This window comes from Blennius ocellaris (genome assembly GCF_963422515.1).
Source record: "Blennius ocellaris genome assembly, chromosome: 2".
NCBI lineage: Eukaryota > Metazoa > Chordata > Actinopteri > Blenniiformes > Blenniidae > Blennius > Blennius ocellaris.
The window spans coordinates 26,737,987-26,807,429 of NC_137651.1; the positions used below are offsets into that span (position 1 = coordinate 26,737,987).

At 44.5% G+C, this 69,443-nt stretch overlaps 1 protein-coding gene across 1 annotated transcript; it reads right to left on the reverse strand.

Annotated features, from left to right (window-relative positions):
• Positions 1-11,827: 11,827 nt before the first annotated feature.
• On the reverse strand, positions 11,828-50,310 carry cdon (cell adhesion associated, oncogene regulated). Its single transcript, XM_080512998.1, has 19 exons — positions 49,854-50,310; positions 36,962-37,095; positions 35,470-35,748; positions 34,828-34,974; positions 33,642-33,785; positions 33,255-33,545; positions 32,888-33,157; positions 27,555-27,829; positions 26,874-27,048; positions 25,499-25,615; positions 23,445-23,648; positions 21,121-21,302; positions 20,335-20,440; positions 18,492-18,614; positions 18,029-18,220; positions 16,066-16,355; positions 15,886-15,965; positions 14,019-14,254; positions 11,828-12,417 (listed from the first exon to the last, which is right to left on the reverse strand). Exons 2-19 carry the CDS (start codon positions 37,032-37,034, stop codon positions 12,263-12,265), a joined length of 3,339 nt encoding a protein of 1,112 aa, XP_080369124.1. The 5' UTR covers positions 37,035-37,095; positions 49,854-50,310; the 3' UTR covers positions 11,828-12,262.
• Positions 50,311-69,443: the final 19,133 nt, after the last annotated feature.

The following is a 69,443-nucleotide window of genomic DNA, read 5'->3' on the forward strand; positions in this document are numbered from 1 at the left end:
TTTTCAAGCGGCGTGGATATGAAGAATTAAAACAGAAAAAGGGATACAGTGTGGGAGAACGACGTCATCTGGCTCAGATATGAAGGAATTAATCCTTTGTTCAAAGAACTAATGATGAAGCTCGGTTAAAAACGCAGGGCTCCGGGCTTCAGCATTTTGGATACATGGTACAGTGTAAATGTGTAACTCTTCTCAAACGAACATGCAAGAAAAGATGCGTTTTCACTTGAAATGTCTTAATGTAAACAAGGCCTGAAACATCAGTTTCATGCATCACTGCTGTTTGTTTTCTACTGTTCTTCGCTGCATTTCCACACGTTTGTTGTTTGGTGCGTCGACGTGGTCAGCATGTCAGGATCCTAAAAGGAATTATCTCAGGCGCACCGAGAAATGTCCAGAAAAATAAAGCATGAATAAATACATTCTACTTTTCCTGTAATATTAAGCAATCAGACTCAACGTGGCGAAGCTCTAAGATGAATATCTGTGCTGATCTGCTGAGGGTGAGGTGCAGGGATGTATTTCCTTCTGCTCAAATGTTTTCACCACAGGGAGTGAGAAGATTTATCTCACTCTCGCATTGATTAAAGCAATTTTGCCGGCAGACCAAACGAAACACATCAGCTCAACGCTTGCATTTAGAGGGGTAAGTTGCAGCCCCAGCAGATCGATACGAGCGTGAAGGTAAACACGGACTCAGTTTTAAGCAGCTAAGAAGCTCCCTGCCGAGGCGTGTAAAGATGATCCACATCATCAGGTTCTCCTCTCAGGGAGCAGTAGTACATTAATAGTGGGGCTGGATTGTTTCTTTAATTCCCCTGCTGAGAAAAAAAAAAAAAAAAAAAAGATTCTGGCTCATAACACACAGAACCACATGTTTTTTTTCCCCACACTGTTGTTTTAAGCGGAGATGAAATGTATTAAGTGTGTTTATGAATGAATTGTGTGCTGTTATCCATGTTTTTCCTGAGACAATTGGCAGATAGATGTTTTCACTGATTGTTTAAGTGGTATCGGTCACTATATTGGCAACTGATAAAACATCATTGAATGTGTGATTTTCAAGTTCGTAATAACATTAAATCTTGAGTTAATGCAAGAAATGTTCCTGAAACAGTGATATATAGGTTGAGAAAACGTTATTGTCATCAGTCGCTTCATTTAAAATGATTTAAACCAGAGAAAGTCAAACAAAAGTCAAACAAACCTTTAAGTGGTGGATCACTGCATGTTTCCGGTCTTCTCCGGCATCAGCTGCCATGGGAGACTGGAAAACAACCTATGACAGACCACCTGCTCAGAGAGGATTGTGGGTATGAGCTACTGTACACTAAACAGCAGAACACGGAGCAGTACGAGCGTCCCGGAATAGGGAAAAAGGCGACGGATCAGGAAAGGGTAGCCTTGTGGAAACGATCATGGAGGTCACGGCTGAAGGTGGCGTATCCACTTCTTGAATCCTGACGGACAGTGGTCAAAGTCTCCCGGACAGTGGTCAAAGTCTCCCGCTCAGTACATAAATACTCCACGCCACATTAGCCACCAAAGCCGTTCCACATGGTGTTTGCAGAAGGTCTCTACGCTGCTTAAGCCCCAATCCCCATCGGGCTCTTTCACAAATTCAGTATGTCAGTTTTCATACAAGAATGTCGCAAACCCCACTCAGGCCAGGTTCACACTATGTTCCTGGCAGCACCGTTTGCCCAAATCGTAGTGCGCAGTGGGATTTTAGGGAATTTCGAGGAAGGTCCGGCACGTTTTTCACGTTCTGTCAAGGCTTTCTATGGATGAAATGTTGACATTTGAAGTATGTTTATGCCCGAAAAGGCCACCAAAAGTGAAGGTAAGCATTGTATCCTGAGACTTTTGCTGGGCACGTACATACCTCTGGATTTCTTCTTCGGTGGTATAGCTTGTAGAAGGTGTTCTGTCGTTGATTGCCCAGATCCTCCCAGACCGTGCACGCTGTGGCAGATCGGAGTAGAACGCACCGCGTCGGGTCCACAAACCGTGACATGCTGGGACAACCGCGATTGAACGTGATGAAACAGCTACCATACACTGTAGCTTTGCCGTCAAAACCGTGACGAAGTGCAGCGTGATAAAACGCAAAGCAACCGTGAAACAACCGTGATAGAATGCACACTAAACGTCACTTCCTGTTTACCTTCCCGTCCCGCTACAGACCATCTCCAAGTTCTATTATGGCCAATTACGTGCTTCTCCGTGTTGACGTTCATTGTGTTGTGCTACGGCCTACTAAGTTTCTTATCCACACCGTGACCACCGTGGCAACGTTTAAAAATCTGGCACGGCAATCGCGGCCTCTTACGTTTGCCCATCCCTGCTTTGTCTGACGTCCATCCCATTTTGTCCATGGCGGCCTGAAACGGGGTTGCCATGGCTGCCTTGAACATAGTGTAAATCTAGCTTTACACTCTTCTTCTCTGAGTGGGTTTAAAGTGCTGCTGTTCCGTCCGGAGCGACTTCTCCTGTTACACGACTCTGTGCCTGTAAACATCTTGGAACGATGCACAATACGCAGATATTTCCACTTGGTTCGAGTAAATTGTTTACACAAGTTGATTTTTAATTGTTACCATGTCATCACTGGATTAAAAGCTACAGGGCATGCTATGATGTACTGTGCTGCACAATTAGGTGAATTAGAGCAGATATGTCAACGCGAGCACCAGTCAGAGACAGGACTGAAGTCTTGTTTTAAAACATAAAAGGTTGTTCAATTGTTTGTGGCAGCCAAAACATGGAGGGTTGAATCGATCTGAAAGTTTCTGTCTGAACAGACTCATTTTGAGGAAAGCATGTAACCCTTCCCAGGTTTGGTGTAATTAAAAAAAAAAGAAAAGAAAATCTCTGTGTGATTGCTGCCATCTGAGTCCTGGTGCACTTTAACAAGTGTACTGGGACCTTTTGAAAAGCAGGCCTCAATCTGCTATTAAACAATGGTGCGTTTTAATTAAAAGTTAAGATTAAGCCAACCTCATACAAACACATCTCCAAACAGACCAGACACTCGATGTGACAGGCTTTAGAACCTTTGCTTTGGAGCAGATGTGCGCAAGAGAGAAATTTACGATTCAGTTTTGAATCCTGCAGATTTTCAACAAGTAGAATTGAGAAATAAAAATGATCCCAAAATATCCAGGAAGAGAAAAAATGGATGCAGATGAAAGGCTTTTTCATGAACGAGAAGGGAAGGAGAATATATGTTTGTGCTTCAAGGAGAAAAAAAACGGTTTGTCTTTAGTGTTATGAGGCGTGTCGGTCGTCAAAGAGAACGATATAAGTCCACATTTTGACACCAAGCAGAGCTAACTATGCCAAAGTTAGACTGAACAGAGCAACTAGCAAATGTTTTTTTTTTTTTTTTATATCTATGCAAATGCATAGCAATCACCAGGTAAAGGTCACATATAACCTGAAGAGGATTGGAGGAGGAAGTGAAATGAAAAGCCGGATCACATTGCTGTGAGGTATCGCTGAGGGGGCTGCCGCTCTCCGACCTAAAGCCTGGTATCTGTGGAGGAAACAAACATGCCACGGTGTGGTATGTAGTGTGTGTGGACTCCTGGGGCTCTGCTGAGGAGACAGGCTCCTTCCTGCTGCCCTCGCTCCAAGGCCACTCAGCTGTGGCTGAGCTCTGCGACTCAGCAGAGGCCCAACAGGGAGATCTCTGCAAAGCAGGCTTGCACGCCGAGGTCTGAAGGCCATGAGATGAGAAGGTTTTTTTTTTTTTACGAGCACCAGCCTGCTGCAGCCTTGCTCTCCCCCCCCCACGCCTGCCTGGCAGATAAATGATGATAGAGGCAGGAATATACGGCGGGCTGGGTAATATATGTTGGCCCGTCTCGCGGAGTAGTACAACAGTCTGGCTCCACCTCCTCGATGTGTGGTCCGTGACACAACTGTCAACCGAAGAAAAGGCAGGGTTGAAAAGCGCTGCAGCTGCAGCCTGGGCGAGACGCACGGCAGTCCGATCCGAAAACGGTGGGCAACGAGAACAGTTTCACTCCCAGATGAGAGAAAGTCAACAACCCAGACAGATCTAACAAGGTAAATTAAATGCTGTGGTTGTACAACACTGTCAAACAAAGACCAAAAAAAAAAAAAAGAAATCCCAATCTCATTAGTTGCTAAGTGGAAACATACATCCTCACTGTAAGCCGGCGCGGACTATTTGTCTTATCCACCGTTTGATTCATCTTCTGTTAAACTTTTGCAACGCATTCCAATACAGGTGGTCCTCTAAAATTAGAGGTTAGCTTTGCCTTCAACAATGCCCGTGGTAATGACTGATCTAATCACAGGGCACGCTCAAGGAACCCACCTGTTTTGCCAGCGTTGCTCTCATATAAAGTGCAGCCTTGCCAAGAGCTCACAGTCGGGGCGGGTGGCACATGTTGGGGTGGCAGTAATGTGTTACGCAGATCCCTCTATAGTCTCAGCTATCTGGGTCTCATTCCGTCCTCTCATCTGCTGCCAAATGTTGAGCAGGGGGAAAAAAAAATAGTGTCTTGCTTGACCAGGCAGATCTGAACAATAGAAGATTACACCTGAAAGCGTTTACTGGGAGGGGGGGGGGGGGGGTTAAGAGGGTCCAGATAAGACGTTCCGTCCCAATCTCTCCCCACACCGACCACCATCCAAAAACATTTTGTTTTTCAAACAACTCACATTTTCCAGTCGTCTGGTCTTCTTCCTTCCCCTGATTATTTCTTTCCTTCTTTCTTTTGGGGTCGTGAGCAGCCAGCAGATGTGGCAGGGCCTCGTATGCAACGCAAGGCAGCAGCGCTCAGAAAGGATGTACTTCACCAGCAAGGAGTTTGGTCACCTCTTACTGCGGCAGAACGAGTCACTGCTCACATTAGAGGTGAAACACAATTTTTCCAATAGAAAGTTGTAAATCTTCATCCCAATTGTCTATTTCTCATCTGTTTGCTGGTCTGGTGAGAGCCATTCACTCCCTCCCTTACCTGTGCCTTCCTCTTCCTTTGTGACCTTTGCCCTCCAACATATACAACCTGTGCCCAGTTACTGCCACCAAGGGTTTGCTTTAGTACGTGACGTTTGACTTTGTCAGTTTACTTGATGACTTTGCATATGCATGTGTTGTTATGTGCTGTCTGATGATAGAAAATGGTATAATTCAGGTCCCTTTTACAATTCAGTTCTCCTACAGTCTTCTTGATTAACAGAACTCACTTCTTGGTACATTCCGTGGATATAATATAAAAAGTGGTAACACTGAGTTAAAACTGTTTTGGTTTTGCACTGTATGTGATGTTTGTACGCCCAAAATCACAATGAGCCAAGCAAATTCTCTGATACCACATGTTAATACATGCTGCGATCATACAGTGTGTGGTCTCTTGCATCTCAACTATCCCTCGTAAAGAGCTTCAAATCTTAAAACAGCATAGTTATGCATTTGGAAAGTCCGGTTTCTCCCACATAATCTTCACGTCGGCGACTTCTTCATTACCATATCAGCAACATCATTGTGCAATGTGTTTACATCTTGTAACTTCATCTGCCCGCCGACTCTGCCCTCGGAAACCACGTTGTTTTAATGCCGCAATTCCATTACATCTGTTTGTCTTCCAGCAGCTTTCTAAATATAGCCCTCCTTCTCATTCCCTGCTCCAAAGAGGGGTTAAAGACTAATTAGAGCCTTCTCCGCAGTCTGGAGCTGCAGCCTCCAGTCAGAGCACGTTTATGGACTGCTTGCAGAGCTTCAACCTCTTCTGATGCGAGCCCACAAAACATCAGTGGAAGCTCACATTTTACTGAAGGCTGCTGCGTGGCTCTGCCACTAATGATGCTTACTGTCTGTCTCCTCTTTAATGGAATCCAAACAGACCCCCCCCCCCCCCGCCAATTGCTTTTTATTGCACTGGAGATATTTGCATGCAAGTCCCACTTAAACAAACATTGAAGGACTTGGTGTAAGCGAATATCCATACATGAATTATGTAAAAAAATAGATAAATAAATAAATAAATCATGCATTTTTTGAACTGCTTCCGTGAGAGGACACAACACTGCTCACAGTCATGAGAAAGCTAGTTGTGAGTCGAGGGCTTGAACCGGTGGGGGTTTTTCCTTCTGGCTGCATGCCTCTCGTGGGGTAAATAATAACTTGCATGTGTTTGTGCAGGAGCCTCTGCATCGGCTTCCCCTGACCTTGCCGGGGCCCCCCCCATTTTCATTTCGCGCTGCAAGTGATGGAATTTCTAAAAAGGCTATCTGCGCCAGTCCATTCAATAATATATGAGGCGATGGCATCATCCTGACACCGTACACCTCTCGCTCTCCGGTCTGGCCATTAGGCCAGCCGTGAGCGAGGAGCCGGAGAGAGGCAGGTGGAATGGAGCGACACACGGGGAGGTGGAAGAAGCACTGATGAATAATTTAAGGTGAATCCGGTGTATATTTGAAAGAATCCGCCCCCGTCGGTCCACCGTGCTCACTCATTCCCAGCGTGGACCGGGGGCGAGGAGAGACGCCGGCACTCCAGTGGTGGGCTTCATAACAGAGTGGAGATCTTCGGCTGAAGCTCCGAGGCACCGCCAGGGGCTAGAGGATGACTCCCTATCTCTGCCTGCTCCTCTGCTGGTCGGCTCTTCCTCTGCAAGGTAAAAAAAATTAAAAGAAAAAGGCTCATTGTGCTTGAACAAAGAGACAAGTTGAGGCGAGCAGACTTTCTCTTTTCTCACAAGCCAGTGCCATCATTTTGTCAAACTGCTAAACCGCAGCCAGAGGGAGACTCATAAAATGTGATCCATAAAAGAGGCCAGAGGCAAATAAACTACGAGTATTTAATCATGTGTTGCTCGTCCTCCAGAGATGAGTCAGTTGGTTTCAAACAGATAGTGAGGTCTTAAAAAAGTTTTCGGGAGACAGTTCCTAATAAATATATCTGTCAATATTGTAATAGTTTTTTTTGTGGGGGGGGGGGGGCGACACATACTTTTTCTCTCCTCAGGTCTGGAGATTCTTGACCCCGAGGAGGTGGAGTACATTTGTTCCCAAGCTTCAGCGTCCGTGGGAGGCTCCGTCACTTTGGACTGTGGCTCCTCTGTGCCGACCATCTTCATCTGGGGGTTCACCAGAGCAGGATCCGATAACGTTGCGCTGGCGTACAACTACGGACAGGGCCCGAAGCTCCAGGGCACATCTGGCAACCTGGGCCACATGCAGGTGCCCGTCAACACCTCGGCTTTGGTCATTGAGGAGCTGCAGAGGGAAGCGGCCGGGATGTACACCTGCCAGGCTTTGTACGATACCGACGAAGGAGCCAGGATAACGTTTTACTCCACCCGTCTGGATGTGGAGGACGACTGACGGCTTTTCTTTCAATTAAAACCGAGTGCGTCGTCTGATCAGCGGACTCTATTGCTGTGTGTTTATACACTTTTATCATATATTCATCTCACATTGTTCCACTGAATCCCCCCCCCCCCCCCCCCCCCCGCCCCCCGGAATAATCCTGTGGTCTTTAACAACACAAAGATCTGAGCTTTGTTTCCACAGCAATACAATGGAGATGGAGAAACTGCATTAAAAGAAACAGTGCACCAGTTTTTAAATTTGCTTTGATTTTGGACGATCCACACTGGTTGTACTCAGCTGGACTTTGATTCTGCTGTAAATTGACCACAATCTAGGGGAGGAAACACGCTAGGTTTAATCACATACAAAGACATAATATTTGGATGATTTCTGGTTCTATATTGCTTCTCTGTGATCGGTACACCCAGCTGGAATAAACTCCAGCCCTTGAAAAAGCTTTAGCTGGATGAAGAGGATGTTAAGTGTCAGAAAATCTGGGCTCAATCCAAAGAAGGAACTTCGAATTATAATGAAACTAATCTATGGAACTATGAGCGATGGCGTATGAGAGGCGACCTTATCCCAGAATCACAAAACATAAAACCTTTTTTTTTTTCCCACTTTAAACCAACTGCTGTGAATCAGCTGGACAAACCTGCACGTTATTTGAGTTTCCCAACACAGTGGGAACAGCAGGCCGGACTGTATCACATACTGAAACACTTTGATCAGTGGAAGACTGCACCATTGTCTCCTGCCATCTTTTGTAGCCATATAAACTTACGACGCGTGACACCATGTAGACCTGAGGTTGTGGTTTCCATTTCAAATGCCTGAACCCCCCCCCGCCTCCGAAACACTCTTGTGCTTTGGTGATTATTAAAGCCATCTGGATCATACCCTCATTAGACAAGACTAATCTTTGAGATTGTTCTCCACTGAAATCCATCCTCCATTCCTCCTGAAACAGCCGCCCTCCCATGTTGTCTTTGTTTCTCTAATTGCATTATGCTGTTTATTTAACTACTGTGTGTTGTTGCGTGTCCGGAGTGGACGGACACACGTCAGCATTTTAATCCCTCGAGGCTGTAAACAGTCTGCACTGAATAATTCATAGGGAACATTAAACTTCTTGTTTTGTTTTTTTAAAAATCTTGAGTAAAATCCTCGCACGTAGAGCAAACATCCTTTCAAAAATTGTTGAATCTGAGCAGCTTAAATCTATCATCATTCATGTTTGTGTACAGATACCCGAGGCAGTGGTGAGGGGACAAACACGGCCACTTTACATGTTCACGTTTCATTCTACTGGCACCGCTAACCACACGACTTGGAACTGAGGGAAAAAATAAAATAAAAATGTTTCCACTATTATCATTCTGTGTGCCTGCCTCTTTAAGAGGCTCAGCGCAAACATTTTCGACGGATTTTCAGTGCATAACTAGTCTAATGCCGTTCGGAGCGCAAACCCATAAAGAACATCAAAACGTGCAGAACATTCGGTAACAATGTGCCATGGCTTTTATCCATTCGGCGAAAATCGCAAAAAACTTGCCAGTCAAAGAGGATGGGAGTTTAGTTTAAAAAAAAAAAAAAAATAGAAAAGATACAAATCGGCACAAAGTTTAATCTGAAATTCTGTAGTTCTATGAAATATTAAAGGATTTCCAAACGGCGGACGCCAATTGTGCTCTCTTGTGTACGACTTTGCTGACGCACAACGCCACATCATACTCACCCAGTTGTATCGGGGCGCTTCAACTAGAACGAGTACCACGTGCAGTATTGGACCAAATACCTCATATCTGTATCCTGGTATCGATATCTGTGCATCCCTATTTTTCATAGGTTAACTAAGTTTGGCTGTTTCCACTTTGACTGATTTGATATTTTCAGAAACGCTATGGTTCATGTAAATGTACAAGTACGGAAATGTTCAATGAAATCACGCTTGATTCTTGAACTTTTCTCTTAGTTAAATGTGGCAAGTTCCCAGTTTGAAAGCAAGGTCGATAAATAATGAGGGTAATCAACAGCCTGCTACCCAATAATGATCATGAGAGTAAACCGGGGCAGTTAAGTGGATGCCGCCTGGACAGCAATGAAATGTTTTTCCTGGGTTTATATTCAACAGGTGCAGTCAAGAAAAGGTAGCCATAAAAGAAACCCCCAAAAATACCAACTTTGCGGGCATCCTCATGCTCCGAGTCCTCGCCGTGGTTACAATAAACAGCAGATATCCCCTGGGGAAAACGAGGGTATTAAGTCTTGAGCTCATCATTTGCAGGAATGCAGTTGGACTTCATCCAACCACAACATGCTTCGCTTGTGGTTTGTGACATCTCGGGGGGGGGGGGGGGGTAAGACCGCCTGTGGCTGAATCAGGCCAGTTAACAACACACTGCCCAATTCACAACAATTGCGTTCATTCAGGGTGTGCTGGAGAGGAGAGCCAGGGGAAGAATGGTGGGCGGAGAGAAGAGGGACCGGCGTTAACAGGTCGGCTCTGCAGCAGGGGGCAAGAAATTCCAAGGCGGACAATAAGCTTTCTTGTTCCCATGGGCTCCTTAATGAAGGGGTGTAGCTGCGTGGGTGGAGGGTGCAGGGCCGGGCGGAGGGAGGGTGCCGACTGACAGACGTGGGAGATGGAGAAGCAGCTCATTCGGAGACAACCCTGCCCCTTATCTACTCCTCCTCAGCACAGTCCACATCTGTCAGCATCCCCTCTCCCTTCCTGGACCATTTCTTTCATTTCCAGCTTCATTTCCTTCCCATTGTTTCCTTCCCTTTTCTACCAAACAGCCTGGTAATGGACTCCTGAATGAAGTGTGTCCTAGGAGGCGAGCCACTTGAGGGGGAATTTTACACTTTAGACGCATCGAGAGGCTATTCCTGGAAAACCGAGGGGATGGGTTAGAAAAAAACAACACAACCCCCCAAAAAAAACCAGCACAACAACTTCGACGGCGACTAAAAATAACATGGGAAGGAGCCGTGCCACACCTCTGCGGCAGCAGGCGGATAAAAAGCGAGTGCCAGGAATATATCCCGTACGAGAGGAGGAAAGAGATGCCAGGCGAGCCGGGGCCGGCGCTGGCAGGAAGCAGCAGGCAGACAGGCACCAGGCATGGGAAGCCTTCACCGCAGTCGTCCTCAGTGAAGCACAGCCAGGCCTGTCATCTGCCCGCTGCAATCCCATCAAGTCTGATCAGCCGACACACCACCGACATTACTACAAACCCCAGACACAGACTGAAACCAGAGAAGAGTAAAACACAATTTTTTTTTTTTCCTCTATGAATGAGTTATCTCACATCTTCCTATTGCTAATACATCACTGCCTCGTTTGTGGTTTGTTGGACCGAACCCCCAATGTTGGAGCAAATAAAGGGTCATTTCACTCAAATCAATAAATAAGAACTCTGTTAATAAGTTCTGCTTGGTGGAGTCTTCTCATTTTGGTTTCTTTCTTTAGTAAAAGTGTGAAGATTTCTGCAAACACAGTGGAAAGAAATCAATTTTTTTTTTACATCAATGTGACTGTTGATCTTCAACCACGTCGGTGTCGGATTTCAATGTGGATTCGACACAAACAGAAGTTTTGGACATTGCTTTGTGCATCAAAGTAAAAGAAAAAGAACAAAAGATGCATCCCGGTTCTCACGTAAAAGTAAAACTGGATGCTTTTTCTGACTCGTGTCAGGAAACGGGAGTTTTAGTGTTTCTCGTGATTGGGCTGGCCGCATCTCGAAACGGTTGGTCAGTTATTTAGACTCGCGTCATCAATCCTTTTATCCTTTGTAGCATTTCATCCAACTTGCTGACCAATCTAGAATCACCAATCCACATCCGATGCACGTTCTGACTGTAGGAGGAAACCAGGAGAAAAGAAAGCTTCCTGGGCTTTTCCCGATTAAGGATATTTGTATATATTAGGATCGTTGTTTTTTAGCTAAACGCTTTACTTTTGTGATCTGAGTGTGTGTAAACTGGCTCAGAGTTTGTAAGTGCTCAGAAAAACAGAACGTAGTGTCATGAGCCAACCGAATACCTTTTAAAAGTAAAGTTTTTTTTCTTCTCTGCTGCGGTTTGGATCTTACATGATCCTGAGAAACTGCAACACGGTCAAGAGTTCTCTGGGAGGCTCCGCTCGCCGTCTTAGTGGAAGTGCAGCGCTTCTCCAACAGATCGGGGCCAGTAGGTCAGCGGCGCTCTCAGAGCAACAGTGCATCTTGTGTAAAGTGATGAGCTATCAAGTATTCAGTGAAGCAAAGCGCGGCGGCGCTAATGTGAACAGTGAAGGGAGTGTTCACCCCGTTCAGGGGTCAGCGCAGTGGAACGGCCCGTCACTGGGCGGGACGCATCAAAGCCCCACCGCGGATATCCACCGCTCTGCTGGGAATCCCACCGCGCCAATAATTCATCCAGCGCACGAGGGAACGGAGGAAAAGACCAAGAAAAGTCGTTTTTTTTTTGTCGACTCTCCCATAGCTTCTCTTTATATTATTACAAAACTTTACACGGACAATTGCTAATCTCCACACTGGAGTGGAACACGGAGGGACAAAACAACAAAAAATAAAAATGTATTTCTCATCCAAAAGGCATAAATAATATAAAAGACAAACTTTTTTTCTTTAAAACAGATACATTCATATGAAATAATATTTTACTACTACAAAAAAATAAATAAGCCATCTAAAGAGTTTGTGAGCTTGGATAAGAGTCCTCCCTCCAATCGGGATATAGTTTCTGTCTCTTTAATTCTCTCCATCAGGCTTCGCTCTCAGTCTTTCTTCCGCCTCCTCGCTGCTCTCGTCTCAGTCCGTCGACAGTCGAGTGTCCTTTTCACCGTGACGTGCAGTGTCTCTGACTAGATCCCCTGGAGGCTCGTCCCCCTGGACGGCGTTCAGGCCTCCTGCGGCCCCGGCTGGATCAGCTCTCCCGCCAGGCTGCTGCTGGAGATCCACCCGGGCTTCTCGTCACAGTCCAAGTCCGGCAGGTCGAGACTCTCCCAGCACACCACCGGCCCCTCCGTGTCCGTAAACTCCGGTTCCTCGTCGGCTGACGGCAGAGAACAGAGACTCTGGATGAGACGGCGTGTTAACAAAAGAACATTGTAGAGAAGCTCACTGCACGTTGTGGTGATGCTGCAGTTTGTAAACATACAGCGTATGCAAGAGAGGTAAAATAGTACCATAATAACCTGAATATTTAAAATTTTAAGTTTTTCTTGATTGTAGCGCAGAGTTTACGTGATAAAAATGTTGACATTTTCAACATAAAGCCAGTTTTGATGACGTACTCAGGTGAAAAATGCAGTGAAATGGAAAAAAAAACCCCGAAACCCTCATATAGCTGCTTTTATAAACTCAACCTGACAACGTGGCTTTGGTGGCTTGCAATGAGCTCAGGGACGGTTTAGGCCCACAGGTCTTACGTTCCACAACCTGAACATTGGCAATGACAGAGAAAACTACTGAAACCGGAGGACGTCACAATGGGGCTGATAATTAATGGTAATTCCAGTTCAGCGTTGGGATAACGCAACTTGTGAAGAAACGGAAGCTCTGTCAAAACCTATTGGAGATGATACTGTAAATGAATTGCTACTTGCTTCATGAATGACAGGAATCAAAATAAATAAGCAGGTTTTTTTTTTTTTTAAACTATGTTCTCTTAAAAATGACTTAAAACGATGTGGTTCATTTAAACCAGGGGTGTCAAACTGATTTTAGCTGAGGGGCCACATCAACCTTACCTGACCTCTGGAGGGCCGAACAAGTCAAACATTTAACAAGTTAAACTGCAGATACGGACAAATGCAAAGTCTTTCCTTCTTTTGATGCTTTTGTAACTGCAAGAATTTGCCAGTCTATTCTGAAATATACATATTAAAGGAAATCAGATATTATTATATTTGCCAAAAAAAAAAAAAAAAACACAAAAAAACCTCCTCGGTCACCTGTATCTGGATATCCTATTTTTATTTAGGATTAAAACAATTTGTCATCATCTGGAAATTGTTTTGAGTTTACGTGTCGAAAGTATCACTTCACATAAGTTGGACTCGTCCTTTTATTGTGAAAGGTGTTGCGTCATGTGACCTCCACAGACGCATTAATAAATTCTGACCAAGGGCGGTTTTGAATGTCATTTTTGCCAATCGAGTGTTTTCAGATCAGCCTGTCAGTTTTCATATTTATACTTTAAAAAAACCATCACATGGCGGGCCGGATTAGATCCTGTGGCGGGCCGGATGTTTGACACCCCTGATTTAAACTGTATGTAAAATATTGGATGTAATTTCATCCATTTCAGGATAAATATGACATTTTCTGTAATATTTGTTTATTATATTAAATGCAAACATAATTGGGCATTTCACTGCGTTCTGCAGGAGAAGGTTTCATTAAAATTGCCTTCGTGTTTGAGACTGCTGTCGTTTTACGTAGTAACTGTTGCTTTTTACAAACAGTTTTATGACATTTTTTGCACCGCATCAAAGAAACTTTTAAATCTAAAACCTCAGGTCAACATGCCTTGCCCCTCATTGTATGACAACAACAATTATATAAACATTACTTGTGGTGGTGAAGCCTTGCTACCCCCCCCCCCCCCCCCCCCACACACACACACACACACACACACCCCCTGGTTCTCACCAGAGTCATCTGCTGGACAGTTGTCGCTGGTCCTGATCAGACAGCAGGAATGCTGCGAGGGCGACGACTGCCTGTGCTCGTCCACGTCCTGCGTCGGGGTGTCGGAGCCCCGCCGGCACTGCGGGGACACCTGCCCCAGGGGCACCATCTCCAGCCCGTCCTGCTGGCACGGCGCCACGCGGTGCATTAGAGGCAGAGTGCCGCTGGAGAAAGTGCCGTTGGCCTTGTTGTAGCACCTGCAGGGACGAACGGAGGAGGTTTCCCTCGTGACGAGTCGCGCCTCGGGTCTGAATCCTCCCCTAACCCCCAAATCCCCCACCGCTGTCGTGGTTTCCCGCCCGGACGCCGCCAATACCGACAGCGTGCAAAACAATGACGCCTCCAGAACACAAGTGACTCTCCTGCGGCTGCAGAAAACCGTTTTCGACGGCTCAGCCGGAGATTAACTCAGCCTCTGAGTAACTGTGACACGCTGTGGTTTCTGCTCTTCAGTGAAGTTACCAAAACACTGAGAGCTTCTCCGCGTTTCCCTGAACTGGGCTCCATTGGTACGCGATTGGATTGTGAACCCCCCCTTCCCAGCAGCTGGAGGTAAATAAACATGGGGCTCATTACGTCTGCTGGCTGTGTGCATGCTGGGTAAACTGTGATGCTGGGGACCCTTAAGTACATAAACAGGACAAGCAGGAGGGTGTGTGTGTGTGTGTGTGTGTGTGTGTGTGTGTGTGTGTGTGTGTGTGTGTGTGTGTGTGTGTGTGTGTGTGTGTGTGTGTGTGTGCGTGTGTGCGTGTGTGTGTGTGTGCGTGTGTTGCTGCCAAGCGCTTCTTTTTTTATTAGCTGCATGTTATGAAATACGAACAATCCCGCTTTACTTTCGCAACATCTTTTTCACTCTGTGTTTTGAGTTCCCACCAGAGGAAGTCTGAGAGTTTCACCTGGATTTTATGTCCCGACGCCATAAAAGTTTTTTTACGCTCCCTGCAGCAGGAAGTGCGTCGTTTACAGTAAGCGAGTAAAATTAAGTATACAGGGTTTAATTTAATTAAAGAGTTTGGGGATAAAGGGGCTTAGCAGCCCACATTGTTGAGCATTGCTGTTTGGTTTAACTACACCTGATGTGTTTAAAAAAGACGAAGCAAGAGAAGGAGATTGAAAAAGACTTTGCCATAGCAGTAATAAAGTACTTTTACTTGGAGTTTCTTTGCCCTCTCATAACTTTAGAAGTTTAACCCTTGTTTTACTCTTTGCATTTCTAAACAAAAAAAAAAAAAAAAAGATTTGCAATCAAAAGGAATGATATTATATTGCGCTCAAAATATATATTTCCATGTTTGCAACTATCCACATACAAGCAACATGCTGTGTTTTATTATTATTTGATTTCGCAGATCTCCGCTCTACGTCTTTCTCGCTTGACAGCGACAATCAGTTCGTGCTCACCTCTGCCGTCACGCTCGCTGGACTTGGCACAGCGCTGCAAATGTACCAGAAAAAAAACTAAATAAAAAAAACTTTCAAAGGCAGACTTGCACTTGGTTGTTCTGATTCGATAGAATCAGGTTGCTTGTTCAGCTGCGTCTCGCTGTTAAATGGCTAAATCAACCGGAGTTTTATGATTTATATTGAACGACGACACGTTTTTTTTTTTTTACTATTGAACTACACAAAGTGACTATTTGTGGTGAAAGTAGAGTCGTATTGTTTTGGCACAGTTTTGTCGAAAAGTCATTCTTGCTTCCACGAGAAGGAAGCGAGGGAGTGTGGATTTACCAGACGTGGAGCTCCCCTTCAGGTGATATTTGTGTTATGCTGCCATCTTCGCCGAACGCTTAATTAAATGGACGACGGCGTCATCGCGTCAGCTCACCTGTTGTTGTTGCAGAGGTTCTGGCAGCTCATGCAATCCGACGACTCCGTTTGAGGAAGCGCCGTGTACACGCCTCCGCCCTGGCAGGAGAGCACAGACACCACTTTTAGCCACTTCCACATCCTTATCACGTCTAACGGGGGGGAGGGGGTGTTGGGGGTCTGGGGTCGGAGCGCTCACGTTGTGGTGGTGGTGAGGGCGGGGGTGTTCGCAGTCCCGGGTGCCGTGGGGCAGCGTGCCGTCGTGGCCGTGCGGGTGGCCGGGCGAGAACAAGCCGCCGGAGCCGTTGAGCAACGCCAGGCCGTTGGGGAGTTTGTGGTGGAGGTGGTGGCACCCTTGGGGTAACATCTGCCCGCTGTAGCCCCCGTGGATGCTGCCGTTGAGGCAGCTGGTGCCGGGGAGCGTGGTGTACTCCACCACGTGGCCGTTGAGCTCGGCCGGCTGGCAGATGTAGCCTGGAGGGTTGTACTCTGCATGGCGTGGGGGAGCAAAGACGGAGACCAGTCAGAGAGTCGGAAAGAAACCAGCAACTTTTTAAACACCGTTTTAGAAAGACAGAGCGACACAACACTGAGACTGAAGATGCTGCCATGAAAGCTCTACTGCACACTTCTATTAGCCTCAAAGCCGTGCTGGCATTGAGAGCATCGATTAGTACTGTGTGCAACATACTACCGTTTTTGGACATTTGGCTCCATTGAGCAACAGGAAGTATCTTTACAATTGGCACTATGTTGATATTGGAGGAATTTTAGGACATACTTGTGAAACATTTTGCAATAACATACAGTTTTCACAACTTTGAAGTTAAAATTTAAGGGTTATTAAGGAAGGTCGGCCCATTTCAGATGAAATTGGATCGTTTGTGGCCCCGGAACTAAAATTAATTTGCCACCCGGCGTGTATATGATGTATGACTGTGCACTTTTAATCATCTTGACTGAAAGAGAAAAAACGACTACAATCACCACTGATGAACCATACATGCAAGAACTCTTTGATTAGAAGTTATAGCTCAGCTCTCCAAAGAACTTTTATATATTGATTTGGCAAAAACAAAGAACACTCACACACCTTTGTCCAATGAGTCGCCAACTTGACTCGTCTGCATGGTTTTAGACTAAACTACCTGGACAAAATCCACACATGTGCGAGGAGATCAAACAAACTTCACACAGAAATCCAGGCTCAAACATGGGGCATCCTCACTGTAAAGCCAGAGTACTTACCACTACACAACAGTATTTGCAATGCAGTACTCTGCGTAAACTAACCGTGGAAAAATCCAAAGAAAGAAAAGTCAATAGGGAAAACAAAGCGGTCTGACTCATTTTATATAATTCACTTAATGCCAATAAAATATAAAATCAACTCGAAGAAGCCAAAGATAATGTGAGTCTTAGTTTTAGCTGCCTAATTTCAAGAATTCAACATAAGCCAGTTTCAGCATAAACAACAAAATTTTATATGAATGTTTATAAACTCTGCTAACTTCATTTTGAAGGTTAAATATCTTGTATGGCAACAGATACGTTACATTTAGAGGGAGGAGGGCAAGTTCCTCTGGTCTACAATAAATTCATGCACATTCTTTGAGGAAAAAATAAGTATTTTAGTGTATTATGCCACAAACTGTGACGTTATTTTATTTATCTTCTCAGTGACGTGCGCCCTCTGTATCCAACCAATGCAAAACACCTGAAACTACATATCACCACTTTAAACCCCGTCGTTATATTAACCATAATGCCGTTGATGAAGTCCAGAGAGACGTCTGAAACCTCACAAAAACCTGCAAAACCTCACCTGTGACTCACTCTATGATTTTTTTTGGGAGTTCCAAAACTTTGTACAGATTCAGCATTTTTTGCAGGCGCACTGGGATCTGTATATATATGCACTTGGAAGGAGCACTTGGAATATGTTTTACTAGCTGTCTTGGGGCCAACAGTGCTTAAAAAAAAAAAAAAAAAAAAATGAGACTGTGTTGTACAGAGTTAACTCTTGTGTGTTTGCCATTCACTCTGGGGGCGAGCAGCAGCAGAACCTGGGAGCGAGCGCGGCATGTGCCGATGCCGAACGGCGTTCCGACACATTGCTGCCATTGTACGTCCCGCCGCACGACACACGAGGCGCGACTCACTGTGCATGTTGTTTTGCTGGCGGTTCCTCCACAGACACATGGCGATGAAGGCCAACAGGATGAAGACCATCACTCCCAAAACGCAGCCGACGATGAGGTAGAGGAGGCCTCCGGGGGGGCTGGGGGGCTCCTGGGGGTGGGGATCCGACGGGGTGATGGGGTGCTGGCTGGGCGACCCCGGCGCCTGACGTGCTGAGAACGGAGAGGTGGGGGGGGGGGGGGGGGGGGGCACGTGAACATCAGAAGTGGAAAAAAACAAAACACCACAGTACCAACCAGTAAAACACGAGCCATTGTTGTTGGGTCTCATAAAAGCTCGGTGCGTTCATGTTGCGCAAGTTTGGCGATCAGGCCCGTCATTAAAGTTACGGGGCTTCGCAGAAACTCGCCCGGAAAGTCGAGGTTTGGGGGTAAGGCGTGACTCATTTTGCTCGCGCGGCGCAGGTTCCTGTGTTTTTCTTACCTCTGGTCTCACAAATCATGACGTTACTGTAGTCGCTCTCCCCCCCGTCGTTGAAACACTGCATCTTGATGTCGTAGGAGGTCTCGGGCTGCAGGTAGCCAATCATGTGCCAGGTCCTGACACCTGGGGAGGGGCCGCGGCCGGACGGGAGGGAAAAGTGAGAAATCATTTTTGTCCACACCAGTGTTTCTCTTCTGATCACACTTCTTCTCATGTATCACACTTTTCTAGAAGCTGGAGACCTTCATACTCTTTCATTCACTCCCTGTACTCATGTACCCCCCCCCCAAACCTACAAGGCCCCGACAGTTGTTTTACTCTCGACGAGCTCCATATATGGCAGCTCTAAGTTTGTTCTGGCCAGCTTCCAGTATTCCTACTCTACACACACGCACACGAGATGACCAGACTCCAACATGGCGACGCCACATTTCCAACCAATGAGGCTGAAATAAGCTGCTGTCTGGTGTCGGCTGATGATAAATCACAGCAGGTAGATCTCAAATCTAAAAGTAAGACACGTTTTTCAATTTGGAACTCAAACAAAAATTAAAAACTAAAACGAGTGCTTATACTCAACAGAAGGAGAAAAACTTTTACAGCTTCACTTGGATTTTAAAAGACCTTCAGTTGATGCATTTTGTTGCTGAAGTGGCTTTAATCACAAGACAGAGGAGATAAAACTTTCCTCCCCTGCCGTAAAAATAACGAAGCAGAAGGGAAAAGGGTGGAATAAAGTCTTACGTTGCCTTCAACTTTTGGAAGAAAACAAAACATCAAACTTTCATTGCGTTTTGGGTGTCTGTTTACACGATGACGCTCGGAGCCACTGAAAATCTAGTTAAAAAAAAAAAAAAGTTCTGGTGCTTTATGAAAAGCTCGACGTTTCATCAGTCGTGTCATGACTTCCAGTCCATATTCTCCTGGGACTTGGTAGTATCATAGTGGACAGCCTCTATAATAACAATAATAATAATAAGCAATCCAACGTTGTCGTCTGTCGATACAAATGTCTGCGTACTCGCCATTGTTAATGTTTATAGCGTATTGGTCTTCGTGATGAACCAACAGACAGACAGACGTAAACAACAGCACTGACCAGCCGGCCGACATGACACCTTTAGCAGTTTCCGTGTTTAAAGAAATTATTTTCAAAACACTTTTGGAACGAAAACTCCCAAAAGATGCGCTTTTACTTGAAACGTCAAAAATCAGTTAAACGTCGTTCACATCAATGTCCACTTTTGATATTAGAGAGAGGGGGGGGGGGGAATCAACACTGGCTCGTGACTTAATTGTTAAACAACAATAAAAACAGTTTTAGAACAATATTTAAACACTGTTAGTGGCTGTAACAGTGAATTAGAAATGTCTGTCACGATCAATAAAAATATTAAAGAAACTACCATGAGAAACACTGGCGTTTAAACCCACGTGTTAAATAACTTGGACTAGTGTCCTATGAATGGAACGGGCGCGAGCAGACATTTGTCCCCGCCACCGAGGAGTTTGTGTAACAGCCAGAAGCTCCAATGTTGCAGAGCTGGGTGGAGTGAGCGACGCCCCTCCTTCCCTTCCTGTACCGGGCTCAACTGTTAGCATTCCGCGCGGCAACCTGAGCCGCCCTCCTCGGACCGCGCTCGCATTACAGCTCCGGCCCATTAGCTGGCAAGCATTTATTAAAAACAGATTTGAGAAAAGCGCTGCTGGCCGGGGAGAAGCACTCCATAAATCAAAGAGCAGAAGTGCCCCCTGTTCTCTGCACCCCGCGGTATCCATTACACTGTTTGTCTGCACGGCGCGAGTCTAAACCCACGACGCCGTCGGCTTCCGCTCCGCTCACCTTCCACCACGTCCCTCTTGTAGTCGCTGTCGTTGTCGCTGTCCGTGGGCCGGTAGTAGATGTAGAATCCCTGGATCGGAGTGTTGTTGTTACTCGAGGGACTATACTGGACGGGGATGGAAGGATGACGTTAGACGACAGAAATCCGCCGGGCAATTATCGTACAAAGAGAGGAAATGTCTCCGGCGGCTAATAGCGGGCCTCGTTATCAGCAGATGTACGAGCTGGATGCTGATTGCACCGTCTGTCTGAAGTGCACGAATCATGAGGCACTTCTGAGGTTCGGTAAATGCGGGGAACTATCGGCGTTCGTCGGCAGCTCAAAATGTTCCCGAGGAGGCGAATCGGCTTTGAATCAAGACGCAGAGGAGCGGGGCCTCTTATCCTCAGCTGTAATCAGCGCCGCCGCTCACTTCGGCCTGATCGAGTCTCGGCTGCAGGAGACCCAATCGACGGGGCAAAAACAGGTGAGACTTCTGGAAAAAAACCACAAAAAAAACCCGCAGCACATCCACCAAAGCACTCCTTGGGCAGGAGGGGAGGGAACTTCAGCTGGGGTACGGCGACGCGAAAAACTGTAATAACCACGATTTGCAGGCGCGAAGCAATGAAGAACAACAAGGGGTCAGATAAGTTACAAACAAGTGTGGAATAATCCAATATTGCAAACCAAAAAAATGTGCATTTTCAAACTAATTCTCGCTTAAAATCAGACTTGATACGCCTTTTATTTTGCCCCACGTCAGACTCATTTCCACATGTGTATTCACGACGGCGGCCACTTACAGTCCAGCGCAGCATGATCTGCGTGTCGCTGATGGCGTCCGTGGACGAGATGTGAGGTCCGACCACGGGCCGGTCTGCGATTCGAGGGCTGGCCTGAGGCACCTGGTAAACCTTGGAGGGGATGCTGTGGGGGCTCTCGCCGTACATGTTCATGGCGACCACTCGGAACTTGTACGGGGACCCTGGCAGGAGAGAACCACAATGTTTTATGTACCGTCAAGCTTAATTCTCTCCGTTTCATTCATACAAGATTAGATTTTTTTCCCTTTTTTACTTGCCGTTTCTAATTTAGTTATGGCTGCACGATGTTAAATAGTCAATGTTTAAATATTTATTGAACCACTGCGATTGTGAAATGACATTTTTTTTATATTTCCAAATAACAGTGCTCTTTCTCTTCTCAGACCCAAATTTAATCAGAAGTTCCCACTTCTGTAGTTCCCACCAGTAGTACTTCAGGAGCACAGACATTTTTTGGATTTATATGCTTTTTAATGTTAGCGTTCGCCAAGTATGGTTTAATGTTGAATTTATAAAGTGAAATGTGATCAATTTTCACCATAATCTGGGGCATTCTGGTCGTATTGCGCAGGTACGTTGATATACGGACCAGGAATGCACACTGCATGGAAACAAATTTGCAATACATAACAAACCCCAACCTTTATTGGAATTCTTACTAGTCGAATCACATTAATTATTATTGATACAGTCAATGCAATAGTAATGATTGAAAATTGCCCTCGATAAGTGAACGGTAAAACATATGACTATTTGTACAATAATGTGGAAGCCAAATTCCTCTAAATGTTTGATTTCACTCATTACTTTTGATTTCTGTTTTAAGCCAAAACATTTACGCACAACAATAATAAATCCATATCAAAAGTAGTGCAATCTTCAATCTGATTATTCAAGTGGAACACAATAAAATAAACAATGAAAAGAGAAACTCGATGGAGCAGTTCTCCTCCTGACGAGTTTTTGGCTCCGTTTCGGCTCTAAATTTAGCCACTTGTTTCAACAACCTCCCTCGTTTCGGAGGGATTAACCCACAAACCGAAGCATATTTTGAAGGATCAAGTCTATTTTCTTTTGTTTTGCTTGGACAGCGACAGTTATTTGGGACGAGACTCGGATCGGGTCCAAGACGGTCCTCGGACGTCTCTGGAGCAGACGCGGCGCTGGAGCACCCGTTTCTGCTGCTCGGCTAAAAGTGCTGCTCACTTTGCGGAACGTGACACCGACGCAGGGTGGGAACTGTCAGCGGAGGGTCCCTGCGTTCATTCAGCTTGGGATCTGTGCCGCGACTCTCAATGTTTTCATCCAAACTTTGGTAAAAAATAAATAAATAATCCCACAATGATTCACGGAGCCGATTTTGTGTTTGCTCCAGTAAATACTACATGTTATTTCTGTCAATAATCAACAGGCACCGTCATGGAACTCCACCTTTATATTAATGTCATTAAGCTGCGTTTTATTTTTGAGACGCGAACAATGAATCGAGCATCGGCGATGTGGTCGTTAATTTTCATGTGAGATTCAATATTTCAATCAATGCAACATCATCATGTCACAGCCTCCTACTTCATACGTTCAGCGGTGATCATAATGTTGTATTATTGTTATTATGATTACACATGTTGATATTCAATAACAGTTTTAATATACGACTTGGTCTGATATACGATAAGATATGTTAGAGGTTGTTCTGATAATAAAGCTTTGCTTTAGCACAAAAGGACGCATAGAAATCCATGTATTTTTTAATGATTAATGTTAGTAATGATCGAGTAAGCCCCTCGAAGTTATCACTATTATTATTATAATACACACGCTGTACGTCATACTGCTACAAAATGCAGTACTTTGACATTTTGTTGCATTAACAGGTTGAAGTATTGCCATGATCACAATCTAATTGTTTTTTAAATCATATTAGAAAATGTACCAGCATCACTGTAAATGCTATGAACCAGTGGAGTTGCACATAAAACAACATTATGACACATAGCTAAACTCACGCGTCTGTTTAACCGCCAAGCTCGACTATAGCTGTGAGTTAGCTTTTCATCTCTATTAAACATACACATTGGTTTAATTATAGACAAACTGGAGGCTTTTATCCGCTACATACTGGGTGAAGGATTCACCCTTCAATGCAGTAAAACCTTTGCTTTGTGTAGGATTTACACGTAAAATGTACAGAGTAAGCAAGTTTAAAACTCTGTGATGTATGCCATTTATTCAGGTTACAAAAACAACAATCTCAAGAGTTGTATACGAACTCAGAAAAGTCAAAAAACAAGCTGTAAACCCACCGGGCTCCAGATTGCGAACTTCCACCGACAGCTTGAGAGGTGAGATGTTATCGGCGGCCACCACCCACTCGGCGCTGCGGCCACGTCGGTAGTCCACGCGGAAAGCTGTGATCGGCGAGCCGCCATTGGCTCTCGGGATCCAGGTGACGTACACCGAGCTCTCGGTCGCCATGGAGATGGTGGGGCGATCGGGAGCCTCGGGCACTGAAACAGAAACGAATAAAAAGAGGATAAATCTTCCAGATTACAAGCTGGCAACCGTCATCGCTGCTCTGGAGGCTCATGCAGGGACACAAGGAGTTCACAGGGAGGGAGGAAAAAAAACACACATCACAGCGAAGCCACGGAGGGATGTGTACTTACTGCCACGGCTCTTAGTCACAGAGTTAGAGAGGGCAGGAGAGAGTAAGAGAGAGAATGAGAGAGAGAAAGAAAGAGAGAGAGAGAGAGAGGAGGGTTAGTGAAAGGACCACTGTCACGTCCAGTAAAGTAGGCCTGGATGTAATTGTGAGTAAAAATAAGCACACATTCTGTATTTCAATGCCTTCAGACGACATCGAGTCACAGCCAGCCTTATTCGCCGAACCCAGGAGTCTGAGGCATTTATGAGCAAAACAGATGGATTTTTTTTTTTGGGGGGGGGGGGGTGATTTTCCACCAAATAAAATTTGCCTGGAGCCACAAAACACGTTAATTGTCTGAAAAGAAGAAGAAGAAGAAGAAAAAAAAACAACTCTGAAAGCTATTTAGTTTCAAACTGAAAACTGACGTTGTATCCATGAAGTGTCATGGCTACTATTTACATGCATACTATTGCATTTCATTGCTTTTGTAGCCAATTTGACCAATTTCTCCTCCCCCCCCTCCCCATGGATTTTTTTCAGCTTCAGGCATTTTAAATATTTTAGCCGTTTAAAGCCGCTGTGCATTTCCTAATGGTTTAAACAGTTTTGGCCACCTTAGCAATTTTTACTTCCTTTTGACTGTTTTTAATGATTCATCATTGCAATTTTAACAGTTCTCTATTTTTTTTTTTATACTTCTTTCGCTTTGTTTTTTAATTTTTTTTTATCAGTTTTAGCAGTTTGATCAATTATGGCTGTTTTTAGCCTGGGGATAAGATTGGAAAACTGTGTGGTATGCACATAAAAAGCAGAATGTTTATTTAGAAAGAGACACTACAGAGGGGCGAAAGAGCCGCAGGTTGCAGACCTCTGGCCTAACCTAACCTTGACACCGGTGTCAAACAGCGTTCCTATGAATTCCACCATTCAAAACACGACACCGTTAAAACCCAGCACATCACAAACTCGACCTGAACTCCACACTTCGTTCATATGATCAGGATCAGGGTCAAAGATGGAATTCAGTCCAATGGTTAATCTCAACTTCAACATCAAACTGAGGATTAGCTCAAAACTCTATCCTGTAACCTCAATTTGACGTCGACTTGAGCTTGAACTCACATTAAATCTAATCCCAATTGTGGCGTTAACTGCAATCCTAACCCATTTTTGGTGCATGCCTTCAGTTCCCTTCTCTTCCCAAACTGGATCCTGCTCATGGAGTTAAAGTGACCTTGAAACACAACATTGACTGCTTGGATTCTGACGTCTGTGCTTGATTGTTTACATTTGATGCGGTGAGCACTGCAATGTCTAAGTGGAGCTAACCGACCTGTGCAGTTTCACACCAAACCAATCAGTAAACAGAGAAAGCCAGTACGATATTTTAATAATCCAAACGCGTGTCTTCAACCTTTGTAACCCGTGTGTAAATGTACTACTCCGAAGCTGTGTGCAGTCTCGCGTCATTGTGCTGACAGCATTTTTCTTCCCGAGCGTCATTACACGGTGTCAACTACGGTCCCAGTGTTTGTGCTCGGCAGCACAAAGAAACAAAGCAGACCACATCTAAACACCTCGCTGTGACGTCAGCTCAGCGGTCTGGTCGTGAACTCGAACTGGAATCGTCGACAAGACAGAAAGCCCCCCCCCCCCCCGGCGTACTTCGAGAAACATCCCGCGATCCTTCCCTGCAGAGCGCACGCTCACCTCGGTCGTGTATGACGACTCCAAAGTGGGTGTTGGGGGTTTTGTCCTCTGGGGCTTTGGGGGGCATCGAGATGACGGGAGGCTTGGACGGATTCTTGTTGGAGGAAGCGGTCTTTTCTGGGGGGGGGGGGGGGGGGGGAAGGAGAAAAAAAACAGATTCAGAGGGTATTTTCAACGTTTCGCTCTTGATTTTGAGACGTTTCCACTTGGAAACTTCGCCGTGCGGTTGTTTGAGTGAGCGTGCAGCTCCAGCTTAAACCTTTCAAGAGCAGAAAGAGTACAAACAACCTCACGCAAAGTGCTCGGAATTGCATTTAAAAGTAAAAATAACAACAATAATTTTGTAGTTTTGTTTTGGGTTTTTTTTTCCGCGCTGTGGTCATTACAGAGTATACCAAAGCAAATGTGCTGTTTATTCTTATTCATGTCACTTCGGTTGAAGCAGTTGGTGACATTTAATAGAGGAGTTTTGATATATATGAAAGGAACAAGCGGGATGTATTGTATCTTACAGAAACGGGCCTGGAAAACAAAACCAAAAAATAAATAAATAAATCAACATCTCTTCGTATTTCAGTTCGCAGCCACATCTGGACTTCTCCCTTTTGTTCAGGACTATTTTATGAAAAGAAGCCACCCGAGGGATGCAATCATGTCTGTGGTCTTTGGCAGCTCTTGAAATATTTCTGACCAAGGAACAGTTTGTCATCCCTGCTGTGGCAGAGAACTATTGTTAGGTTTTTTTTTCTCTCCCTTGACATCTGTGGTCATTCTTATTTTTTTTTGTCCCAAAAACACAGAAAATGTCCTCGGAGTCAAGTACCATGACTGATCCAGTGGGGTTTGTCTGGGATTCAAATTGATGGAAGCAGACTTTTTAAAGGAACGCAGGATAAAGTATGTCAGCGTTCATGAACTCAACACGAACTAATTTAATCTGGATCAGTGCGACAGTTAAATATTATTTAGAATAGAGCCTCGTCTTTCAAAAACCACGATCACAATGTTAGCGTAAAGTTAGAAGCACCAAAAACAGGCAGTTTTTATGCCATTAAATGGAAAATGCAATGCAGAAAAAAGCATGTTTCTGCTATATATATATATATATATCTTCCTAAATGTCTGCTGAATGTCAACGCGAAATGTGGTGTCCAGAAACAACCAGATGCTCTTCAACTCAGAGGAGCCGACACCAAAACTTGACATTTACTGTTGACACTTCAGGCAGCTGAAAATCTGTCGTGGGGAAAATCGCGAAGTCGCATCTTCCAATGCAAAAAATGTAATTTGATAGGAGCCGCACGAATGCAGCTGTATTTTCTTAGTGGTTTTTTGGTTGTTTTTTTTTTTTTAATCTTTGGGAGGTAGGACTGACCTTTGCCCGTGCGAAAGGTGAGCATGGCCGGCTGACCCTCGCCCACAGAGTTTCGAGCCACCATCAGCACCTCGTACAGGCTGGACGACTCCAGCTCAGACAGTCGCAGGCTCTTCTCGCTGCCGGGGACTCGAACCGTGTGCCAACTGCCCACCCACGTTCCCATTTCATCCACCTGACAGGAACATACAAATAAAAATACAACAATGAAAACTAGTGAGAAAAATAAGAAAGCGCCACAATTCGGTAGCTTTAAATGCTTGAAGTCTCAAGCAAATCACAGTTCTAATGACAGCGTCAGTTTGTCTTTTAACGTGAATCCAGATCCAGACTACTTCTGTGAAAGTTGCTCATTCTTTACTGCTTTATTAAGTTTGAAAGTTTACTTTACCTTAATGCAAAGAAAACTGAACTGGTTACTTGGGGAATTAATCAAAAATGCTTTTCTCTCCCTGGATTCGGCTTGTCCGATTAGCCAAGGTATTAGCACTGAAAGCTAATCTGTTTCACAACCGATTCCCACATCAAATTCAACAAATTCTACAGTCGGCAACAAGTGAGATGCTTGATGATCTGCATGTGATTTCCTAAAATAAACATTATGGAAAAGAAGAAAAAGGCATAAAATGTTCAGGGTGAAAATGAAAAGCTTTTGTTGTTTGTTTTTGTTTCTCCCCCCACCTTTCGATATTTGACAAAATATGCGTTGATGGGGCTGCCTCCGTCCCGCCCCGCCCTCCACTCCAGATCGTACACGTCGGGCTTATGAGTCTGAGGAGGGCTGATGATGATCGGCGCCTCCGGCGTCGGACGGTCGCCGCTCCGGTTGGCTGGCAGCTTGACGGGGGCGGCCTCGTCCTCGGTCAGGAAGCGGTCGTGGCCTTCGTCGCTCTGCATGGGGTGGCGCGATGGCGACGCCTCCGGCAGCGCGCCGGCGGTCGAGTCAAACTGCAGGTCTGTGAGGGTTGAAATATCAAAGATGATCAAAAATTCTACTTCTAAATCAGATCAGGTGCAAACACTGAAACACAAAACTCAAGGTTTAGCACAAATATCACCACAACAATCAGCCATAAGATTATGACCGTTTAGTTATCGTGACGCCCGATTACGGCCGGGATAAAATTCATCTTTTAACTTTCGTGTGCCTCAATTTTATTCTTCCATTTCATAAAAACTGGTATTTCTGTGCGCAACAAGTACTTAAAACCTTTCACTGTACATTATACGAGGTATAATTGTTGTGTGTGACCAATGAAGGACTTGATTTGAACTGTCGCTTGCAGTGCAGCTGAATAAATGCTGACCTGTGCCGGAATTGGATTTTTTTCTCGGACTAACCTGAAGTGCTTCTTGGGCCCTGTACGCACAAGGTTTTGAAGTGACAATGCAAAACTTTAGTTGCATTTTCGGGGTCCATTTATACAATAATGGTGCAACTTTTCGAAAACAAAAACGTTCTGGAAATGCTGGGGCTCCTGCCTCTGTGCATGTGCACCATGGTTATAGCATATAGTTCTTCTGCACATGCACAAGTAGATATACAATGACAACAATGGCGGCCTCCAGCGTGTGAAGACTCCCAGTCCATTTTCTCCTGGGACTTGTAGTTTTATTTTGACAGTCACCTGGAATAACAATCCAACTTGGTAGTCTGTCCATACGAATGTCCGCGTACTCGCCATTACTCATGTTCACCGCGCATTGTTCTCTGTGCATGAGCGTGCAATTACATTAAACAAACAACAGCACCTACTAGCGTTTCTGCCGTTTTGCATAAACGAACATCTTATTCAAAACGTTGACGTTTAATGCGTGAAACTTTTCTGAAACGGAAATGCAAAAACGAAGCCCTGCTACTTGAAACATTGTCGTAAGGCAAGCCTCAGACTAATTTGTCTGTGTGTGTGTGTGTGTGTGTGTGTGTGTGTGTGTGTGTGTGTGTGTGTGTGTGTGTGTGTGTGTGTGTGTGTGTGTGTGTGTGTGTGTGTGTGTGTGTGTGTGTGTGTGTGTGAGATCAGGCCTGGGAATCAAAAGTCTAAAGTGTACTCTAAAAACCCCAATCACTTACACTCAGTTTCTTGTTTTTCATCTTTAAAATGCGCATTTTTTGCTCCCCCGCCTCATACTGCACGTCATACTTGACCAATCATTTATAAGTACAAGAAAAGACAAAAAACAAAACAACATTTTCTGTGTCCCATATTTAGTTTCCTCCGTTTGGGTGCAAATCGAAGTTGCGGACCTCGATCAATGCACAAAGCGCTGAAAACAGATCTCATGGCAACAGAGTTACTCAGAGCAGCCCCAGATGTGCACAGGCCGCTCTGGCCAGCTGGGACCAGGGGGTTTATACGTTCAGTTAGTTTTTAATAATCTGCGAAAAACAACAAGATAAATGGGCGTTTGCGTCGTATTTTGTTTTAGTCAAATTCAATCCGTGGCGGTTCACCTGGGTAACTCATGCAGGCCTCAACGCCGCCGACGCTGGTTTGGCAGCATCCTGGCGACGCTTTTCACAGGTATTTGCAAGACACCGAGCCTGGCCCAGGAGAGCCCGGACCGCTCGACCTCGAGGCGCAGAGCTGACGTCAGGCCGCATTGGAAACGAGTATCAAAGCCCACGACAAGTGAGCAGAGAGGTTAAGGCAGCGCGGCTTGTCACGGGGGGGGGGGGGGGGGGGGGGGGGGGGGCGCGCTGCAGGGTCCCGGGTCCGGTTTCAGGCTGTTTTCGGTGCGCGCGGCACCGGTTCACTTTGTAAAACAAACAGGCCTGGAGCTGGTAACACTAGACCCGATCCTGGGACCGCGGCCAGCTGCCGCACATTCCACACACCAGCCATTAAAATACCGGAGAGAATCAGACCTCAGCACTGCGTCCAGGCCTCCGCGCACTCGAACCCTAACGACACTCCCCCCCCCCCCCCCCCCCCACAGCAGAAACCACAGCCAGCGCTCCTGCTCCACAGCGGGGGGGAGGCGACTGAGGACACGGAGGCCTCCCCATCCTCACCGGGAGGAAGAGACAGAGCTCTGTGCTGCTACACCTGCTCAGAGTTCTGCCGGGTAGGTACGTCCAAGTCATCGGCCCATTAGGGAAAAGCACCTCTGAGTGAATGTGATGGTGAATCACAAAGGGTTTCCAGCAGAGACGACAGCCACGGCTGCATTTTCTCCAGTCCTCACTGATTATCTCCATCTGAAGTGCTTCAACTGACGACGATTCCCCGATGGCTCAATCAATCATGTGGTCTCCGCTTCGCTTTTAATTTTTCTTTTCGTTTTTTTTTTTGGAGAAGCCAAAATTCAAAGGTGAATTCGTAAAGTAATTTACATGAATTTATCCACCGAAACTTGAAATGAGAGGTACACACGAGGTAAAAACCCGTCCTGTCACTTTTGACGCCTCTGAAGAAATTGAGCAGCAAATAAAACTTTTTCCACCTGAGATTTTTTTTTGGTGAAATGAAGCTCTTTCCTTCAGACCTAAAACAAACTGGTTTATGTCTGAAGCTCCTCATTCAAGTTGCTTCAAAACACTACATTTTAGAAGAAATGCATTAAATATTTAAAAAAAGAAATTTTGGGGGGAATATAGTATTTTCTACTGTTAAACTTTGATAGAAAATCAAAATCAGTGTTGCTAGATTTCTTGTTTTTGCGTGGGATAAAATTATTTGTCTCCTCAAAGCAATTAAAGCTACAAAACATGCAAATAAATATTTTAAATACCATTTACATGGCAAATCCAAAGTCACGCTGCACAATGTTAATCTCACACTAATGTAGATCACATTAAAATGTTGCTTGGCTTATTTTTACAGTTAATGTGCAATATGTAAATTAACTAGTGAGTTGGGTGCATTCTTTAGAAAAAAGATTGACATTACAAAACAATCACATGTTAATGTACGTTAATGTAAATGTCCTCTCCTCACCTGTCTGAACTGCGCTCAGCCACTGGATCAGAACCTTTGAATCTCTTTAAGATCTTTACTTGTATTTAAATCCGAACAAACTTTTTCAGTCACAATTGAGTATTTTCATATTTCCACTCTGTGTGTGGCTTCCATGCATTTGCCTCCTGATGTACAGAACTTAGATCCTCTCCCATTTTGTTTCTTAACTTCAATTTGCATTAATCATTCTATGCTGAGAGGCGAAACATGATTCGGAGGTGGGGATTGGTTTGTAAAAGATAAAACAGTCACTTTAGAGTGTATGTGATTATTCGGGATCGACTGGTTTGTCATTTTTTTCTGACACTTTAAAAGAACGATATAGAGAATAATCATATGACGCAGCCCTGCAATGATTCTATTAAATATTTGGTTGAATAACCGAAGAAAAAGAAAGTTGTTTGCCTTGTATTTGTCATTTCAGTGCGGCACAGTGTGTGCAGAACGGAACAAAGCCAACGAGCGTAGGACAGAAAACACACACCACACCTCCCAGCGACGAATCCCAATTTGCCGGGTTGCCATGGTACTGGAATCAACAACACCGAGCCAAAAGATAAACCCAAACATGTTTCAAATCAGTGTTTGCAATGAATTACGACAAGTGGACTGCGCTTCACAAATCAATGGGACCGTTTACAGCGAGAGCAAAGGGCGCTTGATACCGCTCCTGTATTTGGTGCTTAAAACGAAAACTGAGCCCAAACAGGACAGGACAGTGTGTTTACCCCTGTGCGGCAGATCCTCCTTATCAGCTTTCTGTTTGTGTGTGTAAAGGTGGTCCGCCGCGAAAGATATGAACTCTCATTCTTCCTCCCGAGGTTTGTGGAAGAGAGCAAATGTTTAGCAGTGAACCGGCGCGGCCCAGCCTGATTTGTACTCCCCGTGTACCACATGCATCTGCATTAATCACTGTGCAGATAGAGGGGCCGAGCTGAGGAATGGGGTCTTGGCGCGGACTGGCCGGGGAGGGAGGGAGGGAGGAGAGGGGGAGACGAATGGAGGAGGTGTACAGGAGGAGGAGGAGGGGGGGGGAGGGGGGAGTGATGTGTTAATAAATAAAAGGCAGTTGTGTATGATGTTGACAGCTGGGTGGTCTGGTCCTCGTCATAACCCTCCACGGCTACTCCTTGCATTCCAGCGTCCGGGGGCTTATCCCCGACGGTGTGCACAAAGCTCACTCTCACGCTCAAGCTCAGTTCAAGGCTCAGGAGGAGGGCGGCCTTGGCCGAGCCTCCCCTACCAGCTCTCAGGGGAAACACACACATTCACACTCACAAAGCCAGGACTCCCCACGGATACTGTATGTGCAGGCCCGCGCAGAGCCCATCTGGTGGGATGCCTTAACCCTTTCTGACACCGGACCCAAAAACACTTCATGGGTAGTGATTCGCACAAGGCAGCGTTTGCCTGGAGCTTCTGAAAAGGCGTGCGGCGTCCCCGACGCAAACTCACGACGGAGGGAAAAGTTGAGCCCAAACTCAAAACGTGAGACAGACACAGGAAACTGCATCTGGACAAACCTCTGAATGTTTGTACAATATGAACAACTAATGCACTTTTATAATTATATTCTTTTTTTTTTAAACTTAAGGTTATTCCTTATTGGTTTCTTCATTTAGGTTTAGTGTTTACTTTACATGTGTGAAGGGAAACCGCAGAGTGAGGGACTTCATTGTAACCAACTGTTGTACTTCCCGAGTCTTTTCCACTGACAGAGCAGACAACGGCACGAACAGAAAGGTCAAAGTGTTCAGCATTAACGTTATCCAACGCTTTTGTCTCCACGGAGGAGCAGCTCTGTTACTATTTCACCAAGCTGCTGTTTGCTGAAGGTGGAGCGTCTCATTAATGCTGAGCCAACTGCCGCCTTGAAAGATTTCCAAACTGAATCACGGAAATGCACAAGTAGAAATGTTTTCACAGCTGCCGTTTCCTCTGATTGGTGTAAAAATGGATTAATGGCTCTTGTGTAAAAGAAAGTTTGTGGCCATCGTAACCAAGAAAAACCCCCAGAACAAAACAAAACAAAAAGACGATTGATTGTTTGCATACCTGACTGAGTCGTGAGAATCCCGTACGACTGCGCCGAGCCGATCCCGTTGTCTAGCAGACACTGATACACTCCCTCATCCGGCGGCGTCACATCTGTAATAACAAGCGAGGGTCCGGACGTCTGAAAGCGGCGCGATGGGCCGATGGCATCGGCGTTGAAGAGCCAGGTGACGTTGGGCGGAGGGTTTCCTTTTGCTTCACATGTAAAAGTTGCGGTGGAGCCGGGAGAGACGAGCTGGTTTGCCAGACCCACGGTAACAGAAACAGGCTCTGTGTGAAAAGAGAAAGGAAAGCGTCAACAAGAGCCCCCCTGACTGTCTGCGGCGAGCCGTCGCCACGATGCGTTTCCCCTGTGTTGCTCTCTTACCGAGAACATTCACAGTATAGTTGGCGCTGGTCAACCGCCCCCGCTCGGTCTCCACAGCACAGGTGTAACTGCCTTCATCCCGCCTCGCCACGCTCACAAGGACCAGGTTGTTGTGCTGCCGCTGGCGGGACAGATCCAGCGTGACCTCGTCGCCATTCCTGAACCACTTGGCTGCCGGCGCACCACCCCCCGACACCACGCACTCCAGCGTCAGCGGCTGCGACTGCTGCGCCGAAACAGTCGTTGGGTTGGCGGGATAAACTATCCGCACTGAGGAGGAAGGGTCCGACTCTAAACAAAATGAACAAATATATTAATGGGATGAAGGGGGAAAAAAAATGACAAATTACAGTCCAGATGTCACAAATCCCAAATCGTCAGACTGACCTTTGACTACTAACTTAGTGCCGTGAGGCTGCACGATGGTTTCCCCGGTAACAGGGTTCACTGCACCGCATTTATACATGCCCTGGTGCTGGGCTGAAACCGAGCGAATGTGCAGGTTGCCGGATGGAAGTATTAAATAGTCATCTGGGGAAGAAAAAAAAAAGACGTGAAAAGAGTGATTCCAGTAGCAGCACGGGCATAATCCCACAATATCTGCAAGAGTTTTATAAACGTGAAAAGATTAAATGAAGACAATTATTGGTTTATGTGTTCCTTTTTTTTTATCTCTGTAAAGAGGTTGTAACTGCTCTCAATATGCAGGTTGATTATTTTGTTTTCAGTGGTTGAAGTGACAGTCAGAAATTTGACAAAATGGCTGTTTCAATAACCTTAGATCTGTATATTTCTATTTGTGAATCAAATATTTTCATTACAGTCACTTAGGATTTCCTTCATGTGATCTTGAAAAGTCAATTGGCTGCATAAAAATATGAATTGTCCTCGGGTCGGTTCGTGGATTCGGACGGTCCAGAGTATAACTTAGTAATGAACATTAAAGCCAAAAGTGCACATGACTTCATTGTTTGAGCGAAGTGTCAAGTTACTGCTGTTTACAAGAGGACCCAGAGATGAACTCTCAATATAAACAAAATAATCAAGCAGCATAATGATAGCAGTTACAGAAATAGAAGGATCAAGTAGAGATACAAGCTCAAAGAAAAACACCAGCATTACTCTCACATCTAATGACCGTAATGAAATTGAGAATATTAAAATAAACTTAACAAACAATTACTTTCATGATTGACTTACAGAAGATTTAAAGCATTTAAGCCAATCTTCTTTTAAATAATCTTCATAGATGTGAATATTTTCCGGTTTCTTCATGATTATCATTAGATTTGTGGGACACATCTGTCTACTGCAGTATTTCTAATATGTTGAAGACTAAACATCTGATAGAAACATTGAACAGTAAAATACCTTTATAAAATCTACATGGAAATTACACAGATAAATGAAGCAAACTTTTTTTTCTTTGGTTTTATAATCTGTATTATATTCTGCATTATTCCCTACAATGATCGACTATTCCAGCTATAGATATTATACAGCCCTATCAATGGGCCTTTTTTCCTGATCAGTTTTACATTTTTACATATTTCTGCTCTCGTTTCAAATATACCTGTTGACACTTCCACCCAGTCCCCTCGTATTCTCAGTCTGGGAAGAGCTGGAGGGACACTGTGCGGTAGAGGACACTCGATGACGACAGCGCTGCCTTCAGCTGCTGATAAAGATCGCCGTCTGCCATCCTTATATTCTGAGATTTCTGTAAGCGCACAAAAGAAACATGCTTTGGTCAACCTTGCATTCACTGAATAACACCGGGGGTGCGTTATGCTCTGAGATTCGGGAGCCTGACAAGCACCACTTGAGTTGAACTGTTTGTGTTGGATGGCGGGGTTTGTTTATTGCTGCAGTGAGTGATTCCACTCATGCCTGATACAGAGTCGGATCAGGGTCAAACTCTTAGTGTGATGTCCAAGAACACAAGCAGCATCCCAGCAGGGACATAACACACCACACAGGAAAACCCAAGGCTCATTAAGGATGCTGGTCAAGAGGCATCTGGAAGGCTGCCTGAATCAAAAAAAAAAAAAAAAAAAAAAGTCCTACTGCTTCCTTCCCGGCCGCCAGTCAGCAGCAGGCAGCCGAGGAAAGGCATTATTCTCAAGTGTTGAGCGCTCTCAAAATGGCTTTCCTTTTTCTCAGGGCCACTTCCTGCCTTTATGCTTTGAAGCGCGGTAATTCTCTGTATCCGTACCCGCTATGAACACACGGGCGAGGCGGCTGGCGACGGCCCGCCTGTGGTCCAAGTGTGCCACGCACTGATAGACGCCGACGTGGGCGGGCGCCAGGAAGGAGATGGTGAGGGAGCCCTCGCCGAGCTCCACGCCGGGCAGCGTGTCCGGATCCAGCGGAAGGCCTCTGAAACGCCAGGAAACCACCGCCGATGAAGGACTCGCCGAGCATCGCAGGCGGGCGGCAGAGCCTCGACTCTGAACCACGGAGGTCGGCTCAGTGCGGAAAAAGGGGGACTGAGCTGCGAGGAGAAAAGAGAGAAGGAATTGAACACAATCTGAAGAAACGCATTCATTGAAAGAACTGGGAATGCTGAAGGTTAAACTGAAATTTAAAACAAAAAAAACATTTTATGACAGGTAAAAACTGCCAATCCAACCTTTCTACTCATGAAATTTAAAAAAAAAATGTTTAAAGCATTGTCAACCTTTTTAGCAGCTGTGGTTGTATGCGTGTACTCGCATATACACAACCAATATTATTGTAACACTCTGTCAGCAAGATCAATCATTAACAATGTCACTGATCACAGATCAATTTCTATACAATTTTGAGTTAGAAACTCAATTTGTAAATGAGAAAAGAAAAAACTGACAACATGATTGAACTTTATATAAAGCTCTATGGTTATTTTATTTTTTTTATTTTAAACTTAAAGAGGAACTTGATCAATCTTAGATTTGTCAATTTACATAGCTTCAGTATCAATAACAGTTACCATCAGCTGATTTGATCCTTTAACTGTAATTTATACCAAGAAACACGACAGTACAGATATTTGTGTCTGCAGGTCGGGAATAAAATCGAAAAGTTGATAAATAAATCAGAAAAATCTGAAAATCAAAGTACAAATACTTTCTTTTGACTCCCAACCTTTGCGAGAGATGTATTTGGAAATGTCTAAGAAACCGTAAAGCTTTTTAATCTTCAATATTCATGGTTCAGAGTGATATATGAATTTCTTTTTTCATTCAATTTCAGAAAATGTAAAAGTTCTTTCACATTATCAACTGTTAAGAGTAGATATATTGAGCTGGTTGATAGATATTGAGCTGGTTGATAGATATTGAAATAATACTGTAAAGTTTGACGCCATGCTGAAAAAGCCTGTAGTAGAGTTTATTTTCACACAACTCGAAACATGCTCACAAATGCTTTTGCTAATTTAAGCTGATTTTTAATGTCTTGAATAATTGGGAGAAACAACATTCTCCCCTTCAGCAGGCTGTAATTACTATTTTGTTCCCCGAGTTAATTTGTGGTTGGACGGTGTACATTAGGATAACCAACTCGGCAGCTAAAAACAGAGTTAGCCATCATCCCTGTGCAGTCGTCGCCGCAAGCCACGCCTTCGTCATTAAACAATCATTTCACTCGGTGGGATATCAAAATAGTGGTTTGTGCGGTTCGAAAACGGCAGCGTTGTTCAAAGCAACAATGAGGCAGGGACTCACATGAGCAGCTTATGAGCAGAGACTGGCTGAGACACAGCACAGTGGACAGGAGGACCCTTAGGCCACTGTCCATGGTGCACTTTGACCCCTGCCAGCGGCCGTGTTGCGCGGTGTGCGCGCCCTCGTCCGCAAACCTGCGGAAAAAAAAAAAAAAAACACAAGCGTGAAGGAGACACTTCAGACCGGGGCGGAGGACAACAAACAACGGCCGGCATGTTTTTAGTGGTTCCGAGCTGGAAGGGAATTCCATTTCGATTTCCCCCGAATGAATCCTGTACGACAACCCCTCTAATCTTCACGACACATCCTCTTTACACACTCCTTGATCTCCACCTCCCACCCTCCACCCTGACCCCTCTCCTCACCCCTGCAGTGTCTGTGCCCAGCTGGAATGTCCAGCCTCCTCTCTGCCTGCTTCTCTCCCACCGGGCCGCCGGGGTCTCCCGCTAATGGAGTAGCTGTGGAGAGACTGTCGCCTCACTCTTAATATCACTCTCTTGTCACACTGTGTTGCTTCCTCATAGGTTCACTGTAGCCTGAAGTGCAGGCCAGACGCACACGGGGAGACCGGAGAAGAGCCAAAGGGAGAGACAGAAAAGGAGTGGAGGGCACGTAATTAGGAGCATTCCTCTATCCTTTTCAAACCGACCCCCTCCCCACGCAGCACCTCCTCCTCCTTTTTTTTTTTTTTTTCCCCTTCCAAGGGTAATCCAGGCAAGCTTTGATCCCGGGTTCCTGGTTGGTAACCAGGGTTTGAGGCCGAGGCCGGAGGGACAATGGCCGTCCAGCTGTGATATTCACGCTGGCGCTTCGGTGGCTCGCAGACATTAGCGGAAGGGCCAACCGAGGCTGAAGGGTGGGTCAAATTAAAAAGCGTGATGCCTGGGTGGGATTGTTGAGGCCGAGCAGGTTTCCCCAACCTCAGTCGCCAACTTGAACATTGTTTCATCTGCTCGACAATCCAGAGGGTCAATTTGGTTAACCTCCTCTTCAGGCTGCAATATGGTTTGAAAATCGGGTGAGAAAAAAAATGCGATCCAAGTGAGCAACGTGTGAAAAAGTCTCCATTGAGAAGCCCCGGCACAGGTTTAAAGCGAAGTTTGTAATGTTGGTTCCTGCAGTCATACAAATCTGAAAACTGCTCATAAACTTCACCAGAAGTGTATTAATGTTGCCAAATATTCAACTGATTATGAATTAACAAACAAAATAAATAATTTTTCTTGACCCCTCGTGAAAAAGATTACAGAAACTACATTAACTCTCATCAATGACATAATTGCATAATAATGAATAAGCTAAAGAGCTTCTGTTTCACACATATCAGCAGGTTTGTGCAGTTGTATTGACTGTAAACCAAAAAAGTAACCAAAACGGACACACGGCAAATGAAGCGAATGTTGCTTCAGGTGACATTTGAGTATTGCAATATTTGTTTGAATTGTATCTACATGCTGCAGCTTTCCTTTCTTCTCTGGGATTTTGTACACCGTCCTGCAAGGCAGGACTAAACCAAGTGTTGATAGTCCAGTTAAAATGATATGTCAAATTATTCATTCAGCCCACAGAGTCAAATTATAACGCTAATTACTTGAAATGTCAGGACAGCAGACTTTCTGAGGTCGTTTTGAGTGTTGTGGCATTGCTACGCCTCTGTCATGTATTCATTCTCACTCCCTTCATCTCGCCGACTTTCTGTCACACACTCTCTGAGGGCATCCCGAGAGGAGAAGGAGAGAAGCAGCAGGAAATAATAAACTCTTCTGGCTCCTGGCTCACGCCCCCTTCTCACCCCGAGGTCAGAGGTGAGGAGAGAGCAGAGCAAGAGGATGAACCAGCGGGTGTCTGGTGGCCCTGGACCAGCCCCCGGAGGTCATCTCTGGCTTTTTCTGTGTCACACACACACAATTTCATGGTTTTCCTTTTTGTGTTTTTGGCACAAATTATTCTATGATACATTTGTTAAGACGCTTTCCCTTCAGATATGAACTGAACCCACCCACCATACGATGGACACTTTTAGCTTTGGGAAATATAATGTATGTATGTAGCGTGGGCCTTGCGTTTGAGGTTTCAGTTTTAGTGTGTGCATGCTCATTCAGGCAGATCAAACCCACATCTTACGGCCTGGCTTTTCTCCATCCCACGAGTTGCAACAGGCCCTGCACACTGCCCCCATGTCATCAGTGGAAACTATCTTTCTCTCTGCTGGAATAATGATATATAATTACAATAATAACAACAGTGCCATGATAATGCAGGCAGGGGTATACTTGGCACAAGTCATGATGATAAAACCGGAGCTGATCCAGTAACTCTCCGTCTCCTTACCTACTTTTCTTGCCCTCTCTTATTACAACTGGTCTGGTCCTCCCAGCAGGGGGGCCAGCTGGGCACTAAAGTTCCGACTGAATGCCCTTGTGTAAACACACACAGCTGCTTATCTGCCCCATCGATCTGGCGCAACGAGGAAACACAAGGGCATCATTCCTGCTCCTTATCAGTTTGGCTTTCCTCTGACATCCGCCACCATGAAGCCTCCTCGGTGGAGACAGACACTGTGAGGATATCTTGTATCTGCCATCAAGAGGACGCGTCCTGATGCTGGCAACACTGGCAGCATGGAGAAGCAAGTCTGTTTCCTTCAGAGTAGACGCCCAAACAAAAGCTGGAGTGGCCCTTTGACAAAGCGGAAGTCCCTGTCAAATGAAGTCTGATCAGCCTGAGAGCCATCTCCACCTCTTTTCCCTCCTCTGTCTTTATTCCCTCCAAACTCTCAGGTTTTACTGCTTTCAAGGAAGAGGAAAGAAAAATCTGTGTTCCAGATTTCTTTCTCCAATCCCAACTCTGATCTTGTGTTTCACTCTGGTTTTGCACTTATGCTATGAATGCATGGCCATGCTCAAGGCAGGATCGCCGGCGATAAATTGAGGAGACATCCACCATAAAAAACAACAACTGTGCGCCGTTGAAAACTGACACACAGACACAGGGACAGTTTATGAAAATAAATGAGGTGAATGTCAGTGAGTTCAAGTGGAAAAGTTGCTATTTTTTCAGGGGAATGGTGGGGGTTGACCCATGTATGTTTGGCAAATGTCTGACTGACACCTGGCTTAACAAAGCAAGAGAAAAAAAACACACACACACACTTCACCGACTTTGCGCATGAAGTTTTCTGTACTTTTTTGGACCTTATCTGTCACGCTTCCTTCCGGAGGATATACAGTGTTTGAGGAGCAGCACCATTATTTATCTATCCAGGGAGAAATACAAAACTCAGAAACAGGAATAGAACGATCTATCCGCTTGTAAGACAAGAGGGATCCCTGGTGATGACACGGGAGAAAATAAACACACTGACAGGCTGCCCTCAGGGAAGGGAAAGGGATTCAAGTACCAGGGGTGGTTAGCACCTGCACTTCTTTTTTGGCCTCCTCTCCGCAGGAACTACTTAAAGCCCCATCTGCCCCCATGTGGGGCAGGCCCATATCCTTGTCATATTGGGTAAACAGGGACAAAGGCAATGCGGCGAAGCATCAAAGACCTGGAGGGCAGAGGAAGAACAGGTCACAACTGGTGCCGGGGCCTGGCCTCTTTACTTCACAAGACTGCACAGCTGAATGAAAGTCAACAGAAAACATCATGGAGCTGACGGATCCTGACTGTGTTGGGAATCAATACCAAAAAAATGTAAGAATGCAGAGAGAAAATAAAAATAAAAAAAAATCGGATTTGTTGTGGAAAAGCAGGAAACAAGACAAAATTCCCCAAATGGAGCGAGGCCTCTTGTTCGAGATAGAGACATGAAGGAGAAGAGATCAGGGGGGTGTCGGAGAACGAGCAAGTCTTCTCTGGTATGATGGTCTAATCTGACCTGTGCACTGAAGCTGATTCACATGCTATACCCCAAACCTGTCTGCACTCGCCCCACATCTCACTGACAGAGGATCTGCAGCACACACATTCCTCAGATACACACACACACACACACACACACACACACACACACACACACACACACACACACACACACACACACACACACACACACACACACACACACACACACACACACACACACACACACACACACACACACACACACACACACACACACACACACACGCACACACACACGCACACACACAAAAGATGGGATGATGCATAAGAGAAAATAGAAAGAAAAGCTTTCTGGGAGAGGAGTAAACTGAGACGGACATATAAAGGAGGTGAAACGTTCATAGGGAGGTGAAAAGTTGCCAAACCCCAACTCCTTTCTTATGTGTCTTTATTTGGCTCAGATATAGAGCCACACAGATAATGGCATCCACGTCTGCCAGAACTGACTGATGATTCAGCCCAACTGCATTCAGCTCGGCCCAGAAACTTGGGAAGAGCCTGCTGATAGAACAGACTCTCAGGGGCCATTATGGGTTTCTTGTATGGGTATGGGTGAGTCCACTGAGGCAGCCTGGGGCCACAGAGAAACTAATGAGTGGAAACACTGGGCCTCTGGTATGGCCAAACTCTGTCTGATTAAAGATTGAGATGTTATCAAAAGTGGGACAGACTTAGACAGAAGAGGAGAGAGCTAAAGAAAAGGAGAAAAAGAGAGACATGGCTTGGAACGAACTGAGGGAATTAACAGGAAAAAGAGGGGTACCTTTTGTTTTACAAGTAAGGAGCAAGGACAGAATGACATTCAAGAGTTGGAGTGGATCCTTAAGACAAAACGACTGCCCTCGTCTGAATCCGAGATCCTGCAGTAACTTAATGCAAAGCTCCTCGATGAACCATTTCAGCTGTGTGAAATTGCACAAATGAGATACATCTTCAAGGACTTGCTGTGGAGACACGTCATGTATCTGTCTGCAGCAGGACACAGAATCGGCAGTCCGGGAGGTGCAAGGTGATTAAAGGGGTCGACCAGGTCCTGGAGCCCACTGAAGTCTGGATCCAGACTACACTGCCTCGGTGTGGGATCAGACCAGAGAAGGGATGAAAGGAGAGGCCCCTGGGGATCAGACAGTCACATCCCACAAAGCCCTGTTTACCAAGGACACACACCCCCCACCTTCCCTAGACCCCCACCTCCTCCCCACACTGCCTCCGTTCACCAAAGTCTGACCCTCCCAAAGTGCCAGGGCTGGGACCTGGGAGACAGCGCTAATTCTACCCTGAGGCTTGTTGGCCGAGGACACAAACAGAGAGCCTAGAGTACAGCGAAAAGGAGGGGGTAGAAAGACAGATAGAGGAGAGAGAGAGAGAGAAAGTGGGGACTGAATGGTACAGTATGCAAGGCCCATCTTAATTGGCGATTGTTCTGCAATGTCTTGTTTTTCCTGGGAATCTGTTAGGGGGAGACACAAGAGGGTAGAGAGGTATGGTTGTTTCCCAAGGTCCTGAACAGCGGGATTAACCATGGGGCGAAACTCAATAGCAGCCTCGGACACTGGAAACAGATCCCCGGGTATCGCCACCATACAAGGCCACCTCGAGACCTTTTGCAAAGTGCATGTAACTAACAACCCTTCCCCATTGTTTGAGCACCCTGGGCACTTCCAGATGATTTCACAGGCCTTTCAGTCCACGGGGGAACGTCTGCTCAGACGAAAAGGTAATTCTGATGGAAAGGAGGAATGCACAAGAAGGCCCTCTTGCCCGCAGGGTGTGTTATAACACTGATCTCCAGCATGTGCCAAGAGTCTGATTCATCACAGCGAGCCAGAAGGGAGCTGGGATTGTGCAGCCGTGGCACCGGGGCAGGAGGCCACAGATTCACATTCCTCTATCAGTCCCGATTAGAGAGATGATGGGAAAACACATTGGTGCAAGGGAGGGAATAGTGATTGTTTGCCAAATGTCTTAAAAATTTGAAAATGTCCACCTTTTCTGGAAGAGTGGAGATATTATCTGTGTTTTCAAACGTGGCTGTGTGGGTTATGAACTCTGGGCATAGAGTGATCAGATCCAGCCCCCCCCCCCCCCCAACCTCTCCTGTGCACAGCCTCCCTGTCCCTCCCCAATTCTCCTGGATTCCTTCACCGCCTGCGTCTCCACGCAACACACTGCAAAGACGCAGACAACAGTTTCTGTTCAGTCTCCTCCTGATGGGTCCCTGGCTGCCAACCAAGAGCACTTCCAAACTCAAACATACGTTAAATAATGAAATCTCAAACATGTGCAACAAAAACAAAATGACAAGGTGTTTGAACAGATATTAACAAGAAACTCGGTTTTGCAAAGGCAGAATTTAAAACCGCCCGGCTGAAAAAAAAAAGAAAAGAAAACCTGCCTAGAGGAGCACGATTTCCTCCATTATTTATGCTGGTTGATCTGGTGAGTTAGTAAAAATGTACCTATAATAGTTATAGGTTATAGTATAATAGCTAACAGTATAGCACATGTTGATCAGGCAGGTGTGCATGTTGTGTTTTGGTGCTGGTTGTACATCAGCATCAGTACAACATCACGGATAATCCGATTTTGTTTTGTTTTGTTAAACTACAAATAAAACCAAGCCAGTATGTCTGCTCCTTCTTTGTTTGTCCCTCAGTGGGCATGTGAAAGGAAGTACAAGTATTTCCATTTTTCTGAGTGATTAATTGAATTTGAGAGTATAATAGAGTCACGGCAATTGATAATTCATGTGGGGAGGACTGATGACAGAGAGGCTTGCATGTGCAGCCCACAGCCAGCACAAAAACAAACACATGTAAAAAAAAAAGGTTAAATATAATTAGTCTGCTTTACCGATTCAACAGATCTCCTGCGAAAACCCAAACAAACAAACCGGCTCACTCATATGAACAAGCTTGAGGACCAAAAGATAAATATGCACTCCCAAACAGAGCGTGTAAATGCTTTATTTAGTCTGTCTAAATGTTTATCCGACTCTCTTCGTAACACTCCACGCTTGTTGTGCGGCAATCGAATAATCACAAAAAAAAAGTCAGTGGTAAAATATCAATGCACGCATCATCTGAGTTTTTCTTTGATGTTGGCATTGTGATGATGCCAAGAGAAACAGAACTTCATGACGACAACAAAACAGTGCAGAGAGAGAGAGAGAGAGAGAGAGCGCGAGAGCGAGAGCGAGAGCGAGAGCGAGAGAGAGAGAGAGCGAGAGCGAAACCCTAGCTTATGCTAATGTAGCACTTTGTGAGATTGTGTGTGTTACCTTCTGTACGGGAGCGCCACAAAATCAACAATCATTTATTTGACTCAATAAAAAAAAAAAAACAGAAATGTGTTTCCGTCCATCGCAATTGCATCTACTTTGAGCACAGCAAGAACAGAACAGGAACTTGGAGCAAACTGTAACGTCCTCCCCCTGACTTACTTTTGAAAAATATGGGGTTCCACATCTCCCTAAAGGTCCACATCTTGCAGCAAGGAAGGCCCAAAATGGCACCCACGACCACAGCGGCTGCAGCGAGTACCCACACTGCCTCACACTCTGATCTGGGAGAAAAACAGCCCTTCAAACAAGAAGCCTGTTTGTCAGCCGAAGGGGAGTGCCAGCCACTAGTTTTGCCTTAATATAGTCTTGCTGATCCTTGAGCTAGCTTTTCAACAGCGCACACATTCTGGGTCGCAGAAAACCCATGTCAGATGTGACTTATTGGTTCAACATTTGAAATAGAAAGCTGTGGTTACTCGCAGTTTCGAGAAGAAAAAAAGGGCCAAACTCTTGGGGCCTGTGCGCCGAGGTGACGGACCGAGGCAGACGTATATAGTAGGGTCAGTTACAAGAAAGGAAAAAGAAATTGATCTTGCAAACAGGAAGTCACTGAGGATGCAAAAAAATAAATAAATAAAAAGGGGTGGGCGGGATCCCCTCCCATGCTCTTAAATGCTGCTCGAGCTGTCAGCAAGGGTTCGGTTCACAAGTTCACTTGCTCAAGTCTTCCCTGGGGTTGACTAATCATGAAGAAAATGACATGAGACAAGGCCGCAGAACAATGGGTTTCATCCTGCATTTGCTTGACGATTGAGGGGAAAAACAAAATAGCTGTTTTGAATCCCGGGCAAAATCTTGTACGAACTCCACGCCAAACCCCTGGGATGAACTTTTTGTTTTCAAGTCATGCATGTGGTGATCTGCCTCACGTTAAAACACACATATACTGTAGCTGCACAAGCCAAAAGGCGCTCCCTTAAATGATTATGAGCTCATAAATAAAAGTCAACTACAGAAAGTCACAGCCCTTAAACCATAAAGCCGAAAAAAAGACTCATCAAATGGCTCACAAGCAGCACAGTATTTTGCAGTCTACAGTCGTCTGTTGGTCTTACATCTACAGCGACATTTAATAGCAGACCTACGTGAATTATATAAAAAGACAAACTGCTCAGCCATCTGCCGTCAAGGCATTTTTATCCTCTGCAGCCTCCTGGACAGCGCGTGTGGTCTTGGTTTACATTCTCTTATCAATATTGAAGACATATATACACATATAGCGGAGGAGGTCTGTGTTTCCAATACATTAGCAAAACGCAAAGCACGTCCAGAGAAGAAGCAGACCTCCTCCAACTGCGTATCTCCAGCCAGGACGGCCTTCGTCCCGCTGCCATACAGTGGCTGGCTGGAAACATCTGTTTCTGCTGGTCTCAAAAACAAAAAAACAAAAAAAAACAAAAAAAAAAGCTGTTTGTTTGTCTTAACAATTATGGCCTGATGTTTCTCGTTTCATTTCTCAAATCTCCTCGTAAGTTGTTATCCAGTTTCAGGTCCTTCAAGGTTCTGATTTTTCTTTTTTTGGTGGGGAAACTCGGTACGGCCGTGTGTTGAAAGCCGGTGTGCACGTCGAGCTACAGTCCGCTCACCTCTGACATCACAGGGTGGCGAGGAAGCGCGCGGCTAATCCTTTGCCTCCTGGAGAAACATGCTCGGGTGGGAAAGCGAGTCAATGCCCTTTGGGTTGTCTGTCAAGAGTCACACTGTCATTAAAATAATGACAGTGGGAGCTCAGAGCAGATAAGAGGTGATGCGAATGACGGCTTCATATAAACCCGAGCGACACCTTTCAGCTCCTGCTTCAACGTGACCTCGATTCACCCACTTCAACTCGCAGATTGTCCCCCGGAATACATTTTGCAGAGGTGGAAAGTTGGCGTCTTTCATTTGTCCCTGCTGCAGCTAAAGGGTGCACATTGCAGGAGCCCAGACTCCTTTCTGTGACCTGCCCATCTTTCCCAGCAACCCCCTGCTCATGGCTGCTGGGTGTTGTCCATCAGCACTCACTGGTTCCTCTAACATGGGGGGGGGGGGGGTCTCTGGGGCACTGCCCAAATCTCTCCTCCGTCCATCTAATGGGGCCTGAGGTCTGAGTCTATCCTTGACGAATGGGAGCTGAAGCTTGCAGAATAAAGGCCAGCAGTAAGAAAATGGGAAGAAAAAACAAAACGCTGCAGTATGACTCAATCCCTGAGCAATGGGAGTCAAAGGACAGAGTCAAGACACAAGCCAGGTTTCAGTTTGGGGAACGGTTTCTCATAAGGTCAAATGCCAATCATAAAAAAAAAAAAAAAAAAAAAAGTCCCTTTAAATTCGACTTTCTTTCCCTGTAAGGGCGAGACGGGTTCACAAGAAGAGATTTGCGAAGAGCAACAAGGCTGCGTCACACAGTTTCCCTCAAGTTTTAGTTTTAGGACTCTCCGTCGGTTGATCTCTTTGGTGCAAAAATATGACGGATTGTAGTGCGAAACCAAATAAACACGCGAACCACGTTGAGATTTAGGCTTCGAACTCACTTCAATTCACTTCATGGCCACGGCTGAGGTTTTGCATCGTGGCCTCAAATCTGTATCTCATAAGAAGAATGGGAGAATGTGGGAGGTTCCCAAAATATACTGTAGTCACCCACTGAGGCACACCCTCTGCTCACCACGCTCACCTCAGGCAGACCTCCGTCCATTTATCCATCACTGAAACTCTTAACAGCTGAACGTCTGACCGCACAAGTCTGCGTGGTAGGAGTCTTTTCTTTCTTTTTATAATCTACACATCTGTGAGAAAACATCAAATCATGTAAAATCTCAAAACAACAGGAAGAAACTGTGATGTTACACCAAGATAATATCAGGCAGTTTTGCTATTGATGACAACAACTTGTAAAATCAATTGAATGCCAAATCCACAAGATTTTAACCTATATGTGACCTCACGTTTTTTGCCTTTACCCTCAATAAAGCCTCAGTGGTATGAGCAACACCTGTGTGCCACCTCAGTTGCTTCTCGCCCACAACAATTTGTCATCATCGGTGCATATGCCGTTTGGGGCAGTAACACTGCATCAGAAGAAATCAAGAGAGCCATTATGAGAGCAGGGGCTGGTATCATTACACATGCTTACATTGAAATTGCCCACTTAACATAGTTCTCCTCCAGCAACATGTGTTTATCATTAACAGGCACCCTAATGGCTCAAACATTATTCAAGCTCTCTTAATGGCACGGCTGTGCTCTGTTCGGGTCTGTCTGATAAGAGCCGGGCCACTAATGGTTTATTAATTTCCTCCTAAAAACACTGTGAAAGCAAACACACACACACACACACACACACACACACACACACACACACACACACACACACACACACACACACACACACACACACACACACAGAAAAAAAAGGGATTCTGCGACTGCCGTTGTCCGATTCAATCGTAATTTCCAGACGTGGCAACAGCGGTGATACAAACACAGGTATTTGTGCTAAAAAAAACAATATATTCAGTTTGAAATCCAGCACTTTTTGGCATTTTATGCTCGTTCTTGTCTCAATTTGTGTTAAGAATCGTCCGTTAACTCTCTCTCTCTCCAACTGCAGAAGCTTTTCTGTGTTCAAAAGAGGCAACCGGGATGAAATGCAGTTATATGTGTAGTGAGAGAGAAAATATATGAAATCACAAATAGTTTAAAATGGAAGGAATGTAAAAGTAGCGACTGAAAAAACTTTCAATAATTCAATATTTGGACCCTGGATTGCTCCTTTAAAAAGGGAACGCCTTCAGCCTCTTCAGCCCAAACACAAAGCCTTAAATCTCTCTCTGCCCTTGTCAAAAGCTCCCCCGATATTGAGGAGCACTGAGAGGATCTGAAAGCCATCGGAAGTGTCTCCTTGTCCTCCCACCGACGCAACAATGCGCCAGCAACTGTTTGAACTTGAAAGTGTTTAATCTGGGAGCAGCCGTGCGTGTCCCACCGACTGGATGTCACGCATTCGAGAGGGATTCAACACTTTGTCCCCGATAACTTTCAAGTGTGCAGTTTTCCGAGAGTCACCCCTATGAAACAAAAGTCTGCGAGGCTCTGATCTGATGATGATGATGATGATGATGAGGGCGAGGGCAGACAGAAGAAACACCACATGCATTACTTGCACAGGCACTACTGCCCTTTTTTTTTTTTTTTTTTTACATGGAAACCTTTTAATCTGTTCTTAAAACTCCATCTATCACTGGTTAAATGTCATGAATAATTCATGTTGCGATCAATAATGAAACACACGTTTCTCTCCATCTAAATCTAACTGATCCAAGCTTAAACTCCAAGTGGAATCTGGCACATGTCGGTGATATCACACAGTTAAAAGACTTCTAGAAGTGTGACGTTTCAGTGAAACCAGCTCCTGCTCACACTTGTGCAGCCAGTCAGGCGTTGCAAGCATCGAGTTTTGGTGATTTTTCAACCATATCTCTTGTTTTTTTGGAAAACTGCCCACTCTGGAAAGATTAGAGTTTGACTGCGGGAACATGTGAAACCGAGCAGACGGGAACAAAGACTGTTTGATGATCTTGATCTAATTATGTTCACACATCTCTTGTCTTTTCTTCTAAGTGGTTTAAAAAAAAAAAGGGTCCCCCCCCCCCCTGTCTGCCAGCAGTGTCTCTTGCTCTTTGTGTACAACGTGTGCTGCTCCTGGCCTGGCTTCCAGCAGGCAGGTACCACAGTGTGTTCGCTTTGCACCGTGATTTGTGCACTTGCCAGATTTCACAGCAACACTAACACTGATTTACCAAACCAACATTTTATGACACCCTCTGGGGGATTCATCTGAAACAATGAAGGCTCTCTGTCTTTGGACAAAACACACACACGCACGCACACGTGCACACACAACTTCAAATATTAGTCTAAGCCACCATGTTTCTGCTCAGTGGTAAATGTGGCTGACAGTTGGCACCTGGAGCGGATCCACTATACAGTAAAAGTATAACTTTAGCACATACAAAACAAAAAAATAAAAAAACGCTTTTACACCACTTTTATGGAGGTGACAGCAGTGTGTTAAGAGGAGGGAGTTATTTGCCATACTTCTAAAAATAAATAAATAAATAAAGTTCTTTCATCTTTAGGAAGCAGAAATGCAGCCGCAGGCCATCTGTTTTGGAGAGTACACTGGAAGTGGAACTGTTTACCAAACAAATATTTAGGCTTTTTCTTGTGCGTTTCATTCACGTTGGAAACAACAAAGCCAGAGAAATAAAACAACAACAAACTTTCCAGTTATGGCTTAGAATGAAATCTGGAGACTAAATAAAAGAGGGAAATGTGCAGTAAGCCGTACCGTCAGGAGAAAGTAATCTAGAAAATGTATAGTAGTTAAATTGTAACGAGTCCATTAAAAGTATGGTTCATGTGTGGATTTATGGTATTATATGTACACGGGCGCCCCCATTCACCGCTCGGCTCAAGTTAGGAAAACGCAACGCTATGTCGGGGAAAACGACTGAGGGAATTCGGCTTTTAATCCAACTTTAGTAACTTTTCTACCCTCCACAGACGGCCCGGCGCGGCGCGCGCAGGCTCCCCGGGCCAGCGGCTCCAGCGGCCGGCCGCGCGACTCCCCCCTCCCTCCCTCCCTCCCTTCCTCCGTCTTACCTCTCTTGCAGGAGGGCAAAGGCTGCGAGGCGTCGGGAGAATCAGCAGCGACACGCATTCTCCCGGTGGCAAATCCGCGTGGCACGGCCCTCCATTAGAAACGGGCTTGGGAGTGCGGCGCGACGGGAGGAGGAACGCGGACGGAGGCTTGGAGGAGCGACCGTCCCGCAGCCGAGAACGCAGCGCAGTCTTCGGGAGACCCAAGGTGCGACAACTCACCCCCCCACCACCACCACCCCCGCTCTTGCTCTCCGGAGGTTTGTTTGGGTTTTTTTTTTTTTTTTTTTTAACTCCTAAACTTTCAAGCCCGAAGAAAAATAAATAAATAAATTACAAAAAAAAAAAAAAAAAAAAATAGTCCGCGATCTCTCCTCCTTTCTTCTGCCGGAGCGTCTTTCTCCGACTGTTATTATAACTCGGTCTCCGCGTCTCGCGCCGCCGCCGCCGCTGCTGCCTCCTCCACACGCATCTTTGAAGCCAGTGTCGAATTGCTCAGCAAATCATGGCTGGTCGTCAAACCAGGAATGTCCCAGCCCCAACAACCCCGCAGCTCCTGCAGAGGGAGGGAGGAGGGAGGGAGGGAGGGACGGAGAGAGAAGGAGGGGGGTAGTCAACCATACACATTGCGCATTAACCACTTTTACAACCTAACGAGAAAACAACTTCCTCCTCCCGTCCCTGCAGACCGAACACTCACCTGAGCGCGTCATCACTCATGGTTATACTGGTGAGTACAAATACAAACTGTAATCACGTTACTTTTTTTTTTTTTTTTAATTTCCCTTGCGTTTTATTCATTTTATTTGCAGAGAATATCTGTATCAGACACATTGGACACATTCAACAGCAGCGCAATGACCTTGACGTTTAAGATTTTAAAGTGTTTTCTGTCTTGTGGTAAAATACAGTGAAAACAACAACCTGTTGCATGATGCACGTTTTTACATGACAGCGTGGCATTGAGGTTAGTTTGAGCATCTTTCATGGCAGCATCATTGATATCTCAGCTCAGGTCTCAGTGCGTTGTGTTGTGTCCGCTATTATTATTTTTTTATATCACATTTTTGTTTAAACATCTTGCCGGTTTTGGGTTCAGGTTTGACACCCCTGAAATATACTCAAAAGCAAATTTCTCTGACAAATAAAGTTGCCATATAGATTTACATAAAACTACACTTTTGTTGTTTATTTCAATACTGACCATATTTAGTGTTGACTTGAGAAAAGCAATTTACTTTGCGTCAAAGCTACTGTTTCTACACTTGGGACTAAATACAAGGACAGAAACTGCAACATAACATCAGCAATTTGTTGCTTCCATCTTGGAATAAAGTCCTGCAGGGATGAATTTTTCCTTGATGGATTAAAAAAAAAAGAGTGTCAATGTATTTTGTTGATGCATAACATTTTGAGCATCATATCAAACCTGCCACAACTTCCGCTTTTGAGTTTGCATGTTCTACATGTGTACGTGAATTTCTTCTGGGTATTTCGGTCGGATGGATGGATGGAGTTATATTATATTGACATTTTATTCAACATTCTCCAAATATGTATTTATTATTTAGTCATTCATTCATTCATTCAGTTATTTATTTATTTATCCATTCATTCATTTATATGAATGACCTCATATGAATATCTCATGGCCATTTTATCGTCAATAACACTGATAATCATGTCCAACATGACTAACGAAAACCAACTTCTTATTCTAATAGACTGAAATTACCCAAAATAAGTTTTCCAAAGTTTACACTTTTTTTTTAAATTTTACTTAGAAATGGCTGAAATGTTACACCTCACACTCACTTCACTCTCTCTACTTTTCCAACAGCTTCAACTCCAACACTGCCTCACAGAGGGATTTTTTTTATTTTTTTTTTTACTTCAGATTCAGTGGAATATGTTGTTTCTCATAGATTAAACCAGCTCTCACTGAGGCCATTGAGCTGAATCAAAGTCATGAGGGAGGGAATGTTTAAACAGCTAATAGCTATGGGTCATATCTGGCATCGGACCTGCTGTTTGGACGGTCCGAATGTTGCTTGGCTGCAATGATTTCCTCATCACTGGGTGAGACGCCCTCTGCTCAGCACACATGCAGGGCACAGCGAGCTGTGGAACAGTCATCTGTTGTGTGTTGGGCTGCGAGTAAACAGCGTAATCATTTCTGAGGCGGTAATTATGTGTTCCAGCGGCGGCGGCAGCGGCGGGTCCACCCAGACAGCAGGTGCAGTTCACCAATCTGACAGCGGATCCAGATAGAAGGTGTGGTGTTTTGACCCAGTGAGGGCGTTCGGGCGGCGCTGGCTAAAGCCAACAAAGCAGCAGGGAGCAAGAAAACCACATGAAGAGGAGGGGCTAATGAGGGATGGGTACTTCAGCTCTGCTTCTAGGATAGTCTCTGTATGCTTTTATCAAAGATTCCCTATCATACAGCTATTCAACACTTTCACATGGTGTCTTTGGTCCAAAACCGTTGTTTTCAAAGTTTGTCACCCCAAATCCAACTTTTCCTTGATTTCCCCTCTGTTTCAATATTGGACCATATGAGCTCCATTCAGAATCTGCTGTGTCTGTGTGAGCTGGACTGGCTCCGCCCACACATGCCCATCTTGGGAAGAGGAGGAAGTACTTCCTCTCGCGGTGCCATGTGCCAGAGCAGAGCTGCCTAACTGTGGGAGGGTCAAAGGGAGGGACACTATATAGAGTTTGATTTCTGATTGGCTCATTGGAGCAACACACTTTCTAAAAGCCAGAGAGAGACGACAGGATTTCTTCACATCAGATTGCGACCATTAAAAAGAGAATTTAGCATAATATGACCCCTTTAATACCTCTATGTAATCAATTTAAATGTAGCCATTGGTTCGTGACGGAGTGTTCAGCACGCTGGCCATGCTGCATCTTCTCCTTGAGGATACGTAGGCTTTTCTCCAGGTTACTCCAGATTCATTCCATAGAGGCATGCATGTTAGGTTAATCCATGACTCCAGATTGCTTTTAAATGGTAAATGAATTTCACTAACACAGCGCTTTATCGCTGCTTCAGCAACCCCCATTGTGCTTTACATTGTGCGTAACAGTCACTCATTTACACACATGGACACACACCAATGGTGACAGCTGCCATGCAAGGCGCTCAATCCATCTATTGGGAGCAGTTCAGGGTTCGGTGTCCTGCTCAAGGACACTTGGACATATGGACTAACCTTCCAGTCTGAGAGAGGACCCGCTCCACCAACTGTCCACATTGTAAACCTCCAATGGACATCACAGCTTCGGGTCATCATGCATTTTTCACATGATCTGTCACATCCGCCCAGTGGCCTCGACCACCGTGCTGAAGGAGCATCAGTGGGGGTTCAGTGTGTTGACCAACCACACATCAACACATACCAAAGGTGATTTCAAGACGGGGGCTTGAACTTGCTCAGATAATTTAACTAATAAAGTCAACATAGTGAGCTGGCTCTGTGTCTCGCTCATTCTGCCACCTTGGATAGAGCGGATGTTGAAGATCAGTGGAATTAAACTCTCTGTGGTCACTTTAGGTAAATCATTTGAGTCATCAGTTTATGAGGAATCATGCTCTGCAGTGAAAATTTACCAGGGTCACATTAGGGTCACAGGTAACATCATCCCATTAAGTGATGTGAAACCTGCTGACTCAGGGAGTTAATATGACATAAAAGTCTTTTTATCGATGATATGATATGATGGCATGAAGGCAGGACAGGATGTGATGAAAGGTGATTGCGAACCATGGCCTCACTTTTTATCATCTCTGATAAAACGGGATCGATCGCCTGTTGTAATTGGTGTAAGAAGCGTCTTTTTATCTTCTTTCGGGCAGGTATTCAACCCAATAACAACCTCCGTTCCTCTCAGGGTCACGAGCCGGTTGGAGATGGAGACGGAGGCTCTGGATTCAGAATGGAGGTGGGGGGGTGATTGGACACAGTCGCATGTGAAAGGCCAGAGAGCGGCGAGTCCACAGGGAGCACGGTCCACACACAAAGGGCCATGGAGGGGCTCCGTGGGGGCGTGAGGGGCAGCCGAGCAATAGAGGCCACGCTGGGAACCAAAGCTGACAGCACAGACACTTCTCATCCACTGGGGGGTTCGGCTGTCTCTGGCCCCCTGTGGTTCGTGCTCACTTATCTGTGCAGAGCTGCCAGCGCTGCTCCGCCGAGGCACTGCAGCTTCAGATGGCTGCTCGCCGAGAGCAGAGGCGGCGGCGGCGGCGGCAGAAAATCTCCAGAAGCAGCGGTGACCTCTGGCCCACATTCAACTGATACGGGACGTGTTTTCTCTCGTGTCTGATCCCTTGCCAATAGATTATAACGCATTTAGCCGAGAACAAATGACTTGGTGGACGTGAAACAACTGACAAGCGCGCGTTGAAGTACCGACTCTACTCATGTGAGGAGGCGAGGGGGAAAATGAGATGAGAGCCGCTAACAAGGGCTTTGTGTTCCAAATCTACCGGCCCTGATTGTTTGGTGTTGGTACATTGAGCTTGTTGTCCTTTGCTGGGAGGATAATAAGCCTCTGACCACTGTCAACAGAGTGTTTATGACCTGCAAAGCGGCACTGGGTTGTGTTGACTCAGTCAGCAGGGGCCGGGAGGGACGTCGGGCTCCCAGTGCTATTAAAAGCCACTTTCAGATAACAGAGGAGCCATCCCTCTGGAGCCTGTGGGGTGTTTGGATTGTTCAGTGGGGCAAATTACCAAAGCTGAACTGTTTTTGCCTGAGATCTGATGCGCAGTCGTACATTCTCTGCCTGAATGGAGATGCTTTTAGGTAAAAAGGATGGAATATCCAATCAAAACATTCTTTTTTTTTCTTTCTTTCTTTTTTTTTTTTTTACTTTTTTAACTATTTGAGAAAAGGGTCGTGTGTTTTCTGCATGGCTTATGGTGGATTTTAAATGTTTTTAAGTGTGTTTATGAGAGAAGAAAAACGTAAAAATGTATACGAGTGAAAAGAAAAGCTGAATTTTTACTAGATAGACTAAAGGGATTTCCCCTAAGAGGGTTATATATCTCATGACCGAGACAGGTGTGTGTACATCGTGTCTTCCTGTAGCTTTATGACTGCAGTTGTGTGTGTGTGTGTGTGTGTGTGTGTGCGCGTGCACACGTGCGTCTAAAAGACAGGGGTGAAAGAGAAATCTGAAGGCTCCCCTCTCCATCTGTTTTCCGCATCACTGCGGCGCGATCACATTATCCGTCGCAGGCTCTCTGGGAATTTCATCAGTCTGTAACATCTCACTTATTCACACACCTCCCCAGGCTTTACCATGTCGAGCGATGCTGAGAGTCCCTCCCGACTGTACGCTGGCCCCCGGGCGTCCTTTGACTGTCTTTACAGCTTTTTCTCATCTGATATCAGGCCTCTGTGAGAACGACACGGAACATAAAACTGTCCAAACTCCGGGTTTCACACCATCACTGTTTTGCCTGAGCTTTCCACAGCTCCGCTGAATATATTCATTCATTCACGTGAACACAGCTACTACTTTGTCTACCGGGATTAGAAAATATATATATATATATGAGGGCATATGACGGCTGTTTTTTAAAGTTGATGTATCCCCTTTTATTTAGTAATGAGACTCAGAGCAAATGGGAGCTGAGGAGTTTGCAAATACATTTGAGTTCAGTTGACACTTTCTTTTCTTTTTTTAAGTAAATCACATCGACGAATAGGAACCTTATGAACGTTTTACATTGAGATCAACGACGCTTTTTGATTTGTGCTACACTCATATCTCTATTTCAAACAAACAACTACATCCTGCAAACTTGTACTGGGAAAGGTGTGTTGGATGAATTGGAAAACTAACAGGTGCTCATTTAGTCTTTATAACATTTGTTTTTTTTTTTGTTTTTTACACTTAGAATCATTAGAATAAGCCCAGTCAAGTTTATGCAAAAAAGTGAGGAAAAGAAGTAGCTGTGATCTCTTAGGTTTGTTTTATTGGCTCATCGTGAGAGAAAGGACGTGTATGTAACCATAAACCTACAGTATTCATTTTTAAAATGTTAGTTATTAAAACAAATTAAGCATTTCCATTGTTATATGTAATTTCTCGATCCAGGAAAAAGAAAAAAATGAAACACCCGTCATCTTCAGCAGCACTCACAATGTCCTGAAAACCATCAAGCTTCTCTTCGCTCCTGCTTTACATCACTTCCACCACATTTTGTTTTTTTTCTTGGAGTGTCTTCCGAACCGAGCAGACGGCCTGTTCCGGTCTCATCCCCGGCATTCGAGCCGGCCCTGATATGTAGCTGTCGCGATGAATGCATTGGTGACTCAGTAGTGGGTGTTTGGGGAATAGTGGAGCAGGAAGAGGCTGAAGTGAAATATTATGCCTGTTCAACACTGATCTTTCCTCTCGGTCCCACAGGCTCATGGTGACCTTGTGATTTACGACGCAGATCAGAATGCCGCTGCGCAAACATATGTATACCAGACTCATGCATATCCTTCACTCTCATATTGGGCAGCCTGGTCACCATTCACATACAGTGTTGTGCAAATCACTGTATATTAATAGATTATCATTACTAATTATGCCCATAAGTAGAAGTGGAGCTCTTTTGTGGTTGCCTTTTTTTTTTTTTTTTAAGTAACTAATACTGCTTCAAGCATGCTTGAAAAAAAAAGTCCCCGTTGGTATGTCTTACTATCGTCTTAACCGTAGATTGAGCCGTCAGCTCTGGGTGCTCATGACTGATTGAGGAGCCGTTAGAACAGTTGGAGGGAGATGCTCTGCCAGTTTGTGAAAGAAACTGATTTATGAGTTAATAAAAGAAGCATTGAAGATTTACAACATTAACAATGTTCCAATTGAAAACGCATCGCCGAGGGTCAATTTGGGAAGCCAACATTGGACTGAAGGCCGCCGAAGGAAAAAAAAAAGAAAGAAAGAAAAAAACAGACAAATAAAAAGCCCGCTTGTAATAGTTTTAACAGCCAGGCTGCATCTCTGCGATTTACATTTCATTCAGTAATGTGCAACAAATACATTTATAATCAATAAATGAGGCAAAACCTGGCAAAACCTGAGAAACACAAAATCCAAAATTGGGTTTATTACCCTCTTCAGTCAAATTTTAGATATAATGGTCCTGTGTGCAGTCCATTCCAGAAGATATGTAAAAACCTATTTAAAGCAAACAACGTCAGTCTCAGTGCCTGTCCACATGAGAACGCTGTTTCATGTAAACGCACTGTTTTTGGTGGCCACTATGCTTTCGCGTAGTTTTGTGAGTTTTCCTCTGAGCTGCATTTCTTTGTTGTTTTGTTCCACTTGTTTGTCAGAAATAAACATGTGTCTCCCCTTGTGATCCAGATGATAGTGTAGTAAATATACACTATATTGGAGAAGCCCTGTTTAGTTCAAGAGTGAAGAGAATACATTACAACTACTTTCTGTGACCGTGGCGGGAATGTGCAGCAGCAGCATTTCAGAAAAGTTACATTTTCAAATTTTTACCTGGAGGATAGCATTTTTTCCAAAAAGCTCCACCTTGGATGCCGTTTTTGAGTACAGCTGCTGTAAAATAGGAGTTGAGTAAAATGGTAAACATGAAACTGTTCCAGTGAACTAATCAGAACCGCAGCTATTCATGTACAACAAAAGCTCGTTGCAAGCGCACGAATTGCCATTTTATTTCTCACTTACAAATGGTAATCAGGTACAAGAATCCCAAACAGTTCACATGATACTTCATGAAGCATGGTTCCCAAAATCTCACGAATCAGTTAACAGGAAGAGAAGATGTGTGAAAAGCGCCACTTGTTGCACCTGACCATGTTTTCCAGCTGTTTCCAAATGGCTTGAAGTCTAAAATGAGCTGGATAAAGAGGATTAGGACCCGATCCTGCGACTGCTTATCATCTCTTGTAGCACCGGGGTGTAGCCATGGAAACAGGAAGTGAGAGGCAAGCGTCCAAGATGGCCACCGGCTTGTGAATGGATGCATTCCTCAGCGGCAGGGTGTCCGCTGCGAGGAGGAGGGGCGGGCCAGTGTGTTTACTCCGAAAAGAGACTATATAAATAGTAAGTGCTGCTGTTTTAAGGACTTCCTGTCACTAGGTATCCCCCTATAACAGTAGTTAAATAAACAATCGGTTTCCCATTGGGGCCTGCCTTGTCTATACTGAAGTAGGGGTCTGCAGTGGGTTCAAACCAGGACTCTGGCGTGTGGATTTTAAAGCCCCCAGACTGGAGTCATGGAACTGTTACAGGTCACCACACTCTCTTTCACACACACCCTGCCTGGTCATATAACTTTCACGCACACAAAACGGAGCCGGAGTTCCACATTCGGCATGTTGTTGTCTTTATTTTTTCTTTCCTCCCTCTGCCAAGTAACTTCTGTGCCGACTTTTCAATGGGCACTCCTCATTGTTTTGTTGTGCATGGCGTGCCCCTTTTTGTCGCCGCGGCGCGAGGACTCAGGGCTGCTATTATGATCTGAGTGGGACATCGTTCGGTGTGTTCGAGCGAGAGGAATAAACCAGGGGAATAGAGGGGGTTTGGACACAGTGTCGCTTGGTCGGGCTTTGTGCAGCAGCACACAAGTTCAAATGAAGCAGGGAGGTTAAACTGTTGGCTCGAGAATTATTCCCATTTCATATATGAAAACCACTTTTTAGTTATAGGATCTTCAAATTAGGACACTGTCGTGGGAAAAAAAAAAACAACATCCTGAGGCCTACAAGCTTCTCTCATAAATGTTTGATTACCGGTATATTCTCACCATCTCATTTTGTAAGACATGTCTTCGTTCTATGCCGATTTTTCAAAAAGAGCGAGAGCCAAGGCCATTTTATTAGTGTACCACATTTATGTTATTTGATCACTTGAGCATTTCTTTTTATTTCTTTAAACATAATGTTGAAATTATTCACAGTCACACAATACACAAATTACAACCACACTTTTGCTTTAGATATCTCAAAACGCCATAAATGTCCTTTAAAAAAAGGATATTTCAGGACAGAAGTACTCACGAATGTATGAACTTTACTGCATTTTACCCAATGAGGAATTCATCCCATTCAAATACCATTTGAGGCAATAAATTACAAAATAAGAGTGATTTTGGGTCAATTTTACAGTCTTTTCTCACATATTGCTTTTTTAATATGTATGCTGGATGTGTTAATTTCTACTTGCTTTAGTAAGTCATATACGTTTTTAAAAAGAGAGTTCTGATATTGTTCTCAATAACGTCATAACGTTAATAACTGTCATTATATATCATTGTGTTAATATATCGCTATTCTCACATGGACTGTTGTTGAAAAATCCGTAGGATTCTTTTGTCAGTTGACTTTCTGCCACTTTCATATTTTACATTATTGAACCACTTCTTGTCTTTTCAATGGATCTATATCAAGTTTCAATTACAATTTACGATGGCAAACATGTTCTTACATTCTTAGTGGTTGTTGTATCTGATTTGAGCAATTTCAGGTACTTTAACTATTTTGAGGTTGTTTTTTTTTAAGCATTTCTATGTTTTTGTTTTGTTTTGTTTTGTTTTGTTTTAATTTTAGCATTTTTAAGCCTTTTTATTTTATGTTTTTCCCATTTTAGTTGTCGTGGTGTTTTTTTATTACATTTTTTTTTTCAACCAGGAGTAAAGAGTCCTTTTAAAAATGACTCTGGTGTGAAAATAGAATTGAAAAAATGTATTATTTAGATATCAGTTTGTGAAACTTTCAGAGAGGAAGTAAAGGGCTGAAGCGCTGCAGTCATAAACTAATGATTACTGATGGTCAACTGAAGATATATTTTTAATCTAAAATTCCCCCAAATATTCGAGCTAAACAGAAGATATCATTATAATAAAAATCAGAATTTAACTTGGACCACTTTTTGTGATTACATCCAGGTCAAATCAGTTGAAGTTAATATTCTTTCAGCTGGACGTCGAATAGAAGAGATATTTCCAAAGCAAACCTGTTATTGCAACCTGATTTTAGGAACGCACCAAAACCGCAAGAAGAGGTCAAAAGTTCACTGACAGAGACCGAAGAGGAAAGATAAAGGAATCATCTCGTAATCCTCTCTCTCACACACACACACATTCAGTACGTGCATATAGATGTCAAAACGCAAAACAGCCAAACATCTAACAGCTGGCATTGTCAGGGAGGACACCATCCATCACGCTGGATCTCTTTAAGACAAGGCCATGAAGCTGTCAGCGTGCATTCCTGAGCTCGGGTTTTTCAGAGCACATTTGTCAGCTTCCCTTGGAACACATGCCCAAAATGCTTGTCTGGTTAAACTTATCTCATTGTGGGCTTTGGGAGTAACTGGGATTCCTCCAGGAGCAGAGCCCGTTGGTGTCGATGCTGCAGTGCAGTGTTCCGCCCTACTTTTTCGCAGGAAGACACCGTCGATGCCTTTTCAGATGCGGAGCCTCCGATCCCACAGTGGGAGCCAATCGCAGCAGATAATCAGCAGATAATCTCCACAGAGCCGCAGGAAACTGTAACAAGAACAAGCAAAGGCATAAAGCACATGCGTGGATATTTTTTTGTGTGTGTGTGTGTGTGTGTGTGTCTGCAGGCCGATCGACTGTACAGGTCTATCTATATTCTGAAAGTCTTTGTGTTGATTTGAAGCCACATGGCTGCTAGTTTTGTCTTTTTGTGAAAACTTCTTGAAGATAAAAGCTTGATTATACTTACTTCTATTAGAAACTAGAAGAGTTAAAGAATATACGAAAAGTAACCAACGACATGGAAAAGCAGCTCTTGCATTACTCTTATGTGTCTATTTCAATTACAAAGCCTTAATAAGATGCACCAAATTGTATTATTATTATTGAGTGAATTACCAGATTAGTTGATCTGGTATCACTATGGCTCGCTAATGCATTTCAGCTGAAGCTACATCATTTAGTTGGAGGAAGATGCTCTAAAATATGGACACGGTTTGTTGAATAAAAGACTCAAGACCTTTATTGGTTTTCCAGTGAAAACAACAATGGTTTTGTTGTGTTTTGGGAGTCCGTTTAACACAGGGGGGAAAAAAAACCCTACTTTGCTGAAACACTGCACATGTTCACCACAGTCACAGTATATAGTCCTTCTGCACGCATGCAAGAACAATTCATTCATAACAATGAATGCAGTGTGTGCTCTTGTATTCACTCTTGGATTTAGCAATGCTTTGCTAATAAAGTGTACAATTATTTCTTACATTCGGATACTGAGTGCAATGAAACCTTGAAGAACGACAGTTTAAAGGAGATTGAATGTTTACAGCTTCCTGTTCTCTGTGTGATTACATTGGTGGTTATATCACATAAAAACAGCCACTTTTACTCCAACATGAAAACTGTTAGTGCTGTTTCCATGGCGACACATTGTTGCCATCCAAATGCAAACATTTTCTGAAATGAAAACACAAAAATTCCGCATTTTATTTGAAATCTTGTTGTTTACATGGGGCCCCGAATACATTAAAAAAAAAATGAGTCAACGGGAGTTTTGTGAAATAGTAACTGTTTGGAGCAACAGCTTTAAGAAACAAGTTGCAGGAAAAGCCGGAGAGCAGCTCTGCAACTCTGGCTTAATTATTAATGAATCGATTAATAAATAATCCTGAATTTTGAAGCTTGAATTAGAAACTGATTCCTTTATTTTGTGATGCGTTATTCCCGACACGGGAAAGGAAAACTGGAGCCTCATGAGAGTTGAGGTTTGTCGGCTTCGGCTAAACCCCAGAGGAGTGACTTTTCACTGGAACACGACAGGCTGTGGGGAAATCTTGGACAGATGTGCAGAGACACTGATGTCTTCATAATGATCTTTCTTCTTTTTTCTCACCTCTCACTGGTGTTGTCTCACCCAGCTTTGGCCCCCACCCCCCCCAACACTCCACCCTTCCATGCCATGGAGTCAACCTGATCCGTGGACAATCTGCTCCATCCCGCAAGATTCATTTTCCCCCTTTGCTCCATAAATCGCCGTTTCCCAGGGGACGGGTGATAAGACAGTAGGAGCCAGATAGAGCTGTCTGAAAAGTCTCCTGTTTTAAAGGAGGCCCACTGGACAGAAGTCGTCCTGAACCAAAAAACGTTCACGCCATAAGTTCCACTCATATCCTGTTTTTATCCGGATGTCAGGTGGTGAGCGCGTCAGGACAGATCGAGCTGGTGTCACACTTCCTGCGGTCCGCTGATCGGGGGCCACTGGCAGGCACTTTACGGCCCTGTTATTGAAAACCTCTCTCTGAAGGGGCAGCTATTTCACAGACTGTGAGCTCCCACAGTTAATGTCCCGGCCCAGCGTGAATTAGCTGGACTTCCTCCCTCGTTCTGCAGGATTGAACTGATGGACTGAGGTCAGCACTGACCTTTGTACTTCGAGCACATTGGAGCGGAGAGCGAGGCTGCGATTTAATTTGACGCATGTCCGCACATGGAAAACCTGTAAATGTGTAACGTAAATGAAGCAGAGAACTGTTATTGGTTGCTACAGAGTGCTCAGCTTGATTTATTTTTCAATGAAAGTCACTGTTATTTCTGATTTGTTCTCTGGGGATCACTCGGCCTCCTCACTGTTAGTGCAGTAGCGCCGAAGCCATACTGGGTGTGAATTTTTATGCGCACATGAATGTGTCCACTTTAGAACAAGATGAGTGGCTGTTGAACTAACGTGAGTTTGCCATCTCTGATGTAAATTACAGCTCTGAAATGTATTCCCACAAGACGTTGCTCCCCGCCTGTGGAACGGCCTCCTGGTGCACCTGAGAGCTCCTCCAACCCTGCAGAGCTTCACAAAAAGCGCTAAGGACATTTCTATTCGCAAATGCATAAGACCTTTAACTATTTTCCTCCTTTTATTTGCTTTTGCCAACCTTGCCTGCTTTTGTCTTTCATTTTTACTTGTACTTTTTTAAGCTTTTCTATCCGAATCCCTCACTTGTCTTACTTTGATGCCAAGTTTGATCTGATTTAATCTTTAATTGCATTAGTAGGTTTATATTTCCTTATCCTCACTTGTAGTGCTTTGACTTTTTCCCCCCAAAACTGTTATACAAATAAAAAATCTTATTATTATTATTATTATTATTATTGCAAAGCAGTGTAATTGAAAGGTTTATTTGTCATATGCAAAAATATCCAAGCTGATGATTCAAAGGAGCAATTCACATTATTTTTTGTGGTTGTTTTATGCTGTGCAAATGTGTGCTTCTTTTTTTTTTAATGAATGAAATCTCTATTTTAAGGAATTCAGTTAATGGCAAACTACTTGAATTTAGTATCACGTCTAATATCTGAATCCAATCATGTTGATTTTTGGCAATATCACATTTGCTGTGAAGTGTTTTTCAATTACTCTGAATGTTTAATTAATGTGCAGCATTACAACTGATTGACTCCTTCGTCATAGAAGCTAAACAAGTGGCAGGTTACTGTAAAGAATTATTTACTCTTTATTGAAGGATGTATGAAAGGTGGTCGACAAATAAAGTGAAATTGCTTGAAGTGACTGCAAATATTCATAATAGTGTAAGAGTGGAAGTCAAAATACAAGATAACATATTTTAAATTGTATTGGAATATACAGGAACAACTATATTTTAAAAAAAAGAAAAAAGGATGAAATTGGACCAAACTAAAGGTGTCTGGCCAAAAAAAAAGAGGATCCATAAAAATAATACGCGTCTGCATTCCTCAACTGGTGAGATACGATGAGGGAGAAGACAAGATGACGCATTTCCTTTTGTTTTGGTTGAGATACGAATGAAAGCTGAGCATCCGGGACAAATCGGTTGAATGTGAAAGAAAGCAGGTGCAATCTGAGCTCTCCGGGTGGATTGATAGCACGACAGGAAACATGAAGGAAGCTCAAGTTGTCTCCTCTGATGCGGGACAGTTCAGGGTCAGGGGGTGGGCGAGGTGGGGGGTGGGGGGGGGGGGGGTGGGCGAGGTGGGGGGGGGGGGTGGGCGAGGTGGGGGTGCTGCTACAGGTGGAAGGTCATGCCAGCCCTCTGTGGTGGTTTGATCATGACCGATGACTCAAGCCAGGCGCTTGTGGGTGGAAATTATGACCTAAAGTTGGAACAAAAACGGATAAGATACACTCCAAAAATACTCTTAAATCTAATTACAACACTGTATACCTAGCATATCCTGCTTTTACCTTTAAGTTGACTGATGTTATTTATTATTTTACAATAATTTCTCCCTCTCTGTGCAGGTCAAATGTGGAAAAACTGACCAATTATTCTTTACTCCCCCCCCCCCCCCGAGACTCACACATACAGTATAAGTCACATGTCACATGGACGTAAAATGAATGTTTGCTTCGCAGGAATTTGTGTCAGCATATTGATGGAGTGTTAATCTTTCTTATTTCAATCTGGCTCATGGCTATTAAGAGCAGCCTCCGCGGCCCCGGTCCCGTCACCTCTGACCTGCCCTGTAATCCGCCTCACCCATCAGCTCATTAAGCCCGTGGAGTTCACACCTCTAACCATGTTGGGTCCAGCTGTGCCCCCCCCCCTTGCCCCCCCTTGCCCCTCCTTGCCCAGGGCCGGTCCAATGTGTCAGTAAAGGCTGCCGGCTTCACAAGCCGGGGCCTCTGATCTCAGCTGAAAATGCTATAAATCACAGAGTGAAGGTGACGGTCCAAAAGTGCTCATTAAAATCGGCAATAATAAATGTGGGGAGAATGAAAGGCTCTCTCTACCTGTCAGCCTGGGCCGCTTAATGAGAGGAGCCTGTTACGCTTTACTAATGACTGACGATTAGGGAAACGGTAGCTGGAGTGTTAACAAACGTTTAACTACAGAGCAGCGGTAATAAATGTCCCACAGCCACAATAGGCAGCACAATGTTTCCTCTGAAGGTGCAAAAAAAAAAAAAAAAAAAAAGCCCTCGTTCTGACACGTTCATAATCATAGTTTCATTTATTTCCACTTTACTCGAATACAAGCATCTTGTTTGATTTAGTGGAGTTTCTACAGTGTTCACACATTTAAATGTCAGCAGCTCAGTGGTTTTAATGAGATTTTGGCTTTGTCTTGTGGCCTTTAATAAAAAAAAAAAATCTAATAAAAATTGAAAGCCCGCTAAATGACGAGCCAGTCAAGTCATTCATCAAGCTGGGAAATAAATCCCTACACATTAATATCCAAGCAAAATACGATGTTTAGGGTGAAATATTTTCGCAGATGACATTATGCAGTGGATAAACTGTAAAGACATTTTATTTAAAACCGACAGACTAACAATTGTGCTAAACTTGCATTTGAATGTATTTTCAAATTCTTGCCACTCAAATTGAATTGCCTTTTGTCTAAAAAGGTACTAAAGTACATACATTTTCCTCGCTTTAAAATTTTTCACTGTTTCGTTTTGTCTTGCTTAATTTGTCTAACGAGCAAATGATAAAATTACAGTGTTGTACTTCAAAGTAGATGCAATATTTTAATATTTGTACATATGAAAATGTCCGGCGGCTTTCTCTGCAGAGCTCGTGAACATAAACCTGCAAACAAACATGCATCACCTGAACTGGCCAGCTGCTGCAGGAAAGCTAATATTGGCATTGGTGGTTTGGGTGGTGCGGGATTAGGAAGCAGTGTGGGTGTGAAAGAGCTCCGTTCAGAGGCTTATCGCCTCCGCCTCGCCTCGCCTCCTCCAGCAGGGCGACACTCAGCCTCAGCTCCAAAGATGGCTTTCAGCACACATTGAAACAAAAATACAAGACAAACCAAACACGGTTCGTTTGCACATTTGTTGTGAAATCGGAGGTGTTTCGTTCGTGTTTTTGGATGAGAAATTCTCAAATACCCGATGTCAGTGAGTACAAAAGGCATAACCTCGCCCCGGGCTGCACATCGGCTCACGTCATCGTCTCGCTCGTAACGCTTTCTCCTGCTTTATGAAAACATCCAGTCAGTTTGAAGTCTGTTTTCAAAATGTCAAATAAACAAGGAGAAAAAAAAAACAAAGGTGAAGAAGAAGAAGAAGAAGAAGAAGAAGAAGAAGAGGGCTGTTTTTCCTCTCCATGTCAGTGCACTCCCCGACTGGGATGGATGGATAGATAGTGACGGCCTGCCAGTTGGTTTTCATTATACGTGCACAAAATATGGCATCCCTCCCTTCCGCCTGCCTCTTCTCATCTGAACACACTTTTCCCTCTGGAGGAAAGGTACAAAACCGTTCCTGAAAGTGAAAAAAAAAAAAAAAAAAATTGCCAGAGGGGACTTTTTTCAATGTATTTTTCTAATATCCTCTTCAGACTTGAAGTCTCCCCCCTTGCGTGCCTTTTTTTTTTTTCTTTTGCCTTTTAAGTAAAACCCCTGTCATGTACCCCGGTGGGGGTGAGGCTGGGAATGCTCCTTCAATATAAGATCTGTACCTTTTGCATTCTCCGTAATGCATGCCAATGTGTGTCCAAATGGGTTTCCACATGGGGGGGGGGGGGTTTCAGTCAGGGATATGGGAACAAGGTGGAACTGTGCTTTGTTTGTTTCCCTCTGTGCATACCGCTGCAAAATTGAACAGCAATAAAATAAGCCACAGATGTGCATTACTGGCGCAGACTTCAATTGACCGTGATCTGGGTGGAGGCCGCGGTCACATGGCATTAGAAAGGTGGACGGTCTGACCCCCCCCCTCCCGGAGGCTTGTTATCTCTCCAGCATGCTGTGCTGCCTGGATGCCAGCATACCACACCGATAACCACAACCAGAGCCCCCCCCACCCGCCGGCTGCCAGGGTCTCCTCACACCATGCTACACCTACGGGAGCGCTGCTCTTCAAAGAGAGCAAACTCATCATCAGAGGCACAAAGGGCTGATATTTAGTGGATAAGACAAACCCTGTCTGTGGGGGTTTTGGGGGTTTTTTTGGGGGGAGAAGCATTGCCCTTTGACCCCGTCGGCTTTAACGCCTGCGATGCAAACTCTTCATTACCTCAATCAATCTGAAATTCCTTCCGGTGCAGCACGCCTTCTGCTTTCGATCACTCGGCATTAGCTGCATCATTTGGCGCGGCAGGGAAAATCAGAAACATACAGCATAATGTGGAGGAAACACAGATCCAACTAAGCGGAGCAAGCAAATATGCCATGCCGAGAAATAACAGCGGGAACAAATGGAAAAAAAAAAAAAAAAAGAAGAAGTCTTGAAACAGCCTGAAACACACTGGCTGTGGAGGGCCCCGGGGATGTTGCTGTATGGTTGTGATGAATATACCTACTGTAACGCGCTGCCAAACTCTGCTGCTGTTCCTCATTTGTGGGAGGCAGTTGTCCAGCCCCCGGGCTAAAAAGGTTTTCAGCTCGCTGGGCCATATCGTCAAGAACAATCTTTGGCATCATCGTGGACTTACATCTGTTTTGTTTCTGCATAAGAAAGTGCAGCTCTGTGTATTTGACTCATAAATTTTCTTGGGCTCATCTCCTCTTTGCTTTCCCAAATCTTCTGATTTGTGTTGTGTATGAACTCGGCACGTATTCAGATGTACACTTTTATTTATAATCTCTTCTCCAAAAGTGCATGTGCAGGTCCAAGGGAGGCCAAGCGCAAACCCAGATATCATTTTTAATCATAAATCTAAAATAAAGAGCATCTTATGTTGACCTTTTCAGACTGATTTAATATCAAAGCATTAAAGCATTGCTCTTGTCTTGTCTCAGGTGAATCTCTGATGAAATGCTCTGCTATTCATCGCTCTTGAAATTCCAGTATTCACATCTTTTTTCTTCATTTTGATCTCTTGTTGTTTGTGTGTGTGTTGTGTGTGCGTAAAAACACATGCCGTGAAGAGAAAAAGGAAACCCAGAGGACGCGGTTAGTCTACTCTGGGAACCGCTTTGAGCCGAGAGGTCTGCAGATTTTTCCAGATAGCATATCTGCCTCTTTCATTCTGCCAGAAAGGGTTTGAACGGGACTCAAGACGCTTCAGCCGCTTGATCCAAAGCACAGCAATTACGGCTCTTTGGCCAAATTGCAGAAGATATCGCCTGTCCAGGCATCAGTGGCTCTGACTCTGCATCACAAGACCAACTATGTACTCTTATCTGCTACAGCGGTGCAGATAAAGAAGGGGGGGGGGGTAAAGAGCTGCGGAGCTACTGGGATGGGAAACAGGATCGGCGAAATGACACACAGACGAGTAATCTCTGCACTAATCACGCTAATTAGTCCACTCAAAGAGAGGTTAGGTCACAGCATTAGCCTGCAGGCATCCTTGTTCTTTTATCTCTGGCAGTTTGCTCTATCCGAAAGGGGGGGGGGGGGGGGGGAATCACAAAAAGACGGATGATTAATCAATTATTGATTTATCTACCACAATATGCTTTTGCTTTCTTTCTAAGAATATGCTACATAACGATTCTTTCTTATATAAATGAATCTGTGAGTTCGTGTCTGGACTTTGAGAACTTTTCTGTGTGTCATTTAAATGTTCTCGCTGGGTTTTCTCTGGCTTTCCTGCCACAGTCCAATCACATTAGGCTGCCCGTCGGTGTAGGAATGTAAATGAAGTGGGTGTGGCCTTCTGCCTCTGTGTGTTTGCCCTGCGACCTGGCTGCCATACACACTGCCTTCACCCATTAACACCCCACAGCCACATCCCTTCATTGGATGAATTTATATATGAAAGATAATAGGTGGATTGATTTCAAGTCTAATTAAACCCAATGTCAAATATTCTTATTTCAGAATCAGGGGTTAATTTTGTGTAAATGTCTAAAAAATATCACTGGTGTTTTCTTATTTTGCCTTTTCGGCTTTGACGTTACTGCCTGCGGTCTTCCTGGGTCCCGTATGAGCCAATCAATGCTCTGCCTTCTGATGGTTTAGTTTAGTTTGCCTTTTGTTGCATAAACACACAACAGAAACACATGGGTGATCATTTTCTGTCATTAAAAGATTTTAAATGATTTTGTATTGTATTGTAACTACACATTGATAAATAGCTGTTTGTGATAATGAAGTGCTTCTAATTTCTAATTAAACAAGAGTCAAAGTAATGGAGCTCATTTTACTCACTTCATGTGTGTTATTTCTGTTGTAGAGGTTCAATGAAAAATCCATAAGACTGCAGAAATTATTGCGTAAAGTTGGAATGATGTTAAAATCAGGGAAAGTTATATTGTTGGACCAAACAGGACAGAAGCAGGAGGGTGAAGCACCACCTGAATTCTTACTTGTAGTTCAATCTAAACGTCAGTGAATCTCAATAGATCAAATATTAGATTACTTCAAAACAGAGGACAAGTGATCATGCAGGTATTTGCATTCATTTAGAGAACGACAAACATTCAAAAGCTGAATTCAGGGTTTTCATAGCGCTCCCTCCTTTGAGTACACGAGTAGTATTTTTTTGTGTAGCTACTTGTATGCGCAAGCGAGAGCGGCATATAATCCTCTCGTAATGAGAAGTGAAGCTTTGACCCCAGTGAAAAGATGTTTAGTCTGTCCAAAGCATCTTGAAGTGGAATCATACACGGTCAGTTAACACTCATAGTATGGTGAGGAAGCGAACACAGCTCGGGGCGAAGCGTTTATGTTCATCTTTT

Bases quoted from the DNA above. Each gene is read 5' to 3' on its own strand.
- cdon (XM_080512998.1), bottom strand. From the start codon at position 37,034: ATGGACAGTGGCCTAAGGGTCCTCCTGTCCACTGTGCTGTGTCTCAGC. The intron at 33,546-33,641 runs GTCAGTCTGACG...CATTTTGTTTAG, and splicing joins CACTAAGTTAGTAGTCAAAG to AGTCGGACCCTTCCTCCTCA. The intron at 27,049-27,554 runs GTGGGGGGAGAA...TGTTCCTGTCAG, and splicing joins ATTTTGTCAAATATCGAAAG to GTGGATGAAATGGGAACGTG.